At 37.9% G+C, this 72,089-nt stretch overlaps 2 protein-coding genes across 2 annotated transcripts; one reads left to right on the forward strand and one right to left on the reverse strand.

Annotated features, from left to right (window-relative positions):
• Positions 1–11,049: 11,049 nt before the first annotated feature.
• LOC134844660 (uncharacterized) lies at positions 11,050–37,155 on the reverse strand. The gene is made up of 7 exons (XM_063861463.1): positions 37,083–37,155; positions 23,915–24,067; positions 22,965–23,117; positions 16,102–16,251; positions 15,234–15,420; positions 14,957–15,025; positions 11,050–11,640 (listed from the first exon to the last, which is right to left on the reverse strand). Exons 3-7 carry the CDS (start codon positions 23,103–23,105, stop codon positions 11,273–11,275), a joined length of 915 nt encoding a protein of 304 aa, XP_063717533.1. The 5' UTR covers positions 23,106–23,117; positions 23,915–24,067; positions 37,083–37,155; the 3' UTR covers positions 11,050–11,272.
• A 32,210-nt stretch (positions 37,156–69,365) lies between these two features.
• On the forward strand, positions 69,366–70,789 carry LOC134845188 (uncharacterized). Its single transcript, XM_063862082.1, has 4 exons — positions 69,366–69,490; positions 69,588–69,819; positions 70,102–70,205; positions 70,472–70,789. Exons 2-4 carry the CDS (start codon positions 69,599–69,601, stop codon positions 70,681–70,683), a joined length of 537 nt encoding a protein of 178 aa, XP_063718152.1. The 5' UTR covers positions 69,366–69,490; positions 69,588–69,598; the 3' UTR covers positions 70,684–70,789.
• The last annotated feature ends 1,300 nt before the right edge of the window (positions 70,790–72,089 follow it).

A 72,089-nucleotide genomic window follows, 5' to 3' on the forward strand; every position in this document is an offset into this window, starting at 1 on the left:
TGATTGAAAGAAGAGCATTTACGAAATGACTTCTTGATCGAATATTTTTTGTTGTTTGGGGCAATTTTCAAGTGTGGTCGGATTATTTATTGGTTTTTTGACAAGTGGGTTGAGTTTTGAGAAAAATTGTTGGGGGCAATTTTTATGGTGATCGGGAGGTCTTCTTTGTCTTTATTTTCATTTGTCAAATGATCTGGGGTGTTTTTGAGATTTTTATACTTTAGGCTAATTAAAATGGTCGTTCTTTTACTTTAGGCTAATTTAACATATTTGTTTGGGGGGTAATTTAGGGCTGAGTTGGGGAAATATTGTTGATCTTTGGTTTATTAGATAAGGGAGGGTTATGATATTCTGGTGATATTTATTTTAGTTGTCAAGTTGGAGTGGTTTGCTTATTTTTGACCTGGAGGTCGTAAAGTTATAGTTATAGATATGCCTGGAGTTTAATATCGTTCGTCTAGTTGGTTTGTGTTAGAGTTAGAGAAGGTGACGGATTGGATGAATCCTATTGGCTAATTATGAACTAGAATCGCTGCATGTTTGTCAGCATGTTATTTTGAAAAATGAAAATTCAAAATGTTTCAAAGGTCTAAGATTGTGAAATACAAAATTAAAGTTGTTTTTGAAATTCGACTTTCTTTAATATTTTAGATTGTGGGATGAATAATTTATAATTTTTACGTGGTTGATTTCTACGTCGTGAAGACTCTCTATGTTCTGATTTGTCGATTTGTTCTTGGGGTATTATTTGTTCTGTCATTTTTCTATTTTTTCTTTCTTTTTGAGATGTATTTTGATCTAGATTTTTTGTATTGTTTTTTGTGGTGGTTGATTTTGTTATTTGGTTTTTGAGGTGAAAATCTTTTTGTTCCTTTGTTGTATTTTCCGTATGTGGGTTATTTTGAATAACTTTTAAACCTGTAAAAGAATATAATTGAGTTAGTTCGCGGAGTGCGTATTCTTTTGGATAATAAGGTAGTGGGTTATTTCGGTGTTGAACGATTTCTTTTTTGTCTGAGTCGGTGATTTTATATGTGACATCAGTGGGTTTTGCAATTATTTGGTATGGTCCTTTACGAAGGGGTTGTAATTTTTTAGAAATTCCTTTTTGAGTATTAAAATTAGGTATTAATACAAATGTTCCAATTTTTAAATCGGAGGCTGGTGAAAAGCGTGAATTTATTTGTTCATTAATGTATTGCCTTTGTAACAACTTTTTTGTTACTTTTTGGTAAATTTCATTGTGTTTTTTATCTCTGTTTAAAATCCATTCGGTGTGTGTACCGGAGGCTAATTTAAGAATTTGTGGGTGATGAAAATGATCTTCATCGTGTGTATGTAAAGGTAGGTTATAACAAATTGAGTCTTTATTTGGTTGACAATAACCTTGTGCGTTTTTATGAGAGTTTGCTGTAAGCATTATTGGTTTGCGTGGCTTTTGGTTAAAAACCATTTCATATGGTGACATTCCTAGAGTTGTCGTGATTTGTGAATTATATGCTAGGGGAAATAATTTTACATCTGCTGACCATTCAGTATATCTTGTATCATTTCCATTGATGATACATCTAAGATATTCTTGTAGTGAACGGTTCATACCTTCGACTAAGCCGTTTGTCCAAGGTGCGTGAGATGTACGTGGTTTGTGTTTGATGTTATATAGATGACATAGTGTGATAATTTCATTATTTATGAATTCTGTACCGTTATCTGTAACTAGAATTTCTGGTAGTCCAAATTTGGCTATCCAGTGTTCATAAAGCGTTGTGTAAGCGTAATAAGCGTTACAATGTGGTACTGGGTTAAGTGCTACATAATGTGTAAATGTAGGAGCTTCCTTCGGATGACGGTGAAATTGGTCCTTTTGTATCAAAGGAGATACGGTGGTTAAAGTACAAACTTTGTCCTTTAAAATCTTGTTTTTGAGCTATTTGTTTTTGATTTGGGTAAGGTTTATTTAGTTGGCATACTATACAGTCATTGCATAGTACTTTTATCCAAATTGGTGCATTTGGGAAATAAAAGTTTTGTATAAAATTTGAATATGTTTTCTCTGATCCAGAGTGTCCTTTAATATTTTGTGTATGTGAAATATTAAAAGCTATGAGAATCATACTTAAAGGGAGACAGGGAACTGTAGATTCATTTAATTTGTATTCTAGAAGGTCTGTGTTTTCATTAATTGTTGTATTATTAAATTTTCGAAAATATCGGAGGAGTGTTTTATTTCCTAAAATAGTTGTATCTGCCTTGACGGGTTTAGTTTTATATTTGTGCCATGATTTTAGTTGTCTAATTACTGGGTCAAGATTTTGGTATTGTTTCAATGTTGAAATTGTAATTGTTTCTGTTGGGGGAAGAAAAATGTTTTCTATTTCTGATTTAGATAAGGGTATTGTATCAAGTGGGTCATGGAGGTCAAAAACTTGATTTATTGTGTATTTTGAATCGTTTGTTTGTGGTCCTGATAAATTTATTTTATCAGTTAGGTTTTCTTTTTCAATTAGTGGAAAAAGGTCTTTTTTATGCGAGTGTTGTTTTACTCTTTTTTGTTGGGTGTTATTTTTTATCCATTGTGAGTATGGAATTGGTTTAAAAGTTGATGTTCCAAGTAGATCAACTTCGTAGTGGTTATTTTGACAATCTAAATAAAGTGGAAAGTGTTGTAGATTATTTATCTGTGATTGTTCAACGTCAGTTTTTACTGCATATTTGCATTCTAGTCGGGGTGATGTTTTGTTTTTTGCAAGATAGAATTTTATATTTTTAGGTATTTCAACTGTAGTTTTACGTGTAAGTAATTCATTTGGTGTATTTCGACTTAATGTGTCTGGTAATGCAAGATTTTTTCCTGCTGTCCAAACTATATGTAAGTTTGGAAATTTCATTAGAATTAATTGAAATCTGTAAACTCGGTGATTTGGGTTGGATTTTTGTGTGAAGAGAAAAATGATTGGTTTGTGATCTGTGAATAGAACTGTTGGATGTTTTGATCCAAGTATCAGAAATTCATATTCTGTAAGTGTATAGATTATGGCTGTACATTCTCTCATTAGGGTTGAGAGTCTTAGCTCTGCTTGAGTGAATAATCGAGAATTTGCTGATATAAGGTTCATTTTGTTTGTACCATTATGTGATTGTAATAACGCTGCGCCGATGCCAAAGTTCGAAGCATCGCACATTGCGTAGAATGGTTGATTTGGATCTGGAATTGTATTCGAAATTTGTTCAGTTAGAAGTTTTTTAATTTCTTCAAATCGTGCTTGATGTTCTGTATTCCATTCAAAATTGTTTTGCTGTCTAAGTATATTATAGAATGGTCTTAGATATAATTGCATTTTATAAACATATTTGCTTAAAAAGTTTAGCATTCCAAGGAATTCTTGGATTTTCTTTTTATTTGTCGGTGGTTGGAGTTTCTGAATAGCGTCAATGCGTGATTTTAATGGGGTGATTGTTTTTCTTTCTATATTATGTCCCAAGAATTTTACTCGTGTTAAAAAGAAGTGTGATTTATCGGTGGAGGCCTTCAGATTTTCGTTCTGAAGTATTTGGTGATATTGTTCTAAAACATTGAACATTTCTTCTTTAGTCTGTGATTGCATAAAAACATCGTCTAAATAGGTGATTGCGTTTTTCTTGAGTATTAGTGGTCGAAAAATTTTGCTCATAAAAGCTGAAAATGCTGCTGGTCCTATGGATATTCCATAGAATAAGCGGTTGAATTCATACTGTTGGTTTCCAATAACAAATTGTGTTAAACGTCGCGATTGTTCATCTAATGCTAATGGCATTTGATTGTATGAACTATTCATATCTGCGGTTGTAAAGTATTTTCCGTTTATTTTTGTTAAAATAACTTGTATTGGTTCAATAGGCCAATTACACTTTGATTCATCTATGAGTGAGTTGAGGTATCTAGCGTCGAGAACGATTTTTAATGATTCTCCTTTGGCTAGAATTATAACAGGGTTGATAAATGTGTTACCTTTTGGTTGTTCTTCTTTATTTACTGGTGATATGATGTTGTATTGTTCTAAAATGTCGAGTAATCTGTTCACTTTATCGTGTAAGTGAATTGGTACTTTACTTGCTCTTTGTTTTTTGAAAACTGCATCTGGTTTTAATGGGAGATGTAGTGATGAGCTGATTTTGCCAACATCAAATTTGGATGTTGCATAGACTGATGAATATTTGATTAGCTGTTTGGCTAATTTTTCAAATTCGTCCTGTGTTATTTGTGAATGTTGGAAATTAAACATTGTTAAAAATTTCTGTTGATTCTCTGTGTAGTTATTTATGTTGAATGTCGGTTTGAAATATGGGGTTTTTGTGAAATAATCCGTATTTCTTTTTTCGTTACTTATTATATTATTTATGGATAATTCTTCATTAAGAATTGTGGATTGACAAATATCTAATAATTGGAGTATATTATTTACGCGATATTCTTTTTTGTGTATTGGTGATATCGTAGCGTTGGTTTCGCAATAGCCTAAAAGTCCTAAAGTTAATGTTACTTGATAGGGTGTATTGTTGTATACATGTAGAGATATAATATCTGAATTCGAGTTTTTCAAATATTTTATGGATGAGATTGTGATTTTGAAAAATTTATGGATAGGTTTGAATTCAAAATCTGACATATAGAGTTGTTGTTTGTTTTGTTTTTTATCTTATTGGTGAACTTGTTTTATTGAAAAATTATATTTGTTTCCTGATAGTGGTTTCAGGTGTTTTCTTTGTTGGTTATATATTGGATAAAATTTTGAAAAGAATGGTGGTTGTTTGTTTAATCTTTGGAAAAATGTTAGGGATGTGTCTTTTGTTTTTGTGTATTTATCTTTGATTAGTATTTTACTGTTTAATATGTTGATTGTTGGTATATATTTAGAGATAAATGGTATTCCAATGATATTGTGTTTAATATCAGTGATATGGAATATTTGTTTAAATGGTTTAGTTAAAATTTTATTTTGCTCCATTGTTCTTGTGGGGAGAAGAAATAATTGAATTTTTCCATAGTTTACCAATGTTGATCCTTGTGCTGTTGCTAGTTTACTGGAGGTTTCAAGAGGTGTTAGCTTTGGGTGTAAGGTTTTTATTTCATTCCATGTGGGAATGTTTATTATATTTGATTCTGCTCCTGAATCAATTAAAAAATCAATTTCAAGATCTGGTGGTTGAAATTCTTTGCTTCTTGGACTTTCTAAAAGAAATGGTATTGTCCAAATTTTTTCTTTGGGTTGTTCTTTTTGTATGTTTTGATAGATGTGATTTGTATTTAAGCATTTTGTCTTGTCATTCTCATTGGATTTATTTGTAGTGTTAATTTCGTTTGTTTCTTGTGTTGTTTGTGTAGAATGGATGGGTTCAATATAATAATTGTGAAGGAGTTCTAATTGATTTTCATATATATGTGATGAAAAAGGTTGTTCATATATAATAGGTTCGTAATCATTTTCAACTGCTATCATATTTATGGAGATAGTGTTTTCTGTATCACTTTCTGATTCTGATGATTCACAGTTTATTTGATTCAGTTGTAGTTCGTTATTTCCTGTGTCATCAATACCTGGAGGGTCTGATGTTGTTTCTGGGTTTGATTGTACTTGATTAATATTTCTTTGATGTTTAGGTGTACTACTTCTGTGGTGATTGTTAGAATTATTATAATGGTTATTATTCCTGTGTGGTGATTGGGAATAATTTCTATAACGATTATTATAACTTGAATGTCGATTTTGTGAATTATTTCGTGATCTGTTTCGGTAATTATTGTTTGGTCTGTTATAGTTTGATCTATTATATGAGTTATTCCTTGATCGATTGTTCGGGTAATTCTGGTTTCGGTTGTTTGAATAACTTCTATTCCGATTATTGGAGTAGTTTCTATTTCTATTGTATGATGAATTTCGTGATTGATTGTTTGGATAGTAATTATTTCTTGATTGGGAATTAGATCTAGAAACAAATCGTGTTGTATTTGAATTTGATCTGGAATTGTTATTTCTACTATTTTGTCTATTGTAGTGATTTTGTGACGAGTTTTGTGTATTTCTTCGTTCTGGCGATCTTCCTCTATAACTTGAGTTATGTGGTGATTGATTTCTCGTGTAGTTGGTATTGCTCGGTAGTGGTTTTCCTGAACTGTTGTTGCTGTATACATTTTTGTTTGGTAGATTTTGATCTTTCTTCATGTATTGATAGAATGATTTATTTGGTTCTTTATATTTTTGAGGTTTATTTTGGTTGTCTTGCTGTTTTTGTCTACATTCAGAAATACTATGTCCGTATCGTCGGCAATAATTACACCATTTTTTGAAAGATGGTTTGCCTTTAAAGTTTGGGTGTTTTTCGTAAATATTGAGTAATTCAGTGATTTTTTCAACGAGGTCTGTATCTGATTCCTGTATATTGTTGATACTTGTGGTATTTGTTTCGATTCGGTTAACGTATTGTAATTTCAGATTTTCTGTTTCTTCGAGTTTCATTGTGATTTCTGCTTGTTCTAGTTTGTCTACTAGTTTTCGGAAATCTAAATCGGGCTCTCGAATTGAGGAGGGATGGGATGCTCTTTTTTTTATTGCTATTTTCCTTAATTGAGGTGTTAAGGTCATCATTAAGATTTCTGTCATTTTTGTGTTTTTATAGTCGTGTGTATTTAATGAATATGCTTTTCGAACTAGTGTTTCGATGCGTACTGCTAATTGTTTGATGGTTTCATTTGGTAATCTGCGAATTTCATTACATAAAACTCTTTGTTGTTGTTTGTTTCTTTCGGAGTCAAACATTTTTGAAAATTCTTGTGTAAATCTCTTCCAATTTGATTTTATTTCTAGAGGCAATACTGAAAACCATTTTTGGGCTGCGCCGTCTAAAGTTGTTTGTATCAACGCTGTGCGTCGATGTATCCAGTTTTGATGTAGTGGCGTATTAATTGGTTCAGGTCCTATATTTAAAATCAAATTTGCTGTTACTGCATTTAAATAGTCTTCTACAGAATATTCAGGGTCTGTTCCTGTGAATACCATTAAAGGTTTATTTGATGTTATTGATGATCCACCCATAAGGTATGGATTCATTGTCATTTGTAATGATTCTGCTGCATTTGGCATTTGAGAAAAATTTGAAAGTTGATTTCTTGTTATTTCGTGTTGTTGAAGATAATATGGGAGGGGTATTTCATTTTGCATTTGCGTCGGTTGATACGAGTGTGTGATCATTGGGTTTTGTTGCTGAATTGGTTGAATATATTGTGTATTAATTGGGATTTGTTGCTGAATTGGTTGTTGATTTTGTGTATCTATCGGTTGTGGGGAAAAAATTCTATGATTTGTATGTGGTTTCTGTACTCCTTGTCCACGATATTCTTGATTATATGGTGCAAATATATCTGGTTGTAAAAAATCATCATCTGAGGATAAGTAATCCATTTGATAAGATGTTTGTTTTTTATTTTTATTTTGTTGAAAAAATGGATAGTTTTCACTACGATCCTGTGAAGGATGTAAATTTGTTTGAAAATTTACTGAATTAGTTTGTGCTATTGGGTTATCCCAGTTTCGAGATCTTGTATAATTATTAAAATTTTTTCGTGGGGGATAATTTGTTTTTGATGTATGTGTGTAATTATAATTATGTTCTGCAAAATTGTTTCTAGTGAAAGTTTTACGTGTTTTTGACGGTATTGTCATGGGTCTGTATGTCTGATAATCCATGTTTGAATATTTTGGGGCAACCGAAGGTTTAACGGTTGATTGTAAGGTTACCTGTGTTTGTGAAGGGTTTGTATTTCTTGGTGTTGTTAAATTTGGACGTATCGGTGAAATGCTTTGTTGTGTAGTTGTTGTGTGTACGATTTCTTCATTTATGAAGTGTGATGGTGTCTGGATATCTTGCTGGGTGAGATTTCTAGTTCCATTGAGGTTTTCATTGTGTATGATTGTGGAGTTTAAACTATTATTTTGCATATCGGGTAAAAATGTATTATAGTTTAATGGTGTTGCATCAATTGTTAATGGTATTACTCTTACATAATCTCTTACATAAGATATCGTACTTATTGCTTGACTTGAGATTGATTGTGGGAAGTTTATGAATGCGGGATGAGACCATTCGGGGTCCCAAACATAGTCTGACTGTTCTGTGATGGCAGTATCATCGTTTGAGTTTTGAGGTCTAAAATTTTTTCTTGCTTGTGAAATTAAATCTAGATTATGTGTGAAATAATCTATTATAAACCATGCCAAGATTTTTTGTAAGTCATGTTTTGTATGTTGTGAAACATCATCTTTAGTGAAATTTTCTTTAATTATATTTAGAAAACTAGAGAGTAGTGTGATTTCATGTCGTACTCTTATATGTTTAGATGTTTCTGTCGGTGAGACATTTGAGATTGGGATTTCGTTTTCTAATATCGAGATATAACTATATATTATTGCAAAAACTTCATTGGTGAATATGGAGTTTGCTCTTTGTGAGTTATGATATTGTATGCTTTTTATATATTCTGAGAATACTTTTGAGAATTCTAAATCAAGGTCGTCTGTTTGAATTACATATTTGGTGTGATTCTGGTTTGGTGAGCTGAATTGTATGGAGTAGATTCCGTATTGTTGTGTTAAGATGCATATATCTTTCAAATAGTGATCGATAATTTGTCTTTTGATTTTTACATCTGGGAACTCTGTTTTACATGGACTGATTCCGGGTTCAAACAAATTTAAGAGTAAATTTTTGCAAAATATGTGCTGTCCTCTATCTGTGGTTGCATCTACGATAAAGGGGAAGATATCATCATCATCTGGACTTTCTTCACCTGGGGTGTGTGTTGAGCTCATTTTTTCGTTTGATGACTGTTAATATGTAACTATCGATGTGTCTAATTGGTTGATTCCAATTGTATAAATGTACTGGTTTGTGTTTATATTGTTTTTTATTCTTCTTTTTCCTCTTTTTGATGAATTTGAAGTTGTTTCTGAGTCGGAAAAATATAATTGATCGTGAATGGGGCAATTTTTATCTATAGATTCTTTTAATTTATAAAGTTCGTCTAAACTGCTGGTTTCTGATTCTGAAAATGCGTTTCGGTTTTTGGAAAATCTTTTTCACGTTATTTGTCTTTGTTTGGTTATTATTTTTCTTTTTAATGTTTGTCGTTTTGTTCTGATATATCCAACTGTTTGTGTATGAGGTGTGATTACAAGATCGTATTTTTTGTTATCTATTTCACAATTGTGTAAAACGATTGTTTGTTTATTTCCTAGGTTTTTAAATGACATAAGGTTTAGGATGACGGATGCAAAAGGTTGTTAAATGATTTCTATTTTCTTAGACTGTTAGTCCTTACGATTTTTTGGTTAGCCTAACCTGGGTCTATTTGTTCAGGGTTGGGGAGAAAAGTATATCGATTCCGAAGAATGATTTTTTACTTTCTCGTGGCTAGTATAAGCTAAGGTGTTAACTTACTTAATCTTACTTAAGGGTAGTGATTGTGTTCAGGGTTGGAGAATAGTAAATCGATCCACAAGGTTCAGGTATAATTAGAACGCGAGTAGTTCGTTAGATACTATTTTAAACTTACTAAGTCTAAGATTTATCCTGGGTCTGGTAAGAGGGGGGATCAAGTGAAGGATGAATAACCGAAGTTCTTCACTGTTTATCCTAATTTGAATGATTAGTTTCATTCAAAAATTTCTGTTAGTCCTGGGTTTTTAGAAAGGGTTGGATAGTGAATCGACGTTTGAGGTCGTTAGACACTAGCTAAGTGGGTGGGGAGAACAAAATTGTTCTTTTTGATCCAAGGATAGGCCTTGATGATCAAGTTTTAAATTTAATTAAATAGAAAATGATTTAAGATCCAAGGATGAGCCTTGATGATCTGATTTTAAATTTAAGTGAATTTAAGTTTAAAATGATTTAAATTTGTGTAGAGAAAAGATTTAGTGTTTTTATGATATTAGTGAGCTTATGAATGCTGTTATGTTTAGGTGATGAAGCTGGAACAACAGGATGATTTATGATTACTAACCATTTATTGTCATGCTACTAATTTTTATTTCGATTTTTCAATAAATATTTTTCAAACATGTTTTGTATATTACTGCAGAATTTAGGAAAACGATCTGAGATCTTTTTATCAATCGTTATTGTATATTAATAATTTTGTTTAGCGCCTGAAATGATTTTGAAGATTGACTTCAATATTTTATGTTTGCAAATGAAAATCTAAATTCATTGCTAGTAGTATTCTAAATACAAAAGTTTGTGTTCGCTTTTGCCGAACTATCATATAACTATATGGTAAGTTTCTACTTTGTCGTATGTCGTCTCTGGTTCGAGGTCTTCTTGCAATTCCGGGTAGTTCTCTTATCGTTCGGAATATTGGCTATGATCTATTGAGTCGTAGAGACATTTCGATTAAATTATCGTCGTGTAACATTTTAAAAATGTTTTGTCTAAATTCTAATCTATTTTTGGTTAATTCTAAACTATTAAGGTCTTGTTCGAGACTTATGGTCGCACCAGATGAGTTAGGACCGAAGTGTATAACTCATAGAGTAATTTCGGATAGGGTACACCGTCTGCTCGTCACGCTATCTTATTTTCGGCCGGATAGATTCGTGCAACTTCTTAGTCTAATACCGATCCTAATCTTACTCTTATACTATCTAGTCTCAGGTTGTTTAACTAGTCTCTGCTAGGCTCAATAGATCTAGGGTATACTGGTTTATTGCGGCTGCTGAAGTCTTCTTGGAGACTCAACTAATTTCTAAGTTAAATTCAAATCTCTCTGGTGCTGAAATTACAAGTAATTTCAGCACTTACAAATAAGTGGGTTGTTAGTTAGATGGATCATGATTGGTTAATATTAAATACTTTACAGTGGTAAAATATCTAATTTATCCAATCATAAAATGTAGTTTAGATCAGGTTCCAGAAGTCAAAGTTGCTCCCATTTTTAATAGTCGGAACAAAAGGTTCCGTTTTCAGTGCTGAAAGATTTTTAAACAGTTTATTCTAAAATTGTCCACAACCTACTGAGCGTTACATTAGACCGGATATTTTTGTTACAGATAATCAACTACTTCAATGTTATAATCATACTCAAAATGTTATATGTTTTGGTTATTTCCGTTAATCCTATGCATGCAGAGTCCGATTTTGAGTTTCAAGTAAAGAAATTAGCATGATAAAATCAATATTAAATTTAATTCTGTTCGTGCTTCAAATAGCGTTGTAGTTTTTCCTCGTCATCTCCGCGTAGTGATCAGAAGTCATCTCGCACATGTAGAATCTGATTGAATCCATAAGCCATGTTGCTCGGATCCGTCACATTGTCTGGCTCCAGGATTAAGTTCCAGAACATCAGACCCCTGGGAGTGTCCATTCCTACCGCCTGCAACTCTTCCCACGCCGACTGAACTTCTTTCGGATCCAAATAGAGTGTCTTATCGTTCAATTTCTTGGCTGCCAGGCCGATCACTAACTGCTTTGCCACAGAAACTTTCACAATTTGGTCAATCAGTGTGGAATTCTGGGAGAAGTTCACCTTCCAGGAATCGGACGAAATATTCTTCAGGTACACATTTAGAAGATAATCTGAGAAACACATGCCCTCGCAATCCACCGCATAGGCTAAATAATTGTATGCTAAGTCAGAGTTCATCAGCTATGTATCTGATTCAGTGACATTAAAAAAATAAACAACTTCTATCGTGAAAAAACTTTTATCGGAAGCTGATGGCGACTGCGATTTTCTCGTGTTTGTCAAATTCATCCATTATTCACAAACAGTTTCGATAGAAAAAGTTTGATACGATAGAGAACAGGTTGACTTTCTTAGCACCACTGAATCGCTGTCATTTTTTTTTCAATTTAAGCTTTTTAAACTTTTAAAATATATTTTTGTAAAAACAAAACAAAGGCGAAATGGAGTTTCGCGCCATTTGCGTTACATCAGAAAAGCATGAAAACTAATTTTCATAAGTCTATTTCGAATGAACTTAATTTTGAGGAAAAACGTGTTGAGCAAAACAATCATCAGCAGAAAAGTAGCGACAAAATTTACACGAGGCGCCATAAAATATCTTTAAGGGTAAAAAAACATCAATTTTGAAAAACAAATGGTTCGACAGTAATTAACTTAGTCCTCGGACATTCATGTCTTCCAGTTAATTGCTGTACACAATTTTGCAACTGACGCTTCGATAAACCAAAGACAAGCAGCAATAGGGAGCTTCAAAACTAAAAAAAAAACACATTTTGCATGTAAAAAGCTAAAGGCATCCACGCTAACTTCAAATGCAGAAAATTAGAAAGAATAAAGCCCAACTGAGTATAAATTATGATTTTCAAAAATCTCGCAAAAATATTAAGTTGGAAACATTCTGAAATCGAACTTTAATTTTTTTTTTTTGCTATAAGAACTACCCGTACTGAACTTTTTGTTCCATTTCACGGCTGATCATCCATTTATCAGGGGAGAGAAAATTCTCAAGACTGTTCCCCCATTATGCAGGGCTGTTCACAAGTGAGCATGCGTATTTTTCTACAGACATGGTCGTACCTGGATCTTACATGATCAGACCTGAGTGAAACATGTTCATGCCTGCCGCAGACATGATAACGCCTGACTGAAAACTTGACAAATACATATTTATTTATACATTACTTCGCGTATCTTGACTAATTGGTCTTTGTTGTTAAAATTTCACTTTTTCAGATTTTGTTCGAAATGAGTTTATCCAAATTTACCTCCTCGAGCCAACCATCTTCAAATGAAGGAAATTATGTCGTCTCTACATCCCAAAAAAGAGGACGTCAGGTTAGTTTCAGGGGGCAACGGGAGGGATAGTCGAAAAAAACTAAAAATCCCCAGTTTGAACTATAATTAAAGCAATTCGTCACAAAATTTTTTTGCCAAAATTCCTTCAATTTTCGCGAACCAGTAGCCGCAATAAGTTCGAATAAATTAAAAAGATTCGATTAGTTGATACTATTAATCTCATTGAATAAATTAACAACAAAAGTGCGACTACTTTTTAACGCATGATTTTTGAAAAATTTGATAAATTTTGAGCGGAACATAAAAAAATCGTTCAATTTTCGCAAACCGGTAGCCAAAAAAATTGCAAATAAATTAAAGAAATTTGATTGGTTGATACTATTAATCTCATTGAAAAAAATAACAACAAATGTGCGACTACTTTTTAACGTATGATTTTTGCAAATTTAATTTTGTTTTATTTAGTTAAAAGTTTTGACTAACAATTAGTTTTATGTTGACAGGAAACAGAGAAAAGTATCCACACGCCCCGCTACCAACGACTCCCTGCTTGCAATTACAGAAAGATGCATCTACCCACTACTGTCAATTTTCAACAAAAAACTTCACCGATGTCAGAAAAAATCTGAAAAAAAAAACTAAAAATTTGAAGTAAAGTGTCACATTATCAAGCTGAGTTTATGATGTTGTTACAAATTAACCATATCTTTAATAATCTTATAATACTGAAGATACCGATTTGAGCATATTCGGTTCAGGCATGGTCATGTATCCTGCAGATGTGAGCATGTTTAGTTCAGGTATGATAATGTATCCTGCAGGTGTGAGCATGTTTAGTTCAGGTATGATCATGTATCCTGCAGGTGTGAGCATGTTTAGTTCAGGTATGATCATGTATCCTGCAGGTGTGAGCATGTTTAGTTCAGGTATGATCATGTATCCTGCAGGTGTGAGCATGTTCAGTTCAGGCATGATCATGCATGCTGCAGGTGTGAGCATATCTTCAGTTAGCACACCTGATGCAGGTCTGATGCAGGTATGTGCATGCCGAATATAGACATGCTGCACATCTGTAACAGACATGAATTTTGCATGATTTTACAATGATCAGATATGATTATGGCCAAAAAGTTCGGTACGGGTAAATAACTTTTTTTTCGGTTCGTTTGATGAATTCAATAAATATCAACTGTGTTAACTTATTATTAACCAAATGTCAAATCACATGGTATTATAAAGCCAATGCTGTATCTTCTCTTAAAAGTGCCCCCAAAGCACTAATTGGACATTGACGAAAAAAATATATTTTCCATTATCCTAGCACACGAACGAATGGAAGTTTGTTATCGCCCTTCAAACGACGTAATCTGAGTCGAATAAGCCGATATAAAATTAACCAAATCATTTTAAACCTACTTAACATTTTGAGCGAAAAAAAAAGGAAACAAGGATGGCCGGTTGCTGGAGAATTACCTCAGAATATTCCAACCATACTCATGAAAAAAAAACTGAAAATTTAGAAAAAATCGATTCGTTTCTACACGTTAGTGTCAATTTTAACGCGGGGTACGATTTGAGATACAAACGCTTAGAAACTTAGCGGATTAGACATAATCGCATAATCGACAACATTTGTCATTTTAAAAATGACGAACAAAATATGAAAAAATATATATATAAATTTTTTTTCTAATTTTTTGCAGTATAAATTTAAAATTTACAAAATTTTTTTTTTGCTAACGAAGCATTAAATATTACACTTAAAACTAGTTTTATTTCTTGTAACTTGAAGTTTTTTTCAGCCTAAACGTCTAAAGTAAAGTAAATTTGCAAATAACGATCGTTACTCCATTGCACTACTTGTTCGAAATATGTCTGAAACTCAAATACTTTCAAGCATTTTTTCTCGACACTGGGAAAAATTTTTAATTTCATTCGAATCACGTCTTAAAGCGCTTTAATATGAACTTCACTCAACCCAGTCCGATGATTGTTTGTGGTACCTGATTTTGCGTGGAAAAATCGAAAATAAAAAAAAACTAAAACACCCGAATACGATGTTCCTTCCTATTTTCAATGTCAGAACAAGAAAAAGGGCGTTTACAGTGTCAGATTTTCCTTACATAAACAATACTATGTCATAGACCACACCCACGTTTAACTAACCTGATCGACTGTAGCTTTCATAGAACTGAACATCGACAAAATCAAACGTGGGAACTTCAAGAGAACTATCTAAACAGAAAATTTCAGCTCTTTCGACGTGTGTCGAACATTAGTAAAAAGAACGTTTTTATGCGCATTAAAAACAACAAATTCCCACGAGTTAAAGACTCAAAATATCACCCTAACTTTCTTTGCATTGAATGGCGCTATATGAACTTGGCTAGTTTAGCTCATTTTGCAAATTGGTTCCATCGATTGCAGATTAGTAGGGACTGACCATTGAGGTGTGTGGTGGCGTATTTGACCCACCAGTAGACGTAGACATTCCTGCCTGCGTAAGTGAACTCCGGGTGCCAGGGATCAGCGGGGGGGTAGTATACGTAGGGGGAGAACTGGGAGGTCTGCACATCAAAGTAGGACTGGGGCGGCACAAGAGACACTATGTAGCCATGCTGCTTCAATTTCTGCCAAAATGGAACATTTTGACTAACCTGATTTAAAAGACGTCCCAGAAGCATTTAGTATAACAAACACAAAAACTAGATATACTTTTCAATGCAAGCGTGGACCAAGGAAGAGTTTTCTCGAAGGTGGAATTAAAAAAAAACTTGCCAAAAATGAAAATGATTTTTTTTTAAATTGTCGACAAATAGATCGCCTTTTCTTTGACGGGCGCCGCTGAAAATTTGGGGTTTGTCATACCAACTAGACCTGAATGACACATAAGTTAATGCTGTATAATAGTAACAAAAAAAACGACGAGTGAGTCTTGAGACATTCGTACAGAAAGTATTGATTTGCTAATTCTGACAGATTCATAGCTAAGCTTCGATCTCACTAGGAATCTTTCGAGTTTTGCCTGGTAAAGCAGAAAAGTTTATAACATTTTCTTCAATCGTCTCTTTTTCCATCCCCAAACTATGCGTTTTAATTGGTAAATCGTTGGTTAGCCTTGTCCAAATTTGGTGAAACTTGGGACTAACTTTTTACTCCAAATAAAATAAAATTCATCTTTGTTATGCCATCGTTTAAATAGTAAAATTGAGGTTTATATAAGTGGGGGAGGGGGAATGGTTAGGGGAGGAAAAAGAGGCATCCATGCTTAGTGGAATGACTTCTTTCCAACAGTTGAAGAAGCACCTGACCTGACTCATTTGGCCGACTAGAGTGAGGACGGAAGGGGGGAAGGTGTCGTACTGCATGTCATCATTTGCCTCCAGGTCCCAGTCCACCCCGTCGTAGCCCAGGAAGTCCGCATACTCTTCCTGGAGATTTCTATTCCACTCATCCCATGCCTGCAAACACACAAACGTCCTAACTGCTATTCAAATTTGTCATTATTGTATCATGCTCGAAAGAATGTAATTTATACGAAAAGTCATCCCTAATCCCAAAATCTTCAGTAAGGCATCAGCGATTTTTCGACGGGTGTGTGCAGATTAAAGTGAAATCCTGCAACATCAAGGCATGCCAAATCAATTAAAAAAGCAACAATTTCTTTCCTTGCTTTGAACTAAGATGGCAAAATTTCTTAACTTTGACACAAAAAAACCAACGCCATCAATCAAAGTAGACAAACTTTTGGACAAACCGAGTACCTGAACGCTAACAAAAAGAAACCAATTTATAATTGTGAAATAATGACAAATCTAATTACCGCCAAAAAAGCACACAAGATGGGTGTTACTACTACTAGAGAATATAGAAAAAAATGCATTTAGAGACTCCAAGCACATTGGAAAACTAATAAATGAATCTTGGCTTTATAATACAGATTATGTAACATTGCTAAATTCTACCCTCCACTTGTACAAAGAGCGTGGGAGACGGAGGCGTCCTCTAGGAAAACCAAAACCAGGTTTTCAAAACTTGGACGAGGCTGTTGGAATTGTTATGAGATGAACAAAAACATTTGTCATCAACAAATTGCTTTGACAACCAGCCTCAAAGTTTTTTTTAAAAACTAGTATCATAGTGACATAAATACGATAGGGGTAAACGGGTATCTATATTGGCGATAGAGTGTAACCTCAAAATCAATCAATTGTTATCAATTCCATGCAATATAGGAAGCTAATGGAATTGTATATGTACTCGTTTGAGAATTTACATTTTTACAAGACAATCCAGATCCTGTTACCGCAACCGATTCAGAACAAGATCTGGAATTGTAGTAAAAAAACGGCATTGGGATATATCAGATCAGAATCTCTTTTTAGTCGATATAAAAATTCGGTTCCCTGACAACAATCAAGTTTGTACTAAAAGACCAAAGTAGCATCTCCAGCGCATTCGTCACTGATGCGTATTTTTGAGCTTATTAAGTTTTAATGGTGATCTACACAAAAAAAACTGTCAGATAGATAGAAAACTCGTCAAGATTTAGTTGAAAACCTATGAAAATGGATGCAAGCAACATTCTCAAAAAGATATTTTAAAATATGTTTTGCTTCTAAATTGAAAATAAGTGAGAAAATTATTCTACAACGGTGTGTAAAGTAAAATGAAACAAAAGGCGCTATTCACAGAGCAAAAAAAGGACTAAAATCGTTCGAAATTGATGGAAGTAAAATCAGGCAACTTTTGTTCAATTTTTTGAGCCGTTTTATTATAGTGATTGCAATCTCCATGGCGTGTCCGAAGATTCACTACACTAGGATTCACCATGTCGAGGATTCATCATGCCTAAATCACCATGCTAGCTATAAGACTAGAAGTATCATCTTCTAGCCTAAGACGAAGTCTAAGATTTAACATCCTAGTACCCAGACATTCTGGCTACAGCCAAACCGTTCATGAGGATCCTGATCATTCCTAACAGAAACATAACAAATCTTGTGGACCTGATTGTGAGCCTGCCATATATCAGTTCGGAAAAAAAATTGACCTTTGATAATGAAGCCAAATTACTAAACTTTTAAAAAGCTAAGGACCATTATTGCTGCTTAAAACTGTGACAAATGTTCGAGAGACTGATTCATAACAGATTAGGATGATAATAATCAATTTTTTGCGAGGAACATCTCGGTTTTTGCAATGGAATGTCAATAATTAAGCATAGGCTCAAAATTTCAAAAATATTCAAATAAGCGCCTCGAAAAAAATCAATTGCTCTTTAAATTTAGCATTTGACACATATAATCATCGGTACTCTTTTTTTTCAGTTTGATTCATATGCAATAAGAAGACTGTCTCTCTATAGAAAATAAACTATTTATTTGAACAAACGCAACTTAATAAATTTGGCGAATTTAACTCACCTAGCAGATAAATTGGGATGTTGGGGTCAGTGCGTGACCCACTGCTATTTATGTTTCTAATCAAATCATTAATTTGCCAAGCATTCGCAAAAAAAATTAAAAGTTTTGTTCCGACCACTGAAAAGGGGGAGAAAATTTAAAATAGGGAAAAATTTATCTTCGGCTGCGTTCTAGTTTTTTTCAGGCAAAATCAGGTACCAGAAATAATCATCACGAGTCGACTAACATATCACAGCAACAATTTTTCAGTTGTAATTCGACCATTTAAAAAGTTCCAAAAAATTCTATAAGTGTAGAGAACAACCGGTTTGAAGTTTTTGATTTTTGGTCGAATTTCAAGCGAACAAAGTGAGCGAGCAGGTTTATTTGGTCCTTCAACCAGAATCAGTTAACACCGAAAATCATCAGAATGGATCGAGTGATCTATACTATGACAGTATTTTCAAAGTATTTAAAAAACTTCTCTTTGTCGAGAAAAGTACATTTGAAAAACTTGAGTTTTAGTACAATTTCGAGCAGGTACAGCGAGCTTAATTTAGCGCTTCCTTGGCAATAACAGTTTTTTTCAACGGAAAAAAGTATTCTGGAAAATTTTCTCGGATTAATCAAACAAAATGAAAGAACAAAAGAAGAACAAACGGAGCATCCTTGTTGCGGAATCCACTTACAATTCACAAAATGCAAAATGAAAATTTTTGACAAATTTTAGACAAACGCACAAATTGAAACTTTTATTGGATTTTTTTTTCTTTTCTTTTTTTTCGAAGACAACGAAAGTTGATTATTTCTACTTTTATCAAAACACGCACGAGACAAATTTTGTTTATTTATGAATGATCGGAATATTCTAAGCTAGTTGCACAGAAACCGGCTATTCTTGTTCTATTTGCTGATGGTGCAGCTATCAACGGTAGGTCAATCAGAGGACATTGTAATACAAATTTATCTGCCTTTACAAAATCGATGTGCACGAAAAATTAACATTCAACAGTGATACGATGCAAATAATCTATTTTTTTCTGAACAGTCAGGCATCAATGAGCAAATTTGTCCCATGAAAAAATAAACAAAATTAAAATTAAAAAAAAGGAAGAAGTAACTTGGATAACGAAATTTGCGGTTGAAAATCATATGAATTTTAAATGATAACTGAGTTCTATCGCGAAAATTCTTTGTACTTTTCAAAATAGGCATACATTTGATGTATGGATGCTAACGAAAGCTAGCTAGTATGAGTATTCAAAATCCAACATATGAAATATTTCTTGATATTAATACATTTCATTATAAAATTTTGATTACACTTTAAAAAATTTTACAGAATTGATTGTAAAAAAATGGTTTTAGTAAAGTCAACTTCATCTAATTTCAGAATAACCATCAACGTCTTCAGTCGCCATTTAGAAAAAGCAAGTTTCCATACTTCAAGCATGCAGGTGATGACAATCTTTCATTCAGACTGACAAAAAATCAACTATAGGTCAAAAAACGTTGTTGACATGGTATAAAAATAAGATGTTGATGAAATAGGATAAATATTAAGCAATTCAGCACAAAAGCTAAGCAAAACTTTGCTCCACTTGCAGCACAATAAAAGCCAAGGAAAAAAGACCGAACAAAAAATGAGACAAAAGCAGCAAAAAGTAAAAGCCAAAAAAATTAAAAAAGATTTACAAACAAATTTCCGATCTTTTTCTTGATTTTGTCTTGAAAAAATTACTGTCATGAAAAACGAGCCAAATAGAAAAACTGGGTGTTAAAATAGCATTGGCACAAAAGTTAAAACGCGGTAGCAAAATTATCAGTTCTAATGTAGACACGCTGAGCAAAAAAAAAGAAATTGTTTCCAGAAAAAAAAAGATTAAAATTTACAGAATAAGTCCGTTCCCAAATTATCTGGATAAAATATTTTTTTCCTCATCAGATGACTCGAAAAACAAAAGAAAATGACTTGGAGAAAAAATAAAATCAAAAACTGATTTACTGAAATTGGAGTTGATTTTCCTACCAAAATTTGGATAAAACGGATAAAACATAAAAACAAAATTCGGATAAAACGCGCAACCAAAATGAAGACTAGCTTATAAAATGTAGGTTAGTTATGAGATCAAAATAAATAAATCGACGAAAATTTTAAATAGGAAAATAACGAAAAAACAGTGAAGAAACAAAAATCACAGCATGAAAAATGATTTTGGTTCTTACACGAGTAGTTATTATGCCAAAAATACGTGGGTAGGAAAAGTTTTGACCGATTAAATTTTAAGACTTCGAAATTTTACACTACAATATTTTTTTTTAAAAAAAAACACTTTGGATGAACTAAAATTTAAGGCAATAATAATAATAACGAAAAAAGAAAATCAAGGCGAGTAAAATTACAGAACACTTCTAGTACAGGTGCATCTACAAAGAACATTGCTTACAGCTCCAGAAATATCCGCGATGTGGCAACTGAGCCGACAAGCAAAAGTCCGAAAATCTATTCTTCCCGAAAAAAATTCATGTATACTGAAAAAAAAACAAGGTTTGGCCGTGACTCAAACCCCAGACCTTAGGTGCAAAGAAAGTCAACCGCGTTACCTCTATATCAAGTGGGAAGGAATCTGAAAATTGATTTGGTTTAAACATATCCGACAAGCATTTGGAAAAGATTCATGAACGCAAGTTTCGAATTTTAGAGAAAAAATTCCCTGAAATTCTAGGAATTTCAAAAAGATTTTATGATTGGCACTTTGATAAGTTTAACCAAATTTGAGACTACTGGATAAACAGGTAATTTTTTTCCGCTGGGAAATCTGAAAACGGAAATCCACCTTGAAACTAGAAGCAGATCGCAATTTTTGTTACCTTTACACTTTTGCTGTTCGATAGTCGAGCTTTCTTTCCTTTCAAAAAAGAAAATGAACGAACTAAAAAAAATAAAAACTCAAACCGCAAAAAAAAAAATCAACAGTAAAAACCATCAAGACCTATATGAGAGTAATCACTACGTTCAGTGACTCCTAAAACTAAATTAACTTCAACTTTTAACGGGTTTGTAAGAAAAGTTGTTAACGGGGAATTGCACGATTTTTTTTGCTCAAGTAAAACAATCAATAGCATGATGAAAAAGCGAGATCCAAATTCAAAGAGCGGATGAACAAACAAAACAAACACTTCATTCAATTTGATAGAAAAAAAAAGATTATCATTCAAGATTTGATGAGATGTGATTGTCTCAAAAAAAGCATGCAGGGGGTCAAAATTTTTATTATATTAAAACCTTTTTGGTAGTGACAATTTTAGTCGTGGACTAACTACTGACTTCTGAAACGCGAGAGTGAAATATTACTGAATTAGACACCGAGATTTCTATCCACTACTACTGAGACTGCTATGATTTAAATAGATTTTGGCTATAATAAACTCTTTTCAACATGGAATATGATTGATTCCATCATATCACAAAAATTGGAATATTGCGAAAAAAAATCTGATTTTTCTTTTTCATATTTTGCTTATTTTTCAATTGATTGACTTAGATCACTGAGGTCAGAACATTCTGCGCTACTTACACAGTAACTGGCCACCCTTGTTCTACTTTGCGTTAACTCCTAATGCATGGTCGACCAAACTCTTACCGGATAACGAAATATCTGCGTCGTTTTGAAGTGACTCAAGGACTATGAAGAATTCAGCCCATAGAAAATAAAATGCAAATTGGAAAGCCAAACAAGGCTAGAAAAAAAGTTCAAATAAGCTCGGTGCTCACCATTTTGTCAACCTGCAGGCTGCACATTGAAATAGGACACTTAGATATAATACTGTTCCTTCAAGTTGTTCTCCAAATTGTCCAAAATGGACGTAGTAAGTATGAATTAATTCAAGTACAGGTGCATCTACAAAGAACATTGCTTACAGCTCCAGAAATATCCGCGATGTGGCAACTGAGCCGACAAACAAAAGTCCGAAAATCTATTCTTCCCGAAAAAAATTCATGTATACTGAAAAAAAAAACAAGGTTTGGCCGTGACTCAAACCCCAGACCTTAGGTGCAAAGAAAGTCAACTGCGTTACCTCTATATCAAGTGGGAAGGAATCTGAAAATTGATTTGGTTTAAACATATCCGACAAGCATTTGGAAAAGATTCATGAACGCAAGTTTCGAATTTTAGAGAAAAAATTCCCTGAAATTCTAGGAATTTCAAAAAGATTTTATGATTGGCACTTTGATAAGTTTAACCAAATTTGAGACTACTGGATAAACAGGTAATTTTTTTCCGCTGGGAAATCTGAAAACGGAAATCCACCTTGAAACTAGAGGCAGATCGCAATTTTTGTTACCTTTACACTTTTGCTGTTCGATAGTCGAGCTTTCTTTCCTTTCAAAAAAGAAAATGAACGAACTAAAAAAAATAAAAACTCAAACCGCAAAAAAAAAATCAACAGTAAAAACCATCAAGACCTATATAAGAGTAATCACTACGTTCAGTGACTCCTAAAACTAAATTAACTTCAACTTTTAACGGGTTTGTAAGAAAAGTTGTTAACGGGGAATTGCACGATTTTTTTTGCTCAAGTAAAACAATCAATAGCATGATGAAAAAGCGAGATCCAAATTCAAAGAGCGGATGAACAAACAAAACAAACACTTCATTCAATTTGATAGAAAAAAAAAGATTATCATTCAAGTTTTGATGAGATGTGAAATCTTTTAACACCATAATTTATCAAGGTTTCAAAACAACAAGATAGTCCCCATTTACTTGGAACCACTGTTCGCCTGTGAATGATGTGTCAGGATGTGGTGCATTCCAGCCCCCTATGCCTGCAAGATGGGTTGTGGGCAGATCCAAAGCCACCAACATCTGCTGCACTCTCCCCACCACAGACACATTCCAGCTCATATCCACCACTGGCTAAAACACAACACAACAACCACCACTTTGAAATCTCCTTTGGATAGCAATAAAAATAACCTTCTCTGTTTTGGTTAGTAATGAAACATTTTTGTTGGGACTGGCTGGATTTTGGTCACACCCGATGCTGATTGTCTCAAAAAAAGCTTGCAGGGGGTCAAAATTTTGATTATATTAAAACCTTTTTGGTAGTGACAATTTTAGTCGTGGACTATTAGTGTGGAATATTACTGAATTAGACACCGAGATTTCTATCCAATACTACTGAGACTGCTTTGATTTAAATAGATTTTGGCTATAATAAACTCTTTTCAACATGGAATCTGATTGATTCCATCATATCACAAAAATTGGAATATTGCGAAAAAAAATCTGATTTTTCTTTTTCATATTTTGCTTATTTTTCAATTGATTGACTTAGATCACTGAGGTCAGAACATTCTGCGCTACTTACACAGTAACTGGCCACCCTTGTTCTACTCTGCGTTAACTCCTAATGCATGGTCGACCAAACTCTTACCGGATAACGAAATATCTGCGTCGTTTTAAAGTGACTCAAGGACTATGAAGAATTCAGCCCATAGAAAATAAAATGCAAATTGGAAAGCCGAACAAGGCTAGAAAAATGTTCAAATGAGCTCGGTGCTCACCATTTTGCCAACCTGTAGGCTGCACATTGAAATAGGACACTTAGATATAATACTCTTCCTTCAAGTTGTTCTCCAAATTGTCCAAAATGGACGTAATAATTATGAATTAATTGGAGTACATTGGCAAAGAATTAGAGAAGACTACACCTTTCCAGTTGTTTGGTCCTTGATAAGATTGGAGCTGAACCAGACGATGACATTGACGCCTGCCTTTACCTCTCCAACTATCTTCTCCGCACTCAGCCCATCATCGGTAGCATATGCCACTATCAACGGCCCATCTGACAAATACCTGCTCCCCTAAACCGCATAAACACATAAATTGTTTTTAAAACGGCAGCCAACACAAAAACTCTGGCAATGTCTTTCAGCTAGCTTTCACCTTTTGGAAAATTACATAGATTTTTAGTTAATTCTTCGTTTTGAAATACAGAAAATCTATGATATCAATTATTGGGAAAACTAGACCATGCTGCATTGATCTAAGGTTATGAACCGTACAATCGCAACTTCAAGCCAGGGGTGGATCTAGGATTTTCTTGAGGGGGGCGGATTTCAAAAAAAAATTTGAAATTTTATGGACCTTTTTTTTAGGTTGACCAAATTGAGTTTCCGAACTTTCACATATCACTATAGAGACCCTATTTTGACCAAATTTTCTGTGCCGCAGGCGAAATAAAAAAATAGGCCGAAAATGGCGTTTTGGGCAGTTTATGGAAAATTTTGACCAAAAATTTGCGTTTTCGGCGCGCGCTTCCCCTTCAAATTTATCATATATTGGCGCCGAGTCACCCTTTGAAAAAATTTACGGTCCGCCAGCCAAAAATGGAGATCCTAAAATAGTACAAAGGGGGGACCTCGCTAAATCCACTGATGTTTCAAGCCACGAATCGAAGACTTGGCCTGTTATATTCGATACAAATAAACAGTTTTTAAAAATTTTCATTTTAACATGTGCGTTGAATGAAGAGTCATTTTTGAGTTCTCCCGTTTGACAAAAAGGGAAATACATCAGTAACCGATCATTCAACTACAGTTTTTGAAATAGAAACGCGTTAAGATGATTTGATCGAACTAACGTTTGCCTGGTGAACCAATGACAGCAATAAATTTAGCGCAAATAACAGAATAGTTGACGAAACCATCTAGTTAGTTAACCGAGTTTAGAAGAATAACAAAACGTTATCATTGATGAATAAAATCAAATTACTCGACTTATTGGTGCGCAGTGTTGTATGCGTTTCTATCATGATCGAAAGCATTCCTTCCAACTCTCAACTATATCTGCAAAGGCATTGAACCAAATCAAACAGAACTCGTTTTTTATCTTACAATGTTGCGAACGCAAAATTGTGCCACCAACTTGATAGCGCTAATGGACCACAGCATCTCAGAACATCTCCTGATCAATGAACTCGAATGACAGCATGGTACTGTCGCAATGTTCTCGATTTTAGTGCAACTAAAACAACAAAATCTGTCGAGATAAAACTCCCCAAAAGAATATGATTTACCCCTGATAAAGTGCAAAAAATCACGATACATATAAAGGATCCCGAGTAAATCCCAATCGGACATGGAGTAAATACAATTGAACAAATTGTTTTTTTAATCGAAAAGCGGTCTTGCAAATACTTAAACATAGACAACAGGTTAACCGTTGGTTGAATGAATGAAAACATTGAAGTTTTTCAAAGATCAAAATTCTTTCTTGGTAGACTAATTAAACGGATGAAACATAGTAGACAAAACAACCCAACTTTACAAAACTAGATCAATCGTTAATTTTTTCAATCCAACAGAAATCAAAATAAAAATTGCATTTGATACCAAGTTAATGATGTTTTTTGTCGCCATTTGCACTTTTATTAATGCAGAGAGTGTTTCACCTTCCTTTAAGCATTTGAATTGTATTTGAAAAGTAACTAAGTGAAGCCCCGAAAATCAAATTTGAGCGTGAACGCTTTTTGAGACTTTACTGAAAAAAAAACGAGAAACCATCAACTAAGTGTCTCATTTCATTCATGACCTTAAAACAATAAAAATTGATCCGGATAACTCAAAAACAAGCCAGCTTTTCAAAATAACCATCTGAAAGATTTTTCATCTGTAAAAACGCTTCAAACAGTTCATAACAGCAAACTAATCCTCTTATCCAAAAATGAAAGAAAGAATGAAAACAAAAACTTATATCCCCATAACTATTCGAATAAAAAACAGCAAATTTTGACAGAGAGGGGAAGCTCAGCTTCGCATCACTTGCTATAGAGAAGGCCACCGGATCATAAAAAAAACGCCAAAAAAGCAACAACTGAAAATTGCATTGATGTCTCGAATGAAACCCATTTTGATGAAAACATGCGGTGAAACACCACGGCCAGTATCTAATAAGCATAAAAACTACGAGTGCAACTATGCAGAATAAACCGGGGAAAATGATAACGAAAAAATCCAAACGTGGGATTTTTTACAAGCAGAAATATAGAAACAACTGATTTTTCCCCAAATTCAATTAGCCATCATTTTGAATCGATTAGCAACAAAAATTCTTAGAAAATACAAGGACTTCAGACGAAATGTTATTAGGATCCAGACGACGCCGAGGATCCAGACGACACCGCCTTCCAGTGGTGGATCCGACATCTTGGGCCCCACCAAGATGCAAATGGCGTCAAGCCCCCCCTCCCATTGGGTCGGGAGAAGCTCCGAAGTCTCCGGGTTTTCGGTTACGGAGCGTCTGAAGCCGGCCAGGCTGCTCCGTCTGCTCATCCTTATACTACTACTCCGCTCCGGCATTAATCCAAACCCTGGTCCAGGGCCTTACTTTTGCTCCCCTTGCTCTTTCCGCATCAAACGCACCCAGCCCAGCGTCTGGTGCCACATCTGTGGTTACATTCACCTTAAATGTAGTGGTCTTACCCACCTTAACCAACACCACCTTGACTACTATTGCCCTACCTGTACCTCTACCTACATTTTACCTCCCCCAGGCACCAGGTCCTCTAACTTGACCACCCCCAACTCCCAAACTTGTTCAACTTCCCTAACCGCCCCCCAACCCCACCTCCCTAACCCCCCTCCCCCTCCCACCCTTCCCACCTCCTCGAATAATAATTCCTCCTCCCAAAATCGCGCAAATCGTAATCGTGTAAATAGTGTAAATAACTCAAGTTCAAACAACCATTTTAATCATACTGCTGTTAATAATGTAAATAGTTCACCACACCCTGCCAAAGGCCTTTTAAAAATCCTTCAATTTAATTGCAACGGTATCTCCGGAAAAGCACCCGAAATTGCTGCTTTCTTATCTCAAAATCAAATTCATATTGCTGTCTTCCAAGAAACTAAATTAAGAAAGAAATCTCGAAACCCCTCACTTGGCTCACACTACACTTTAATTAGAAAAGATCGAGAAAAAGAAGGGGGCGGTCTTCTCATAGCCATACATGAGTCGATACAATACGAAGAAATAAATATTAACAACGATGGAACACTAGAGGCTATGGGCATATCAGTGGTAGCCAGTTCATCCAAGCTTCGTATTTATAATTTCTACATCCCCCCTCGCTCGAGCTGTCCCCCTGGTTACTCTGCGTCCCTTGCCGAACTACTTGAACCTGGGGACGCCTTAGTACTCGGAGATGCCAACGCACATTCACAACTATGGAACTCCAACATCGAGGAAGATCAACGCGGCTCTGTACTTAGCAATGAAATAACCGAATCCACCTTTGCTCCATTAAATGATGACACACAAACCAGAGTCCCTTTTAACTCAGAAAACCAACTCTCGTCACCAGATATTTCCCTCGCATCCCAATCGCTCTTACTCTCCACATCATGGACCCCAATTAAATCTCTAGGATCAGATCACCTACCCATTCTTCTAGAACTACCCTTGGATGATTTTATAAATTTTTCGCCTAAAAGGACTTTTGTAAATTTTTTAAAAGCAGATTGGATCAAATTCACAGAGGAAATTGAGGAGGGTTTCTTTTCAGCGGTTCCACCTTCCGGAGTTGCCGCTGGAGAGAAATTCTTGAGGGACCTGGTGCTCAGGGCAGCACGCCACCACATCCCCGCTGGCCGTATTCGCCACTTCACTCCCTCTCTTTCCCCCGAGTCCACTGCCCTAGCCGCCGAAAGAGATTTAAGCCGAAAACAAAATCTCCCCCCAGAAGTCATATCCCAACTGAACTGTAGACTCATGAAACAGACAGCAAAGGACAAAGAAAATAAATGGCGAGAATTCCTCCGGACTTGCGACTACCGCACTGGTGCCAGAAAGTTCTGGAAAGTGGTACGCTCCTTAAATGGATCTAAGCCCGTGGCAGGAAGACACCCCATTACTTTTGGTTCTAAACCCATACACTCACCTCGTGATATTACCAGCTCTTTTAACAAACAATTCACCAATGCCAGACCCCACGCCTCTGACAAACTCCTTCGTATAACGAGAAGAAAAATTGCCAAACTACCACTGTCAGACAGCCCAATTTTTACCCCTGAAAATACTAAACAAGCCATTGCAGACAGCAAACCATCGCGAGCGCTAGGTCCCGACGGCCTCTGTAATATACATCTTAAACATCTCGGCCCACTTGCTACTCAATACTTAACATACCTTTTTAATATCTCTTTGTCCGAAAACATTATCCCCCAAATTTGGAAAAATTCAAAAATTGCACCGCTTCCAAAGCCCAATAAGGATCTTAAACAATCAACATCTTACAGACCTATATCCTTACTCTGCCCAGCAGTTAAAATTCTGGAGAGGCTCGTTCACCCCATCTTTACCAAACATCTCCTCAACGCCAAACACCAACACGGCTTCCGCCCTTTTCACTCCACCACCACAGCTCTCTCCACTCTCGAATTTTACATTTCAGACGGTTTTAACCAAAATCGCCCCCCTAAACGTACGGTACTGGCCACACTTGACTTATCTAAGGCTTTCGACATGGTGTGTCATCGCTCACTTGTGGAACTCGTTCATGACACTCCCCTCCCAAGAAGTCTAGTCCGCTGGCTAAGTAATTACCTTAATGGTCGACAGGCTGCCACCTCATTCCGTGAACACACATCCCCCCATCGAATAATCCACTGTGGCGTACCCCAAGGTTCTGTTTTATCACCCACACTCTTCAATTTTTATGTCCATGATGCACCGCCACCTCCCGATAATGTAAACCTTGTTTCGTATGCAGACGATTTCCACCCCTTCGCAAGCAGTTCCAATATTGATATCGCCTCAAACTCCCTCAATAGCTACCTAAAAAGGCTCTACGATTTTTTCACCTCACGCAAACTAAGTTTCGCGTCCTCTAAAGGATCAGTTACACTTTTCTCCTCTTATAACAAAGAATTTAATAAAACACCTAGTGTTCTTTTAAATAACGAGGCGCTACCCCTAAACAAAAATCCAACAATCTTAGGGGTGACATTTGATCCAACACTTTGTTTTGCCACTCACTGCAAACAATCCGCTGAAAAGGCCAGACGCAGGATCGGAATCCTGAAGGCATTAGCAGGATCAACCTGGGGTCACTCCAAAGAAACCCTCCTCCTAACTTTTAAAGCTTTAATTCGCCCCATACTTGACTATGCAGCCCCCGCATGGTCCCACGCATCAAGTAACACCTCCATAAATTGCCTGCAGGTTGCCCAAAACCAATCCCTTCGCGTTGTTACTGGATCAAATCTAATGAGTTCAACTGCCCACCTGCACAGTGAATCTGAAATCCTAACGGTCAAAGACCACCATACCCTTCTGTCATCTCAATTTTTTATCTCTACCTATCGTTCCCACCATCCCATTAATTTTATACATTCACATCCCCCTCCTCCCCGTCTACTTCGCCCCTCAATTATAAGCTGCTTCAAAGAAGACACCCAGAAAATTTTAACCGACTTTTCAGTCTACGCAAACCACCCTCTAGTTCTGGACGACCGAGACGAAGTCTCCACTTTTATTTTTAACTACTACAAACCAATTTTAAAAGACAACCATACCTCCCTTGTAACCAAGTTCCTAGCCGAAACCCCTCCGTCTAAAGTTATTTGTATCCCTCCCCCAAAGATTGACCCCTCTGAAAAATCTCTCCCACGTCCCACGCGCTGTAAGCTCTCCCAACTCCGGTCTGGCTACAGCCGGCTCCTTAACACTTACCTATCCCGCCTCGACAGCTCCATCTCCCACCTTTGCCCAACCTGTTCCCTTGCCCCCCACACAACATGTCACCTTTTCAACTGCTCCCAAAACCCCTCCCCACTCACCCCAGCAGACCTGTGGCTTCGGCCGGTAGAGGTTGCTAAGTTCCTTGACCTGGAGACAGAAGAGCCCAACCCGACCCGCGTGGGCTAACAACAACAACAACAACGAAATGTTATTAGGTTAAATCCAAACAAGCTAAACAGAAAAAAATTATCAAAACGTGTGATTTTTTACAAGCAGAAATTTAGAAAGAACTGATTTTTTCCCCCAAAAAATTCAATGAGCTATTATTTTGAATCGATTAGCAACAAAAATTCCTAGAAATTACGAGGACTTAAAACAAAAAATTAGGAACTCAATCCAAGCAAGTTAAGCCGAAAAAAAACTATCCAAACGTGGGAATTGTTTACTAACAGAAAATATAGAAACAACTGACTTTTCCCCGAAAGTTCAAATTGCCATTATTTTGATACGATTAGCAATTAGAAATTATGAGGACTTCATACGAAAAATTATCAGAAACTAAATCAAAACAAGTTAAGCCAAAAAAACTATCCAGTAAAAAATGCTGAAGAAAAAACTGTCGTCTACTTCGACTTTTTTCGCTATCAGAAAAATTTGGTTTATTAAAACGAAACGCCTAAATTACAATAACCTTCTTTGACTTGAACTGCAAATGAGAGAAAAATCGCTATACAGGACAAGAACAAATCATTTAGTGTACTCAAAATAAATAGCGAAAATGAACGAAACTTGTTAACTTGAAATAAAAAACTGATTTCGAGCTAAAACTGAAAAAAAGAGGTAATTTGTGATCCGTGAGTTAAAAAGACCTCTTAAACACGAATTTTTTGTTTAGAGAATTTTTCGTTCAACAATAATATATAAACTTTATTGAAGCAAAATAAGACTCAATTAAAGAAAAAACATCGAAAATTATACCTCGAAAACTTCGAATAAACTCATGACTTCAATTACATTGGCATCAATTACATTCACATAAGGAGAACAGCATGCCACTCAAGAAGTATCGAGCAAAAGTTTTGAAAAAAGCTATATTGGAAAGACAAAAAACAACAATAAAAACTTCATGATTTAAAAAAAAATTTTAAAGGTCGGAGAAGTGATTTTAAAACTTCCAAACCTAGTGAAGATGAGTCAAAATTAAAAAACAACTAGAAATAAATAAAGAAAACATTAGGTAAAAAAGCCGAAAGAAATCAAGCCGACACTTAGTAAGCTGAAAAACAGCCGAAATACTTTCAATAAAAAAATCATACAGAAAAATCTTGCATCTACCACGTACAAAGCACGCTCTAGCCCTATATAGGCATCACAAAGAAGAAGCATTTTTGCAACTTTACCATTTCAAACTTGCTTCGAAATGTACTAATCTGTGAACAAAGTTATTTTCGGGAAAGAACTCTAGTACCCGGTTGCTATACCATTGCTTATCGGAAGGGTAATTATAATTCAAGTTGACGATGAGCACATATAACCTATAACTAGACGACTACAAAATGATGAAAAATTTGTTTATTTTAATTTTGGTCTTAACGCCAAGGCTTTCAGGCAACAACATATTTTTAGACACAACACAATTTTCAGACATTAATTTGAGCAGTTTTAAAGGAAGACTTTCTAAGGCAAAAAATTGATCCTATTTGATTTGAAAATCAATCAGATTTATTCACACTATTGACAGCAGCACAAAGCTGCTCCTTGTGCTGCTGTCATTAGTGTGCATGATTCTGATTGATTTTCTAATCAATTAGGATCAATTATTTTTTCTTAGAAATTCTAACTCTATATGCCTAATTTTTCAAGGGGAATACTGAAATTAGAAAAAAAAACTTTTGAATGTCTATGATTCCAGGATCGAAAGCAGAATTTTACGCTTTCGAGGCCACAAGAAAGCAGCTTTATAAAGTGAAAAAATAAAAACTAGAAATAAGCTCTGATTTAATAAAAATTTGCTACGTATCGGGTTCGAAACTGCGACTTCGAGATTTGAAGTCTCACGTTCTGCCCGCTCGGCCACAAGCTCATAACAACCCACAAACACTAGTAACAAATGAAGCAGCTACATATGCTAACAAAATGCCGATGCTATGCAGCAAAAGTGGCAACATATACAAATAGACACAATTAGGCATGTAAAAATTTGGAATACAACAATACTCGAAAACCAAATTACGCTCAAAATAAGAACTTAAAAAATATTGCGAGATGTATTGAGTTAAAAAATTTCTGAAATCGAGTTTTTATTATTGTACTGATATTTGAAGCAAATAGCTGTTTTTGGTTCATTTGAATAATGAGAACTGCATCAAATGAGTTTAAATGAGTTAACTTATAAGTAATCGAATGTCAGTTCACATGCTATCAAAAAATTGTGAAGGTGCCCCAAAAGTGGCAAAAATATTTGCTACTTAGGTTAGAAAACAAAGAATAGTACTAAAAAACTACCTCAATAAAGTTTGCAAGTTTAAATAAATCGTAAGCATCGAGTTCAAATGCCGTTTAAAATTTGTGATATAAAAGCTTCCTTCCAAAAAATATCCTACTTCCTTTTGATTAACAATCCCAAAAACAAATTTTTCGCTGAGACGAACTTGAAGCACTATCGTTCCCATCAAAATTAAATAATTAGAAGAAAAGTTTGTAGCAAGCCAACAGAAGACAGGAACCAAAAAATGCATTTTTCAATTTTGAATTTCGATTGTGTAAACTATACGCAGCCAATTGTTTTTTTTTCACATTCAAAAACTGTGGTGTTTAGCCCTCTGCAACTAGCACTGGAGAAAGTTATGTAATTGGTAAGTATGTAATTAAACCAGTTTGAGGTCGAAAAACAATATAAAGGAGCCACAGTAGTTTTAATGGACATTTGAACGAAAATCATATGCCGCGTGTATAATACATGCAATTTACATCACGTTTTGAAATCAATGAGCACAATTATTTAGGGGGGAAAAGGTCAAGCACGTGGTTGCAAAACACTTATTCCATTCGTAACACTTGTAGAGTATTAATAAAATTTCTAAGTCCAATCTATCGTTAGAATTAGAGTGAGCTTTACACAAAATTGACTCAGCAATGGATCTCGATTTCAAGTTCGGTTTAGATGAAAGAAACCAAAAAAGTAACCTATATCTATCTATGTTAAACAACAAAAAGTGGCATCCTCAATGTTTTTCAGGAAAGATTTCAACTATTTCCCATCTCAAAGCAGACATGAATTAGCATCCTATACTTTGGTCGATATTAAGGCTTAAACTTGAATTATTTCTCGTGATTTTGGCATCCTAATTGTTGTGATAAACTTATGAAATAGTTTCTGAGATGGAGATGAACGCTGTTGATGCTGACTGTACTCAAGCCGATTTACCAGCACTAAAATTTGAAGACCAAACCCCAATTTAAAACTCATCGAAGAGGACACCATGTATTGAGCTTGGTGCGTGCGCAGAGCTGACTGACTGACTTCGACAATTTTGAAATATCCAAGAAAATGGAACATGCTATTTCAATGTCCGTAAATCTGGTGATGCCAAAATAACTAGAACATATCAAAGAAAAAAAAGTCGTAATTGAGGCGGCAATTGGAAGCGCAATATCAAGCATGAAAGATGAAGTGATGGGATGGCCAAAGAAGAGACTTCAAAGCAGGGGAAAAGACAAACTTTGAGCACCTGGTCAGAAGGGGAGCTATTAGACACCTACAATCATCACGATCATAGGCCTCTCGGAAAATTGTTGCTAAGATGGAAGAATTGAATCAATGGAAACAACGATCAAATGAGTGATAAGTATAGAGAATGCGGTTAGACTGATGCAAAATTGGCTCATTACGATATCTCAATTGTGCTCCCATCAAGATCGGCCAGTGACAAAACTGTGGTTGTTAATTCTATTGAGGCGAATTAAAAAGGTGGATCTGCAGCGGAAAAACAAGCAACCTGTCCGATTGACGGTCTTACAGATGACATTTTTTTTAACACTTACGCTCAGCTTGGGTAAAATTCGTAAAAATGAAGAGAAAGAATTGGGTCGAAATGAACGAGAGATGGCATTTTACTTTTCATCTGGAAGTACAATAAAAAAAACTTATAAGACTAGTGCGCTTTCTGAAGTTGAGAGTTTACTAAACTGCACTACTGAGATTGTACTGAATTGCTTCAACGGTGTTTTTCGGCTTATCAAGAAAAAGGAGTTTCAGAGAATTATAATAACTAAATCCAGCGGTGTTAATGCTAATGTTAATTTTCTTTCCAATCTTTGGTCTATTTAAAAACACAACGAGGACTTAGAAGCACATCTGAGTAATCTGGAGTCTCCTATTCGTAGTTTTTGCTTTACAAGAACTTGGCTAAATTAAATAGATCATATCATTATTTTAAATGAAAGAGTTTTGAAACCGCAGTATCAAATAGCAGAAAATCAATTGGCTGCCAATTAATGGTTCAACTAGACGTAAAAAGAAAAAGAAATAATTATTTTCGTTGACTATGTAACACCTCGTTTTGGTTAAAAGGCAAATTTTTGAAACTTTGAATAAAGAGTTGGAGCTACTGGCGTGAAGAAATACACCAACTATCCAAGCAGGTCAATTCAATATCAATTCACTTCAAAACAACAATCTTCAGCAAGGACATCTAAATTCAAATCTTAGAGTTAAGATAAATTCAGGTATAAATTAAGGTTAAATTCAGCCAATGATTTCGATAGTTTGAACAAATCAGCAGCTAGCATCAGCGATACATCCGAAATTTGTTTTGACCATTCTGTGACCAAAAATTTAGAAAGCAGAGAAACTTAAGTGCTGGAAGATGAATGTTTTTCTCATTAATATCCCGTTTTTTTTGCAATCTGTTTTTCTAATAAAAACGTATGGTCAAAATTATGCATATCGTGATATTTCTTTTCTGAAGGAAAGATATCTAAATAGTAGTGAAAGATATCTAACATAGGCGCTACGCGCAATACACCGAAGGCATAGAAACTGAAGCAAAAACCAAACAACTTGAACAACTAATAATTGAAGAATAACAGTTCTAGAACAAAAAATCGTACTAATACATGTATACACCAAAATTTTGCTATATCGAGAAAGAGCCTGAAATAACAGTTCTAGAACTAAAAATCGTACTAACACATGTATAGGTTAAATTTTTGATATATCAACGAAGATCATAAAATAACACTTCTAGAACTAAAAATCGTACTAACACATGTATACACCAAAATTTTACTATATTGACAAAGAGCCTGAAATAACAGTTCGTGAGCTAAAAATCGTACGAACACATGTATACACCAAAATTTTGCTATATTGGCAAAGATCATGAAATAACAGTTCGAGAGCTAAAAATCGTACTAACACATGTATACGTCAAATTTTTGCTATATTGACAAAGATCATGGAATAACAGTTCTAGAGCTAAAAATCGTACTAACACATGTATACACCAAAATTTTGCTATATTGACAAAGATCATGGAATAACAGTTCGAGAACTAAAAATGGTACTAACACATGTATACAATAAAATTTTGATATATTGACAAAGATCATGAAATAACAGTTCGAGAACTAAAAATCGTAATAACACATGTATACACTAAAATTTTGATATATTGACATAGATCATAAAATAACAGTTCGAGAACTAAAAATGGTACTAACACATGTATACGCTAAAATATTGCTATATTGACGAAGAGCCTGAAATAACAATTCTAGAGCTAAAATCGTACTAACACATGTATACACCAATATTTTGCTATATCGACAAAGAGCCTGAATAAACAATAAAAAAATAAATCAATACATAAATAAATAAATACATACATAAATAAATAAATAAATAAATAAACGCAAAACTGAAATGTACAAATAATTAAATTAACATGAAAAAATATATATCTCATGAACAAATAACCAAACAAACAGACATATAATATAAATAAATGAAAGTAAATGAATTAAATAAATACACATACATAAATAATAAAAGCAAAACTAAATGAAAGAAAGAATAATTAAATAAATATAGAAATAAATATCAACAAATAAACAAAACACACCTGATAAATAAATAAGCAATAAAAAAATAAATCAATACATAAATAAATAAATAAATACATAAATGAATACATAAATAAATAAATATATAAATAAATAAAAGCAAAAGTGAAATGTACAAATAATTAAATAGACATGAAAAAATATATATGAACAAATACCCAAACAAACAGACCCATAATATGAATAAATGAAAATAAATAAATGAAATAAATACACATACATAAATAATAAAAGCAAAACTAAATGAAAGAAAGAATAATTAAATAAATATAGAAATAAATATCAACAAATAAACAAAACACACCTGATAAATAAATAAGCAATAAAAAAATAAATCAATACATAAATAAATAAATAAATACATAAATACATAAATAAATAAATAAATAAATAAATAAAAGCAAAAGTGAAATCTACAAATAATTAAATAGACATGAAAAAATATATATGAACAAATAACCAAACAAACAGATCCATAATATAAATAAATGAAAATAAATAAATTAAATAAATACACACGCAGAAATAATAAAAGCAAAACTAAATGAAAGAAAGAATAATTAAATAAAAAAACAAAACACGTGATAAAAATAAACAAAAATAAATATGTACATACATTAATTATAAATAAATATAAGCAAACTAAACATAATTAAATAAATAGAAGAACAGATAATTAAATAAATAAAGATGCACAAATAAAGAAACAAACATACGCAATCACGTGACATAGCGCGATATAGTCCAGCCCACATGATAATTGATAACTGTGGACGTTATTTATCGACACTTGACAACAGACAACATTAAAAAAAAAACCCGTTACACGATACCATAACACCTTGACTAAAGTCTTCGGTGTAAAAATATAGAAAGACATGTAAAATGCTCCAGGTTTACTTATCAACCTACTCGTCCAGGATGTTTTTTCAACTAGTTCAAACGACCAGACATTTTCAAACCCACCTGCATGTGTATTCAAGGAAACTGCCTCGGTCGGAGCTCACTTACCTGAAAGAATGGGGCGGAGGAGACTTTCACGCCAAGATTATCGATCGGAGCATAGACGTCAAAGCTTATGATCTTGTAAACACTTCAAGGCGACACTGTACATGCGAGAGGAGCATAGTATACCGTTACTGGCATATTGTTTTGTTGATACTATTCACTTTTTTTAGATACATTAGATGTTATTTACTAGAGCGGGTGTCGGCTTTCTTCGACTTAGGGATGTTTGGGTTAGATGTTCAACCTTTATCCTTCAGCTGATATCTTCATTAAAAAGTGAGCATCAATTTATATTACTATTTCTTAACTAGCCCCTTGTTGTATAAATTCAGTTTTAAAAGTGAGTTAGCTATTGTTTACATTAAGCGAATATCAGTTTAAGATACCATTGGCTTTACATATTGAAATTTCGTGGCCTTACGAATTTAAATTTCACGGAAACTTAAAGCAACTAACTAACTGACGTCTATTTAGTGACGTCACAAGGAGTATCATCAGCGGCAGTTGATAATGCGACTCTGAGTTTTATATCTTTTAAATAAGTTACTGCTACAGTGATTATATTTTTGTAGACAATTTTTCAAAATCATTTGATGATTTTTTTTTTAGTAACTGAGTAACTGATGATGTCAGGAGGCTGACAAAAAAATTCAAAACTGAACCATTTAAACATTGAGCCTTGTGTTTAGGGTAACAGATAAAACGTAGGCATTGTGGAAAAACTCAATTAAAATCACACGACAAATTAAAAACAATCAAACTAGACATTAAACAATTAATTCGAGCAGTATCATGAGCCAGGGATTCAAATTTGAATCAAAATAAAGAAATCCTAAAATATCTCGCACATTTGTAAAAACACGCTTCAATTAAAAGTGCACTTTCTTCACTAATCATATCATCCATCTAAATTTATTATATGAAATAAACATTAATAGCTTTTAACAAGCATTACTCTTAACCCATTCGAGTCATTTGTTTATCAGGGAAAAGCACAACGCTGGAGCAGTATCTTTTTCGTTGCTTTACAGATGAGCTTCATGTGACTTACTCATGGCCATCAAACTAACACAGACCAAAACACATTAACACTAATTGATTTAAAAATGGAGAACTGAAAACTGCGATCCTAATGTGATTTTTCAAAATAATTGTCAATACTAATATCTAATGTTTTTGAGCAGATGGGTAATGAAGTCAATGCACTTTGTCACAGTTACTGAGCTGAAGACTTTATAAGTTGAGAAGTTCAGTAATATCAATATCCATAAGATTTTTCTCGGTTTCGCTCATAAGAGAACTAAAGAAGTCTTCCTCCAAAGGAATTGGAGCTATAAAATTTAAGTCCATCGTATTATCAGTCTTGGTTGCAGAAGCAAGAAACTCGTCAATTTCCCGGTCGAACGAAGACATATTGGGTACGGGTGACATTGGTTCTACATGAGGCTCCTCTTTGCACAGATCGACGTCATAATCACTTGTGAGCCAATCTTCAAGTCCGTTATCACATGAACCAAAAACCTCTTTCTCCATACTATAGTCCAATGGATCTGTTGTTTTACTATTCTCGGAGGCAGTCCCAATTTCGAAAACAGTCTCATCACTTTCAACACTATCAGCCAAGAAACTTATTTCTGCTAGATGTACGGGTGACATAACTTTCAAAGAAGCCTCAGTTTCTTCTGGAATGGAATCAGGTCTTCTAGAGCAGACATCGTAGTTACTCTCCAAAAAATCAGTGAGGTGATTATCAGGCTTCAACTGAAGTTCTTTTTCAATCATAAAACACGAGGAGGTTGAAATAGACGGTACCTTCTTGATGCTCGAAAAAACTGCAGTGTCTTTTTTACCTGACTTTTTGCAGTGACTTTGACCAAACCCTGGAGTTTTCGAAATTAGAATCTGCGCGCTCTTATTTGATGGAGTTACAACATTGTTAAACAGATTTGATGAATCTCCCAACTTCCGCCTATTTCTCATCGGAGTTTGGATTCCATTCTCATCCACTCTCTTGCTTTGGCTTCTTGTTTCGCTCACAAATGGATTAAAGGTATTCATCGACATATTTTCTGGAAAAAAATAACTGTTCTACTAAAATTAAATTAATGGCAATAATAAAAGGGAAGCCGATAACTGTGCAAATAGCCCATATAGTTCAAAAAGCGACAAACGAAATAAATTTGAACCCAGACGTGCGGCATGGGAGCTTCGCACATCTCACAAAAATCTTATAGAAAAGCAAGCTCACTCAGAAGAACTCTTGATCGTCTCCCCTTTAAGAAAGAAATACCGAAAGTTCACCCTTGCAACATCGAGCCTCAATCCATAAACTAGCAGTAAACTCAAATACCTTCAGTGGTTCTCACACGTGGCTGCCTGAGAAAAAGAAAATTCATAATTTGGCACGACGTGGTAAGCAACAGCATCACAAAACATCCCAATAACTTCAATACGAAGTGTACCCCGGAACAGTTAACCCACATTATTGTGAATTTTCAACTGCAGATAGAGGCAATAATTTATTGCCACAGGGAAGGTACGACTCACATATTCGTTACGAAAATCAAATTCTCTTGTCATCGACGTAATCGAACATCTTCTCCCCAATCAAAAGCAAGACGATATCAACTCAGTAGTAGCGCTCTGTCAACTCCACCCGCCTCCTGAAATAGAAGAGAAGCTACTAAACAAGGTTCTCTGGAATAGCGAAAACCTTAAGCATCTAGTACGGTCGCGTGTCACGGAGCCGAATACCCGGATAGCCGAAAAATAAATTCGTTCCCGGATAGCCGAAAAACAAATTCGTTCCCGGATAGCCGAAAAATAAATTCGTTTACCCCCCCCCCCCCTTTACCCAATTCTTTATAGTGGGGAGGGGGAGAGATTCGTTACTAGGTACCATAAGGGGAATAGTTAAAGAGATCCTACAAACTTACTTAAAAACATTGTTTTCTTATTTAGGGTACCCCCTTTCTTTACCCCCCCCCCCACACACACACTTAGTGACATCATTCTTCTTAACCCTCCTCCCAATTACCCCCGTCCCCTACCCACGTGTCCCCCACCATGCACCCCCGTCTCCCGGCAAACAATAAAAACTATTAGGGGCCCCAAAACTGAGGGCCCAAATTAATGGCCCCCAACCGAAAGTGTAATCGATTATAATGTTAATGCAGGGGCGGATCTAAGATTTTCTCGAGCAGGGGGGTGCAAATGTTTAAAAAACAGGCCAAAACGCCGTTTTGAGAATTTTTGAAAAATTTTGACCAAAAATTGAGTTTTTCAGCGCGTGCTCCCCTTCAAAATTTGCATATATTGAAAAACTTTAGGGTTTGTCGACCGAAAATGGATATCATAAAACATACCAAAGAGGGACCTTTTGGTTGCCGAGGGAGTTGAATCCCTGTACTGGTCGGACTTTTACTCTCATTGAATTAATTAACAACAAAAGTCCGACCTGTTCTGAGTAATTTTAGCTGAAAACAAAGAACCTTTCTTCGAAAAAAAACAATTGTTACATCGTTTTCTAAGAATTTTCTCAGAAATTTAAATCAATGAAAAAAGGGTTAGGTTTAAGATACCTTTTTGGATAGTCCAGCACTAGTTTCCACGAAAGCATAATCTTCACTATATATTGTAAAAACGATGGGGGTAAAATTTTTGAGTTCATTACTTTGCTGGCCACGAGGAACTAACCTCACGGGGCACAAAGCTAAGAACAAAGAGAAAACACACTACCAGTGTGATGAAATACCATCCACTTTCTTCCTCTCCTTGCGTTTCGCTTGTGCCTTCCTCCTTGGCTGTCAGGGTCTGTTTTGTGTCGATCTTGTCTTTCCAATCATTCCTGATAGATTGTACTGGTTCTCCAGTACGAACCTTGACGACTTCAATTCCACGGCACTATCTTGATGAAGCGCCAGATACTCTTCCACCATTCTGGCTTGTGCTTGCCCTTCCTATTTAATAGGAGGTAGGTACTTGATCGCGGGAATGACCAAAATGCCGGTTCGTCTTATCGCTCTCCGTTAATGGGCAGGCCTTTTCTCCTAAAGTACACTATCGCCCTGATTTTCACACTACCCATTTTTAAAACAATGTTTTTTTTTACTTTCCTAAACTTTAATTAGCGACTTTATTTTTATGAAAAAGCCAAGAACTGGTATTGAAAGATCAAGAAATAGGGAAAATTTTGCATAGCCGTCTTCAAATAATTCATATTTCACGAATTTAGGATAAAATGCAAAATTCACTCTGTTGTCGTTGTCGATAAGTCCCAAATGGCGTAAATTTCAAGTTTTTGATGTAATTCAAACGTTTTCTATCATTTTTTAATTCTAACGTATTGTCAGAAACGAAAACATGTGAAAATGGTTTGTTAATCGGAAAAAATGACCACAATAAATTTATCACTAACAGCAAGTTGATGCTTTTTCCTTTTGAGAAACAGCTCATTTTTTAGAATAAATTGTCAATCAATATTTGATTTGACAACTTGAATAATATTCTCACTTTAATCAAGGAAAACTTGTTTTCGATTTTTTAAATGCAACTGTTGCATGGAAATTGCTCCATTTTGGAAATTTTGCACTTAAGTTCCATTTGGTAATTATGCCAATTGATTTGTTGTCCTATTTTTCATTGATTTCTCTATCGCTATCGAAATTCGCCAAAAAAAATTTTCAGCAGGTCTAACTTTTTCTCACCCTTACTAAACTTTGCTGATGTAGAAAGAGTTTCAAATTGTGATGGAAGCCTTTTTAAAACAATTTAAGTCAACAATTTTCTGCTCACTCCTTCGTGCAATTACTCTCAGCTAAACTGAATTTCCTCTGCTAGATTCAGATATTCTACCAAAGGTTCGTTGCTTTTTTTTTCAAAATTTTAAGTGCAAAAATTCAGTTTGCAATCTGGGTCTTTCAAGACTCTCAAACCTCTTCGGAAAACAGAATATTTCAAGCTTTGCTATCATTGCCCTGGTAATGTCCTAAAAACAAAGCTGGTTTCCTATCTAGAGCTCACACAAGTTCATACCAGATATGCAATTGTTTTTCTTCAATTTTTTTTCTTTTATATTGCAGTTTGTTTTTTGATCGCTGCTTGCATTCGGACTTACAGTTGTCATAAAAGGTCTACGATCTACAGTCTCATCTGAGATCCTACTCAACTGCCTCAAATTATTTTTCAAAGTAGGAAAAATTAGGTCCCCTTTCCCAAAAATCGAATCCCATCAGTTTTTAACATTGTTTTTCTGAGTGTATTTCCAACTTGAGTCTTGCTCAAGATTAAACTGAAATCAAATATCAATAAGCATATTATTGCCCTGTACAACATGAAATGTCTCCGTTTTCTTTCACATGAAAATCGAATGATGTAAGCAACATTTTTGGCTGCATAGATCACTATGCAGGTATATTTGATTACATAAACTTGATTGGGATGACAGCGCATCGATTAACAAATTAGCAAAGCTTAAGTCCAGTTCAAACAGTTCAAACCCGTTCTGCTCGGAGTATTAAAATTGAAAACCTCTATGGTGACCTCTAACCTTTAATTGAAAACATATAGCCTTTAAATTAATAAGCATAAATTAGTCAACAACGAGGTCAAAAAAGAGACGTTATCTGCTTCCGACAAAAAAATGTGTTTTTTTTGTATGAAAGAGTCCATTCTTCTGCACTTGGTCATTACAAAACAGTTTAAGACAAGCAAACGCAAAAAAACTATATGCAAAAAAATACCACACAGTTTCTTTAATTAGTTTTCCGATAACGAGCGTAACGAGCTATCTGAAAACAAGCCTGACGAGTTATCTGACATCGAGCCTTTGACGAGTTATCCAACATCGAGACAATTTATACGACATCGATTCTATACTTTAAGAGCATGACACTCTCAATGTATTTCATGGTGCTTCGAACACTACTGATTACGATATTGGCATATCTTTTCAACCTCCAGGCCGTGGGTTTTTCCGTACGTGTGGAATCGCCAGTGATGACAATGAAATACTAGATTGGGATACCTCCGTGAACGAAAATCCTTTCATCAAACCTTTTTTTTAAAAGACTTCAAATCTCAACAGGTCATTGATCTTACACTCAAAAAACAATCAAAACACCTAGCGACAAGATGTTGCTACAAGTTCAAAATAAATAAATGCGTTAATTAAAAACAATGAGATGCTCTGATTTAGAAAAAAAACACGGAGCGTAACAAAAAAATCTTTGATAATCTGAATTTGATTTTCTCATTGGAGTCATATCGAATCAAATTAAGTTTTTCAATTTAGTTTTTTTTTCAAACTCAATCATTAAAAGTTTAGGAGCTTAAACCTTTCTCATGTTGTCGAAATATTTCAATAGTTTAGAGAATCAAAAAGCAATACCCGATATACTAACTATTTTGCGGTTTATGACAGTCAAAATGAGTAGGCTCAACAGATCATGTTAGTTAATTGATTGAAACAATCTTTTGACTAAATCGCAAAGCTGTCAAATAAAATTTTGCATTTTGCTGCATATTTACGTAGTTATGTCTCGCTTCCACGACTTAGCTTTTGTCATTAGAATTTGATTATTTCTCTGCGCGCGGTTGAAGAGATTTTTTCAAAATTGAGATAATGATGCAGGTATTGAATAAGTATTGAATAAGTTTCAATGGTGGTTTGAATAGTTTCATAGCACTAATGACTTCATTCCCTTTTCATTCACATACGGTACTATGATTTCAGGAATCCAGTATTTTTTTTGGTCCTGTTCAAACTGAAAAATTGATTTTGTACTGATTTCAAAGAGAAACGAGGATAGCTGCTTGCTCTGCAAAAAGATCCGACCATAATCAGAAAGAAAAAATAGGAAAAAAAAAGTTAATTTTTTTCTCACTTTTTTCAGGGATGACTCATTACGAGGCCAAACTGTGCATTTTGTGCATTGTAAGCGGATTCCGCAACAAAGACGCTCCCTTTGTTCTTCTATTGTTCTTTAATTTCCTTTGTTCGTCCCGACAAAACTTTCGTATGTTTAAAGACTTGTCTCTGGAATCCAGGAACATAGAGACACAAAATTGTGCTCCTATCAAGTGCACAGTTTGGCCTCGTATTGCTCGTTCTTATTAGGTAGTTTGATTCAGAAACAGTACGATTGCGTAAGAAGTTTTTGATTTTTTTAAGAAGCGCTGCGAAATGAAACATTCACAACTAACAACTTTTAGACTAAAAAATAAATTTTTATTAAAAAAAGTTTAAAAAACACTCAATTTTCTTAGACTGATACTTGCTCGAAATTAATTTCAATCTCAAAAAATTCGATTTAAACTTTTAAAATTAAAAGTTTCTTTGATTCTTTCCCAATAGTTTGACCTTTTTTTCAGTGCGAAATGAAGCAATCAAAACTAATATACTCAAGCTTAAAATTGGACTATTATTACTCGACTGGATTATCATTCAAACTGGACTAGAGTGAACCTTCGATGGAAAGGTGGACAGCTTGAGTGTCTTCAATGGTTCACGAGAAACTATACTAATTTTGCTTTTTGCTGCATATTTACGTAGTTATGTCTCGCTTCCACGACTTAGCTTTTGTCATTAGAATTTGATTATTTCTCTGCGCGCGGTTGAAGAGATTTTTTCAAAATTGAGATAATGATGCAGGTATTGAATAAGTATTGAATAAGTTTCAATGGTGGTTTGAATAGTTTCATAGCACTAATGACTTCATTCCCTTTTCATTCACATACGGTACTATGATTTCAGGAATCCAGTATTTTTTTTGGTCCTGTTCAAACTGAAAAATTGATTTTGTACTGATTTCAAAGAGAAACGAGGATAGCTGCTTGCTCTGCAAAAAGATCCGACCATAATCAGAAAGAAAAAATAGGAAAAAAAAAGTTAATTTTTTTTCTCACTTTTTTCAGGGATGACTCATTACGAGGCCAAACTGTGCATTTTGTGCATTGTAAGCGGATTCCGCAACAAAGACGCTCCCTTTGTTCTTCTATTGTTCTTTAATTTCCTTTGTTCGTCCCGACAAAACTTTCGTATGTTTAAAGACTTGTCTCTGGAATCCAGGAACATAGAGACACAAAATTGTGCTCCTATCAAGTGCACAGTTTGGCCTCGTATTGCTCGTTCTTATTAGGTAGTTTGATTCAGAAACAGTACGATTGCGTAAGAAGTTTTTGATTTTTTTAAGAAGCGCTGCGAAATGAAACATTCACAACTAACAACTTTTAGACTAAAAAATAAATTTTTATTAAAAAAAGTTTAAAAAACACTCAATTTTCTTAGACTGATACTTGCTCGAAATTAATTTCAATCTCAAAAAATTCGATTTAAACTTTTAAAATTAAAAGTTTCTTTGATTCTTTCCCAATAGTTTGACCTTTTTTTCAGTGCGAAATGAAGCAATCAAAACTAATATACTCAAGCTTAAAATCAAAATTTTTGTACTAAGAGTTTTAAACTTCCAAATATGACCTTGTTTTTCTCAATGTCATATTTGGAAGTTTGACCCTTGAGAAAAACAAGAACGCTTAATTTTGGAGTGAAATTTGATTTTTCAAAAAATTCGAATGGAGCCTGTCATGCACGATTTTCTCGCGATAACTGAAAACCGAAAAAGAGAAATCAGAACGATCGAGTGACAATCGCGGGAAAGTTGCCAGATAAAGCGGTAGGAAATTGCCATTCGCAATTTCGGTCACAATAAAACTAGAGTAGAGCTGTCCTATCTGAAACAGAAGGAAGCGTATTCCCGAGAATTGGACTATTATTACTCGACTGGATTATCATTCAAACTGGACTAGAGTGAACCTTCGATGGAAAGGTGGACAGCTTGAGTGTCTTCAATGGTTCACGAGAAAGTTTTAGTATTAGAGATATTCAATTTGGAAATCCCTTGTTAACGAATTTTGATATATCGAAAAAGACAGTAAGTGAGATTTTATCAACTCTGGACGTAACAAAGTCACGCGGCCCAAATGGGTTGCCACCTAGCTTTTTTCAGAAAACGAACCGCAATATATGCAAACCGATGAACAAAATTTTGAGAAACGTAAAACGCCTACGAAAAATACCTGATTCATGGAAAACAGCTGCAGTTACTCCTGTTCACAAAAAAGGTGACCGAAAATTGGTGAACAACTATCGACCAGTATCGCTATTAAATATTGACAGCAAAGTCCTTGAAAAATGTATATACAAAGACCTGTACCCTTACTTTGCCTGGTATTTGACGAAACATCAACACGGTTTTACTAAAGGTAGATCAGTTTTGACAAACATGCTCTCCTTCCTGAAAGAAATATATGAAGCGCTTGACAATGACTCAAACGCAGAAATTGTAGCAGTCTACACTGACTTTGCAAAAGCCTTTGATAAAGTTCCGCATTTTGATCTACTCAAGAAAGTTGCACTTATAGGAATAGGAGGCTGCATGTTAGAGGTACTCTATGACTATTTGAAAAACAGGAAACAGTTTGTACGAGTAGACAATATCAGCTCAAAAGTTTTAGAAGTCACTAGTGGTGTTCCCCAAGGATCACTTTTAGGACCACTGCTCTTTTGCATTTTTATTAACGACCTACCTGAAGTACTCAAATTCTCTGAACCATATATTTTTGCGGATGATCTTAAACTACTTTCCATCAAAAAAACATCAATTGAAATTCAAGAAGATCTGGACAAAATTCAGCAGTGGGTAACTGAAAACAAAATGGAATTAGCACTAGATAAATGTGCAAAAGTAAGTTTTAGGGGCGGAGACGCCAACTCTATGCTTTTTGGTGTAGTGCTTGGAACATCGATGGTTGTGAAAGATCTGGGAATTTTTGTGTCGGGCGATTTAAGTTGGAAGGTACACATTGAAACAAGATTAAAGAAGGCAAACCAAGTACTGTACCTCCTGAGAAGAAACCTATCAGCAAAGATAAATACGTTTGTAAAGTTAGGCCTGTATAAGTCACTAATACTCCCAGTGTTATTATACGGACTCTCATGTACACATATATCGAGGGGGGATCAATTGCAGTTGGAGCGATTTCAAAAGAAAGCAATCCGGTGGATCACTGGAAATAAAACGGGAGTGTACATCAACGAACTACGCTTGCTAAACATTTTACCCCTGCCCATGTTCATCCAGCTAAATAACATCTTACTTCTTGCCAGTCTTGATTCTAATGAACGAAATGAAATAGTGTTAAACAGGCGAACCACACGGGCTAGAAATATAGAAATTTTTGAGATGCGAAAAGTGAGAACGGAAAAAGCGAGAAACGAATTTGTTTTCAGAACCAGTAGGATTGTAAATCGATTGGAACCATATATTCATTTTGATAAACGAATCGGTCTCAAGACGAGAATTTTAAACACGATGTGGAAATTTGTAAACGAGAGATTTTCAGAAATGACAACGTGCACGTGGCAATTATTCTGTGATTGTATCACGTGCAGAAACAAGTGGACATTGTTTTAGAGAAGACGCCGGGACCAAGACTCCCAACAGCAGTGCTGTGAATCCCCAACAACAACAACAACAACAACAAACTTGTTCCTGTTATTGAAACTAACAAACATTAAACTCATTTAGTTACATTATTTAATTCTCGAGTGCTTTACTAACTTAATTACTCCCAGTTCTTGAGCGTGCTACGATGTGAGTACCCAATTTAAATTTCTAGAGTGTGTTTTATGATTTTTATGTTGAGGTAAGGCGAGTTTTAGGTTGATCCATCTGAAATGGATCAAAGTTCCACTGTCTGATAAAAAAGTAACTTAACGGATTGTTCTGACCCGGTTTTTAACGGCGTTCATGTATTTTGGGTATCTAGAGACCTAAGTATGGGGACGTTTCTAATTCTAGAGTGGGGGGATATTTTAGTAGTAGCCTTTAAGCTGTAACGGGTCGTAGTCTCATGTCACAAACGAACCGAACTGGCTCCGACCGTTCTTGAGGTAGAAAAACACAAGAGATGGTGTCCCTGACCCTTGAGCCAGTGGTTATAGGGCCTATTTTTCTTAAGCCTCATGTGTGACTGCAGTAGACGAATGTTACATAGTGTTTTTATGGCGCTCCTGGGTGTTTACGACATCAAGACTACGGAGTCGAACCCACTTGAGACAGCTTCGGGCTGAATGCCCATTCTAGAGTACCGGCGGTACGGTTCGACAGGAACGTGCAAACCTTCCGGTTGTACCGTGATAGCTTTTTAAGAAAACTCGAGAAAATTTCCTGGTACGCTCTCCGAACGAGGCTTAGCTAACCGAGTAAAGGGGGGCAACTAGGGGGACAAAAACACGAGCAAAAAGACAAAAAGCAAAACAAAAAAACCAAAAAAAGAATAGAAAAAGGAACAAAAACCATAAAACGAAAAAAGACAGTGACTTTGACACCAGATCAGTTGGATCAAACCTTTATATTAATTAAATAGTATACCCATACTGTTTTATAAGTTCGATCGTTTCGATCAACCTAGCAATTTAACCCAGTAACCATAATAAAGTGCCCGAGTGTGGGGCGTTGTCAAGGGTTTTCAGATAGTTTGGAACTTAGCTGGACAACAATGAAACTCGACTGGAAGAGGTGACCAGCCGAGTGGGAGGGTTGTTCAGGAGTACCTGAGCTGAACCAATAGGAGACTCGACTGGAAGAGGTGACCGGCCGAGTGGGAAACTGGTTCAGGAACACTTGAGCTGAACCAATAGGAGACTGGACTGGAAGAGGTGACCAGTCGAGTGGGAAAGTAGCCAAGAAGGATTTGGCAGTTCTCGAGTTCTCAAGTTGGGCAGAACGGGTATCGTTAAAATCCACATTACATTATAGGAGATAAGTGTAAAATTGGATAAGCGAAATCCCCCGGTTTTGAGGAACTTTTTTACATGAGCAGGCCTGGAGACAGGTCTACGGTTTTCTCTTGAGAGGTTTAGCACCCGGCGCTTAAGGTAATTTTAGGCTTAAGAAGGGGGGCTAAAAAGGGGGGAGGTTAGAAGGGGGGCTGGTTAAGTTAGAGGTTGGCGGTTATAATTTGTAAAAAGGGGGGACACATTAGAGTAACTAATTGTTCGGCATCGTCGACTTAGTTACATTAGATATTTACACGCTTTGGTCATACCCAGGTCGGATTGGTAGGAGGGAACGGACATAGACAGTTTTTGTGATACCCCATAAGATCGCTAGCAGGGGGGAGGAAAACGCGTGGCAATTAAGTACCAGACATTTTTTCAATAGAAGGTAGACATTTGTCACCTATGAATTTTTTAGGTTCATCTCTTTGTTTTTATTATTTTTTCTTGCTTAGATTTTTGTTGCATTTTGGTAAGGATTTGTGTTTGGTTTTTATACGAACAGGTGATCACAAGATACCTGCGCACAGGTTTTGGTTTCAAGTTGCTTGGAAAAATGAAAAAGAGGTAACTAAAAAAGGGGGCCAGCATTTGGCCACTAAGAGAGGGTTTTTGGGAAAATTTTTACTAGAGCTTGAGTGGTGGTACAAGTTACAGTGAATCAAGAAGCCCCTACAACGAAGAAGAAGGAGGTCCCACCGCTCAAACACTTGTTAACTGTCTTGGGACAGTGCCAATTAAGTCTTGGGACAGTGCAGTCTGGGGACAGTCTTGGGACAGTGCAGTCCTGGGATAGTCTTGAACCAGAGCAGTCTTGGTACAGTCTTGGGACAGTACAGCCTTGAGACAGTACAGTCTTGGGACGGCACAGTCTTGGGACAGTGGTCTTGGGACAGTGGTCTTGGGACAGTGGTCCTGGGACAGCGGTCTTGGGACAGTGGTCTTGGGACAGTGGTCTTGGGACAGTGGTCTTGGGACAGTGGTCTTGGGACAGTGGTCCTGGGACAGTGGTCTTGGGACAGTAGCCTTGGGACTGTAGTCTTGGGACAGTAGCCTTGGGACACTGGTCTTGGGATAGTACCTTTGGGACACTAGTCTTGGGACAGTAGTCTTGGGACACTAGCCTTGGGACAGTAGCCTTGGGACAGTAGTCTTGGGACAGTAGTCTTGGGACAGTAGTCTTGGGACAGTAGTCTTGGGACAGTAGTCTTGGGACAGTAGTCTTGGGACACTAGCCTGGGGACACTAGTCTTGGGACAGTAGTCTTGGGACACTAGTCTTGGGACAGTAGTCTTGGGACAGTCTTGGGACAGTGGTCCTGGGATAGTACTCTCGGGACAGGGGTCTTGGGACACTGACAAAAAGTACTGGCACAGTACCGAACATTCTTGGGACAGTAGAAAGAAGCCTGGGACGGTACAAAGAAGAGTAGGGACGGTAACTGGAAGTCTTGGGACGGTATAAAAGTTGGAGTAAAATTACAATAAGTATTTTAACACAGAATTAAAACAGAACAAGACTAGTCGGAACCCAGTACGGTTGTGACCACAAATAAAGAAAGTTTCTCGAAAGGTTTTGAAAGAGAACTGGGAACATCGTTTTTATCACGTTGTATATTTCCTTTTAATAATTTTTCCACAAAAAATATTATCCTTAGAATAGAATTGTGTATATAGTAATATTGTAAATAGGAGCAATTGTAAATAGAATTAATGAGACGGAGTAGGGTACCGGTGCTCGAAAAAAGGTCAACTGGATCAAACACGAAAAATAACTCGTCGCTGCGCGGAACGACATCAATGGGCCAAAAGAAGACAAAAGATAACTGTTCAGTTAGTATGGTCAGCACGAGGAGTAGTACCGAGAACAAGACGAGAAAAGGTGCTAAAGACAAACAGGTGGAGCCCACATTTGAAATCGATCTAGAGACACCAGACCAGAGCGTAGATGAAGTGGAGAAGAAGACAACGGAATCCACACCGATGCCCCATATGGAAGATCAGAATCCAAAAACCATGGAGTTTTCGCCGATAGACGCGTTGGAAGACACAACAGGCAATACCCGAGAAACGGTGAAAGACGACTCTCAAGTAAAGAAGACATCTGTTACAGAAAAGTTGGCGATGATGGTCGGAATGAAATCGAAAGACAACACGGCCAAAGAATCAAAAACTGAAAGAGCACGAACATTTGGGACAGTGAGCACGAAGGCGACAGAAGCCGACCTAAAGGAAGAACAAGCCAGAAAGGAAGCGACAGCCGAAAACAAGACAACGGCTGATCATCAAACAGCTACTCTTGAGCTTGGCGACCTGATGACAAAACTAAATCAGATCGACAAGAAACTAAAGTACAGTGAGGAAGATAGAGACTTAATAAGGAAAGAGTTGAAATACAACAAACACGAGTATCTGGATAGTTATTTTAACCTGGCTAAGGCGACAGACGAGAGACTCCAGCAGATGTCGGACAAGGTAGATGCCACCAATGAAGAACAAGACAAGAACATCAAAAAAGATATGCAACAGTTGAAAAACCGATATGATGATGTCAACAGCCAATTAGGTAGCCTGGAAAAGAGAATAGACACAATGAACAGGAATCCGGCCGAAAGTTCGTGTGCAATACAGGCGAAATTGGATGCAATCTTGAGAAATTCTACCTCACAAGAAAGACCCGCAGCGGATCGCACGCAAGGCACCGGACTCAACAGCTAACAGCAACGTAGGTCCGGATGCCATGACGTGGGCAAGCACTTGGGAGATGATGAACAGGACTCTAGAGGCCTTCGCTAAAGGAACACTGACTCGAGCGATAGGAGAGACGGAAAATCAAGAAAAACTTTCAAGAAGCCAAAAGAATTCAAAGACGACTCCGATGGATGCATTGACACTTGGGTGGAAGTGATGAGATTACACCTAGAGCAAGATAACTTAAATGATGAAAGACAAGCATGCACAGCCATACTCAGCAACTTGGAAGGCACGGCATTAAAATGCGTGGTTGCAAAGAAAGAAGAAGAACGCGATACCGCGGACAAAATCTTCGAAATATTGCTGAATCGATTCGGGTCAGGCATGAAGGGTCACCAAGCGATGATGCGATTTGAAAAGAGAAGGCAGAGGGACGATGAGTCAATTGATCGGTTCCTAGATGACCTTGAGAGCTTGAGAAGAAGGAGTGACCCAGAGGAGTCGACAAACAGAAGAAACTTTAGCATTGCCTCAAAGTTCATTGATGGGGTAAAAAGTGAAGACTTAAGAACAATGTTAGCAACATACTATACATTGTCGAAAGACAGCGCACCGACCCCAGAAGAAATGAGACAGAAATCAAGGGAATACATGCTGATGAAGCCCAAGAAATACTCATATTCAGAAAACAGAAACACGCAAGGGGGAAGCCAACCTCAGAGGTCGTCATGGTACAAGCCTAGAGATGACATGGTCAAGCGCAGATCATGCGCGAACTGCGGATTGGCGGATCACCACGTGGCTGACTGCACAACATACAAACAAGGCATGAAGAGTCTAAGATACGCACCGGATGAGGAGGACATGAGCCAGATGGAGGAACACGAGTACTATAGTGGCTTAATCATCAAGATAGGAGCGAGATGCTTCTTCTGTAACCAAGAAGGGCACTTCAGAATGGATTGTCCCTTGTTCTGGGAAGCGGTCAAGGAACAGAGTCACCCCAAACATAAGTTGGCATTAGCGGCGGTGCAGAATCAGCGGAATAGACAAAACGAGTTTGAATCTAGGAACTTAGGAGCACCAAGCACGGAATTGCCGACGAAAACAGTGAAAGCTGTAACACATGTTAATGGTGCGAAAGAATCCGCAGCCGGGAACTCTCTAGAGATAAATTATGAGAAAGCGGCGACGGAAGCAATTACCAAAGTGAAACAGGATCTGGCTGCGAAAGAAATAGAGCAACGAGTAAAGCTGGAGATCGAAAGACAGAATTTCAACGAAGCATTAGCTGGATCAAAACCAACACCAGAGGCTGTACCGGGCTCGACAAAGACCGGGAATTGTAACACTGTAAAAATGGTGACGGGAAAGCCATTCGGCATATCGAAAATCGGGGCTAGAATAATGTCGATAATCACAGTGGGCGGCCACGAGGTAACCAGAAACTTGAGCGAACCGAGCGACCAGACAATAATGCACATTGACGTGTACGCAGATTACTTGAGTTGTATAAGCCCACAAACGACTTCTAGAGCGTTGAGAGCACTACTCACGAGAGGGGGCAGCAAGTCGGTACGTGTTGATAACAGGTATACTGAAGCTTATGGTCCACACGAGGTGATGCTAAAAATAGATGGAATCAACATCTACACCAAGACAATGATATCATGTGACGAAGACCTAATTGGGCAAATCTACGTAGGGAAAGAAGAGTTGAAAGTGAGATCGATTGGACACTGCGCCATGCTTGAAGAAGATGCGATGCACATCGGGACGGAGGCAGATGTGACAGGGCACGTGCTAGACATAAGTGGCAAAAAGACTCAGTGACGTGGGTTACTTGATACGGGAGCAGTCTTGAGCGTCATACCAATCGAAACTTGGGAACGGATGGGCTTTGACAAAGGTGATTTGATAGACTCGAGAATACGGCTGTCAGCTGCAAACAAAGGGGCACTTCGGGTGCTGGGCAGGACGCCGATAATGGCCCTCAATTTGGGGGAACGTAACCTGTGGATGAGCTTTCTCGTGGTAGAAAACCTAGATGAATCTGACCAATTCATTTTGGGCAGAGACTTCATCAGGAATTTCGACTTAGCGATTGATCTAAATAACGCAATGTTCAGGATACGGAACCCGGATAGGAGGTACGCAATCAAACCGGTAAATTTAATAATGGCAAATGAAACCAAAGCACCGGTATTCTTGAGTAGGAGGGTGAAGCTAAAGGCGAATGAAGCGGCAATCGTAGGCTTGAGGATGAAAAATTACAATGAACTAAGTGACAACAAGCAAGTGTGTATAGTTCCGAATCCTAATAGTCAAAGTGCTGCTGTTTTAGGAAGATCCTTCTCGATAACGAAGAGCGGCCTCTGCGTCAGTGTCTTGTTGAATACTCTTGATATACCGATCACGATACAGAGAGGGAGGAAACTGGGATATGCTTTACCGGTTCAAACCCGATATGAAACAACGGAGAACTCAAAACAAAATGAAGTTGTTGATTGTCCCAATCATAGGGACAAAATTTGTATCTTGAGACGATTGCAGAAAATAAAAGATTCTTCAGGTCTTGTTAAATCACTTAAGTCAGAGACAGACGATGGGCTGTCGAGCTGTTCGAACTTTCCAGAGCGGCCCACACTAGATGAAATGCAAACTGATAAACCGGTTCTGCCGGAGATTGAACATTTGAGGGGCAAACTGAAAGATGAACAGCTCGAAGCCATCAAGGACGTACTAGAGCGGAACGAAGAAGTTTTTTCGAGGCATAAAGCGGATATCGGGTGGTGTAATTTTATTGAGCATGAAGTAGAACTTGAGGAGAACGCGGTACCGCACAGGGAGGGGGCGAGGCGCATGACCCCACACAAATCGGAGGCGTGTAGAAAAGAAATCGAGACGTTACTAGAGTATGACATGATAGAACCATCCAAGTCACCGTGGGCGTGTGGAGTAGTGATGGCCAAAAAGAAAGGCGACCAGTTGAGGTTTTGTTGTGACTTTCGATACCTGAACTCCGTAACGGTGAAGGATGCCTATCCCATACCTAGGATCGATGAGAGCCTCTCGAAGTTAGGTGATGCAAAAGTTTTTACGACTCTTGATTTGGGCTCGGCCTTTTGGCAGGTACCACTAAGGAAGCAGGACAGGGACAAGACAGGGTTCGCCTGCGAGTTGGGTCTGTTTCAATGGAAACGGATGCCGTTTGGACTTTGCAACGCCACAGCCACGTTTCAGCGGTTGATGGCACACGCGCTGATAGGCGTGACGAAGAAGTATGGCAATCTGGTAATGTGCTACGTGGATGACGTGGTAATAGCGACGCCCACATTGGAAGACCACATTGAGAGATTTGACGAAGTGTTCGCATGCATGAAAAGGTCGGGGCTAAAGTGTAAACCATCAAAGTGCGAGATACTCAAGGACTCAATAAAATACTTGGGCAGGATGGTAGACAAGCACGGCATCAGACCTGATTCGGACGCCGTGGAAGCAGTCCTAACCTGGAAATCACCGAAGACAGAACACCAGTTGATGAGCTTCCTGGGTTTCGCTAACTATTATAGAGAGTTCATCAAAGGCTATGCGGACAAGGTATACCCGATGCAACAATTAATGAGACACAAGGGCAAGAAGTTCACGTGGAACAACGCAGCAGAAGAGTCATTCCAGAGAATAAAGAAAGAGCTATGTGAGGCACCAGTACTGGGTATGCCGACTGAGAAAGGGATGTACGTGCTGGGCACGGATGCGTCGGTAGTCGCGATTTCTGGAATTCTCCATCAAGAACAAGAATGGAATGGGAAGACAGTCTTGAGACCAATAGCGTACGGGAGCAAAGTCCTGAGTGACACGGAAATGAAGTACGGAGCACCGAAAGCAGAGATGTTCGCGGTGGTTACCTTTGTCGAGAAATACAGGGCATACCTGGGCAGTGAGCCATTCAAGTTGCGAGTCGACAATCGAGCACTGAGCTGGCTGAAAACGTACTCAATGGACCAAAGTTACATTGGGAGTTGGATAGTTCGCCTGGACGGATACAACATGATAATTGAGCATAGAACACGAGATAAACATCAGACTGCCGACAGCTTGAGTAAGAAGACGGAGTTCTATGAGAGACAAGAGCAAAGAGAGGCAGACAGACCTGAAATCAAAGATGGCTTCTCCTTCATGGACAAGGAAACGTACGACAGTCTTCCACTCACGAGATGGCTGGACAAATCAGGCAAACCGATTGAAGATCATCCTGAATTACCTAAAGAACCTCCAGAAAAGACCATCTTTAAGAAGAGCAGAAGGATTCCGATAGAAATAATACTAAAGTCGAAGATCGTGAGGGAGACGCTCAAGGCAAAAGGCTATGATCTTAACCAGGTAGAAGCAGGAACTGCACAGATAGATGATGACTTAATGAGGTTGCTCGAGAAACTATCAGATGAGAAGCCCGTGATCCAAGAGAAGGGTCAAGAGGAACCGGAAGTCACTATACTTCGGAGAAAAGAAACAGTTTGAAGAAGGAACCGGAGAAGGAAAATTGTCCGGGGAGCGTGAAGGATGGGATGAAGACTCGGATGAGAGCAGCGAAAACCAAGACAGTCTGTGCATGATATTGGCGGAAGAGAAGGCAGGGAGTTACAGACGGATCCATCTTCAGGAACGTACAATCTGGACGTACAGGAGATACGAGGTGGTGAAGAACTTGAGAAAATTGCGGTTTCAAGGAAGCCATTCAGGGAATTATCATGCAACTCAAACGTCAGCACGAATCTGGTGCCAGAAGATGATATGAAAATCGTGAAAAGGATGATATGCGTGAAGCTGAGTGATGACATCCACAACCCTGGTGAGATGAATGGACAGATCATGGCGCTAAAGGAGCATGTCAAGGCAAGATATAGGCTGTCAGACCTAATAAGAGCCCAGAAGAATGACAAAATGACAAGTAACCTCTCCAAATGGATCCATTCGGGAGTCAAGGAGAAGGGGGAACTTGAGGAAGACAGCTACAAGATCTTGAGCCAGTTCTACAAAGAGAAGAAAGACTTACTCTACCACACAGCTGATGGGTTGGTAGCATGCAAGAGGAAAGATGAGGAGAAGATATTACACAAACACAACCTCATCATACTGCCACAATTGTATCAAACGGAGGTGCTTTTCAGATCGCACGACCAGATGGGGCACCAGGGGATAGATAAAGTACAACAAAGGATACTTCACATGTTTGATTGGCCAGGAATGAGAAAAGCTTGCGAGAGATGGGTGAATGCCTGCTTGGCATGCCTCCAGGTAAAATACCCAAGGAAGATGAAGTTTCCCCTCAAGTCCGTCGAGAGCTCAGAGTTCAATGAAGTGGTGCAGATAGACCATCAAAAAATCTGCATGACGGAGTCGGGATATAACCAGATACTGGTTATAATAGATCACTTCACAAAATTGGCGGAAGCGGTTCCGTGCCAGACAGCCTCGGCCGAGGAGACATGTGATCATCTGATAACGCATTGGATATCGCGGTATGGTTGTCCAATGACTTTCCAGTCGGACAACGGCAAAGCTTTTGTGGGGGACTTGACAAAAGAATTGATGAGGAGATCGCACATTGCTCAAGCACACTCGACAACCTACCATCCACAGACCAACGGGTTGGTAGAGAGACAGAACAGGACACTGGTCAACATGTTAAGGGTGTACTGCTCAAGATACATGACGGACTGGGATAAATACCTGCCACAGGTAGTAGGGGCCTACAACAGTACACAGCACTCAACGACGGGCATCAGTCCCTTCATGATATTGACGGGCAGGGAGAGAGCAATGCCTCTGACATTCGTTTACCCGGAATACGAGGGGAAAAGGACGTCGCCTCAGGCATACGTGAAAGAAGCGATCAAAAGACAACAGGAGCTAAACGAGCTATGCAGGAGGAACACGGCGCAAGCGCAAATGAGGCAACGCAGAAAATATGACAAAAAAATATTACAAGCAAAGCCATATGAGGTGGGCCAATAAGTGTGGGTCTTTCAAAATGTCATACCGCCCAAGGGAACGAAGAAACTACTCAAGAATTGGAGGGTACCAATCATGATAACGGAACTTCATCAACAAGGACGGTTCTACCGCTTGAGTACTGGTCGAGCAGCACATTATGAAAATCTGAAGCCTCACGTTCCGTCCCCGGAGGATTGGTGCATACCGAAGGACATGGAGGGTCTCGAGTACCTGGTGGTAGAGCCAGCGTGTGAAGTGAATGAAAAAGGCACCAGAGAGAAAAATGATGGTAATGAGAACTTGAGTTTGGACGACAATGAAAAGATAGAGGTGGAGTCTGAAGCAGTATCGTTTGTAGAAGAAGACTGGAACGACCCGGAGCAAGATGAGGTGCCGAAGTGGATGGAGCCAGATCGACCAATACCACCGGGGACCAGGACTGGCAATCGTAAACTGACCAGCATGAGGTACAACAGATACGGGGATGACTTCTTGATCGATAAGATACAGCCAGACAAATTGGGCGAGGAACTACTGAGTGCAGGCGAACTGGAAGCCGAAGAGGAATGGCAGGTCATTGACGATGGTGGAAACTATCCGCAGGAAGACTACTCGACACCAGAATTGGAGACGGATCTCGAACAGAGTGAGATAGAGAGGAGGGAGAACACGAACTTGAGGATACTAGAGTGGATGCGCGATGTCAAAGACGAGAGCCACGAAGGACAAAGCATTCAACAAGTCGACGTGTCATCGGCAAATTATATGAAGACAGAGGACCCTCTTTTCGGATGGACGGCAACAGACAGGCCACTGGACATTCCTCCGGACAATTCAGACCCGACAACATCGACGGGGACGTCGATAAATATTTTTGTCCGGGGAGTGGGGGTAGGACTTACCCACACCGAAAATTTGATGATAAAGAAGCTTAAGGAAGTGAGAGAAAGAAGCGAATTGGAACTGGAAGAAGAAGAGCCAGAGCCTACCATAGGTCGGAATTTCAAAACGAAGTTTGAAATACCCAATGAGTACTCGGAAAACATCATGATAACGGATAGCGACTTCATCCTGTCAAACAGGACTAGCGCGATCTGCGTCACGGCGGACATGAGTTTCAAATCAAGATTGGAAGCTGACTTCAAAAGAGAGTACCAGAATGTGGAGTTTCTGTTCAGACAGAGACCAGGACTGGGAGGGATGGCAACGCTTCCACCATCAGTAGCACAAGTCCCGGGCAAATATCTGTGCTTCCTAATGACGAGGGTCAATGACAGGAACACAATTGATCCCGAACACGTGATGTTGGCAATAACAAGACTACGAGACTTCATGATTGAAAGAGGAATAACGAAGGTCTCAATGCCGGTGTATGACCCAAACAGGGGCAAACTGAGCTCAAGGGAATTGTACGCTATCCTACACGTAGTCTTCGCGGAAACTGAGATAATGGTGTATCTTCACAAGAAATACTACTTGAGCATCGCCTGAGTTGGGCACACGGGGGTCTCGAGTTGGGCGTGAGGGAGGAGTCTTGAGTTAGGTACTGGGGTGCGGCACAGGTAAAGGGATCTTAAGACGCGATTGGCATGACAATTGAATTTTAGAAGGATTAACGGTGCTAAAACATAAAATGAATCTGCATGCTTTTAAAGGAAATCCAATTGAATTGTTTTAAGTGGAATGAAAATGATAAGATTTTAACCATACTGGTAAAAGGGGGGTTTCTAGGTTAGGGACATGACATGTTAAGTCTCAATATGGTTTCTGTTTTTAGATCAAGTTTGAAAAACAAGTTGAAAATCCAACTATACTCAAGCGAGAGACAGAAAGGGAAATCTTGATTGAACTCGCGATAATCGACACCTGCAGCAAGTATTTGCAAGGGAACATTTCTAGAGAATTCTTGAGTCGGTAAGGTAATTCTTGAGCTGGTTAATACTTGAATACATCCCGAAGTCACAGAGAATGGCAGACAGGTTCTGGAAATCCATGCCCGCGGCCCTGAAGAAGCCTGCTTTCGATGAGCTGTACAGACGCCTGAGGGACCTGAATTATACCCAGATAGACGAGAGAATGGCGGTAATGCTGAATGCCATCCTCCAGTTGGAAGAACAGGGTGAGTGCAGGGAGTCTGCGACGGAGGCTGTCTTGATGGTCGGCATCACCACCGAGGGAATATCAAATCAGGAACAGACCAGATGGTTGTCTTGGAATGTGGATGGAGGAGTAAGGGGCTTTGACTTGGCAAGGAATCCTGGCCTGAGTAACAATACCGAATATGGCGCAGGAGAATTCCCACTACCAACTAGGCCATCAGAAAGATCGACAGGCCAGAGCTCGAGTAATGTGCCATCGATGACGCGAGCGCAACAGACGACTGAGGCATATCCGGATCTTGGTGTTCTAAAGAAAGAGCTCGAGAAGACGCAGAGGGAAAAGAACTGGATGCAGCAGGTCAACTGTATGTGGCCCTGACGGAGTACAAGAGATTGGACCCGGCGACACCATCACCACTGTCAGTAGATACACCTGGAGACAAGAGGAGTGGACCCGTGAAAGACCGGTTCAAAAGAATTCTCGAGAGAAGAAGAGCTGAGTCAGAAGAAGAGAGTATGGATGAAACTCTCAGCGAAGCCGGCGAGGACATGGAAGTGGGTAATACGCCTGAACCAAGACCATCAGGGGAGGAGCTCACCACTCAGGAGCTGTTGAAAGACTTGAGCGAGGAGAATTGGGCAGACACTGCCACTCCACCTCTGACCCCGTCTCCCCGGAAGAATCTGGAATTGCCATTGGCGAGCGAGACCTCCAATATGGGGATGATACTCTTGAGTTCGGAGGAAAGGGAAAAGAATACATTCGAAGGAAATAAGGACATGTTCATGGGGACTCTGGAGGACGACGCTTGGCAAAAGTTCTTGAAGGAATTCAATCAAGAAGTGGGCAGCGAGACGACGCTGGACAAATTCAAGGATGAACTGTGGGACACAGTTGTGAAGTTTGGAGAACCGCTTCTGATGGGGACGGGCCTGGATGAGAAGGCGAGAAAGGAGCTGCTGAACAAGCTGATAGAGCTGAGGAAGTCACGATCAAAGACTAGAGACGAAAAATGTGAAGACAGCTCTACTCTGAAACAAAAAACTGTAGATAAAATAGTTGATGATATAAAAGGGGATAAGGTTGGGACTAGTAATATGATTAAAAGTACTAATATCCTTAAGGCTCGAGCAGGGGGGAGGCAAGAGTTGGAAGGGTTGGAGGTAGACAGAGAGGTCGAATCAGTGATGATAACCACAACACCCTCAAGCAGAGATGTGAAGACTCACAAGAGGAAGAGAGAAGTAGAGGGATTGGTAGTCCTTCAGTGGATGCTGTCTCGGAAGGAAACTTGAGAGAGACGGCGCCCATGGTTTTGGCGCGATGCAAGACGGCGGCATACAAGAGCAACACGGAGCTCAGAAGACCACTCGAAGTAGAGAGGGAAATAGAGGCTTCCACCAGTTTGACATCGGAGGAAGACTTCAAGCCCCAGAAGATAAACGTGAAGAGAGGTTCAACGGACGGACAGACATGGGAAGTGGATGTCGGCAAGGAATGGGTCTCGAAAGGACACCAGGCCACGGGGAAGCAAGTGACGAGTGATCCACTGGAGAGGAGCAAGACGAGGAACACCTCCCGGCCATGGTGGGTGGCCCTCGAGACATTGAAGGAAATGGAAGACTGCTTGAAGAAGTTGGACAGTGGGGTAGCTCGCAAACGACGCAATTGGGCCACCCAGCAAAAGGCTGAGGTTAACAAGATAGAATTGGCGAACCAGCTGAAGAGGTCCTGGCAGAACTTATTGAAGGATCATTTTGAAGAGACAATGAGGACACCCTCATCAGCACCGCCATTGATGGCGAATCCCTTCGTTAGAACCGCAGGACAATTGATGTTCACCTGGAGTCTGGTGGGAATAGAGTTGGAGACACTGACCTCGTATGACAGGTTGAAGTTGGGAAGCAAGAAGCTAGAAGTGTATCAAGCACTGATGCAGCACGTGGCCAGGGATAATTCAGGCTTGAGCCTGGCTAGGAGGAAGGATGCCACATGTTTCTTGAGATGGATAATGTCAATGATGTCTGATAGCACCATCTTGGCGTGCTACCAAAGAGCCAGCGGAAGTAGAACCGTGGAAAAGAGAGTCTCAACGATCATCTTAAACGTATATCAGAGTACTGGAATATAAAAGGAAGATGGTTCCAGACTATCCCTAGAGAACCACAGAAAGCTGGACGAGGTACGGAAGTTTTACAATAAGAAGTTCGAACAAGAACATGATGTTCACCGTAACTTGGCCTCACCAGAGCAGTACTCGAGACTCAGTGAGAAGGGGGAATACCAATACGTGTCGGGAGTGATGGGGATAGCCTACAACCCCTTCTTAGACTCAGAAACTGGAGGCGCTCACAGGAACCACGAGGTAGCGGAGCTGCTGATGTTTTGGACAGAAAAAATAGTGGAATAGACGCGGTGGAGAAAGAGAGGCCGAGCCTGGGCCTGATTCTTGAGAAAACACCGGAGGTGGTGAGCATACCGCGCTCGAACAAGCGAGTTGAAGTGATCATGGGTGATGGCAATGGCTTGTTGATCACGAACTTGGGACTGGTATGGAAGTTACTAAGACCCTCCTGGTGCCCACATCACCACGCGAGTCTGATCGAGGAGACCACCGAGCGGGTGAGGTTAGCACCAACGGAAGATGAAGATTTGGCAAAGTTGAGTGTGGTGCACAAACTGATCTTACCTCAGATGAAGGAGTCAGGCGAAAAGACGAACAATCTTGAGTCAGCAAAGAAGATGGAGCCGGGTAGCTGTCTGGATTCTACGTGTGGGAGTGGAGAGCACACCTGCGATGGACGATCATGTGTCAGGATACTGTCCTTTCAAAAAGAAGATCTGGTTACTTGGTTTGAAGACATCACGGAAAGGGAGAAAAGTGAAGTACAAATAGTGGCGGAGTGTTACGCGAGAACTACGGTGAACATAGCGACAGCTCTCGGATTCTTCTCGAGAATGTGTAGTCTGCAGTCACTGGAGAGGCTAGAGTCTGAACACCATTTAGTGACTGCGTTGAGCGTGGAATCATGGCCTGGGGTGTTGCAGGTGACTCAAAAACATATCCGGAGCTGGAAGGTTGGTCTCGAGGCGGAAATGGGGTTTCCCATGAGCGAAGCTTATGGCCTGCCATTGAACGCAAAATCCCTGATAGGGTCAATGATGGCCAATTTGTGCGGAAGCCACTACCCACTGCACATGGCGATGGTGGAAGCATCTAGCCAGAGAGTATTGGTGGACAAGGCCTTCTCAGTGCCCAAGTGCGTGAGGTTGGCTCGGGTATCGCATCACTCGCACAAGTTGTTGAGGAAAATCAGAGGGACAGTACCGAAAGACTTGCGAGATGACTTGAGTGAAATCTGGGGAGAAGAGCTTTTGAAATTGGAAAGTGAGAACACAAGCGATCACGAGAGACAAAACGTGATCGGAAAACCTGTGGGGGGTGCTCCAAACATGGGAGAGAACGACACGATGCATGAGAAAAAGATGGAGCTTGAGCCTCTCTTGGAAGCCTCGGGGGAGCGTAACCTCAGGAGCATTGAGATCACCCATGGAGAATGCCCATGCCACTGTTTGGCACAAACGGTGTGGTATCCAGATCACAAGAACCTCTGCCTGGTGTGGGATATGGAAGAAATTCAGTCGATCGGATTACCGGATCACCGGCAGAAGGTGACGCTCTTAGTAGTGAGTACGATGCTGGCTCTGAGATGGATAGAAGAGAATATAACGAAGTATCGGGAAGCGAAGACGCCAACGGCTGAGTCAATATATGCGATAGACTACAGCAGGAGACTCGAGTTGTTTGAGACTGCATGCAAAGTATTTGCCATACCAATGGAAGTCAGACACGTATGGAGCGCTTGAGGTACTTTCCATGGTTTCGAGCGACACTGACGTCTTGGTTATACATGACAACGAAAGATCACATGAGAAAGCATCAAAAGGAGTATCGACAGTTCCAGGCCAAGATTGGGCCGGAAGCTTTCAAGAGACCCCTGTTAACCCATCGAAATGCGATCACGACAGGATGGAAAAGAGTGGGTAAAATGTCTAGAGACAATACCAAAGCGAGGGAATCGATACTAGAGGAGGACTTGGCGAAGAACGTGAGCCTGAGCCTGCACAACTCCTTTTGTTTGAACCTGGAATCTAGGGTGAAGGCACTACCCAACCAGGCAAAGAGGTTGCAGGAGCAATGGGAATGGATGCGATCCTATGAACAGCTGAAGGCTTGGGAGGAGATCGTGATTAGCTCCGACGATGAAGAAGAACTGTTGAAACAGTTTGCCGTATCTAGTACCTCAGGGTACGGCACTTCCAAGGCGAAGAGTGCGAAATGAGCGGATGGTTCAAAGAGATCTTGAGTCTTGAGAGGGAAGGGGGGCTTGAGTGTGAATCCGGATGAAACCTGGGTTCACGAAAAAGAAATTTTAACGAATCAGATATTGTTATTAATATGTTATATTTACTATATAAATCAAAATGCTGCATGACAATTTCCTGATTGAATGGGACAAAAGAAATTTTAAATAATTGGCTTGAAAAGCGAGAATTCAAGGGTGCAGGTGTGTGCAGATTTTGATTGCTGTTTAGCGATAGTGTGAAAATTTTACATGGCCGTGAATTTTGGGGTGTAGATAAGCTTAAGTCTGCTGCAAACTTCTGTAAATGACCACTGGCACTGTACCTTGAGCAACACTCGGTTTTCTGGGACTCACTGGCAGACGACAGCACGCGATGAGGACATCGATCTTGAGTCCGGGGAGTATGTGCCAGTCAGTCATATTTGGAAGTTTGACCTTGAGAAAAACAAGAACGCTTAATTTTGGAGTGAAATTTGATTTTTCAAAAATTCGAATGGAGCCTGTCATGCACGATTTTCTCGCGATAACTGAAAACCGAAAAAGAGAAATCAGAACGATCGAGTGACAATCGCGGGAAAGTTGCCAGATAAAGCGGTAGGAAATTGCCATTCGCAATTTCGGTCACAATAAAACTAGAGTAGAGCTGTCCTATCTGAAACAGAAGGAAGCGTATTCCCGAGAATTGGACTATTATTACTCGACTGGATTATCATTCAAACTGGACTAGAGTGAACCTTCGATGGAAAGGTGGACAGCTTGAGTGTCTTCAATGGTTCACGAGAAACTATACTCTAGAGTTCAAACTTGTTCCTGTTATTGAAACTAACAAACATTAAACTCATTTAGTTACATTATTTAATTCTCGAGTGCTTTACTAACTTAATTACTCCCAGTTCTTGAGCGTGCTACGATGTGAGTACCCAATTTAAATTTCTAGAGTGTGTTTTATGATTTTTATGTTGAGGTAAGGCGAGTTTTAGGTTGATCCATCTGAAATGGATCAAAGTTCCACTGTCTGATAAAAAAGTAACTTAACGGATTGTTCTGACCCGGTTTTTAACGGCGTTCATGTATTTTGGGTATCTAGAGACCTAAGTATGGGGACGTTCTTATTTCTTGAGTGGGGGGGATATTTTGGTAGTAGCCTTTAAGCTGTAACGGGTCGTAGTCTCATGTCACAAGCGAACCGAACTGGCTCCGACTGATTTGAGGTAGAAAAACACAAGAGATAGTGTCCCTGACTCTTGAGCCAATGGTTATAGGGCCTATTTTTCTTAAGCCTCATGTGTGACTACAGTAGACGAATGTTACATAAGTGCGAAATGAACCAATCAAAACTAATATACTCAAGTTTAAAATCAAAATTTTTGTACTAAGAGTTTTAAAAACACCAAGTTTGAAAACACCAATACTGAGTCGAGTTCAAATTAATTTTCAATAATTTCGCATTCTCTTGTTCATTTTTTTCTCTAAATTTTGAGTTCAAAAACTAACTGCAAATCAGTGTTGCGAAAATAATTTTTGTGAAACCCTATTGTAAAGGAGCCTATGTGTACTTATTTTATGTTATTACGTAATGAACTATTAGTGCCAAGATCATTGCTAGAGTTAGCGTGTCATCGCGTACTTTCATTGGCGACAACGTTTAGTTAAACTTAAATTGTTTCTTTTACGTCTTATCATACCATGCGACAACGTCTTACCATACCATGCGACAACGTGGTTCCTTTCTGATGGCGCAGCTAGCAAAAAAATCGAACTATTGCGGCCTGTGAAGATTGGGCCCAACGGTTCCAATTGGTAGTAATCGCAAAACAGGAGATAGATATGGAGGATCTAATGGCGGAAAAAGTTCTCTCAGAAAATGTCTACCCTACTCTGGAAAAACCAATAGGAACTGGAGACAACACGGCAATAGAAGGGAACACTGGAATAACGCAGCTATTGCAGCGTGGAGAGACGAAGAGAACCGTCGGACAGAGCACAGAGGACGAGAGAAGCGTATTTTAAAAGATACCTGGGGTGAAGCTGATAGGATGTTGAAATCAAAACTTTTTCTATCACTAGAGAAACACGGCCAACGAAATTTTTATCAGAAACATCCGAAACAAAAGATTGTAGAGATAGATTTCACTGAGCTATGGAAGCTAGTGTTTGATACACTCTTTAGAGAGCCATATGTTACAAATCGACGATTCATACCGTTTAGTGGGAAGCAAAAAAAAATGAAACAAATTTTTGAAGCGTTGAGTACTTTGACCCGAGGGTGTGATTTCGTTCATAAGAAGAGTCCATTGCCGAGATGTATTCATAATTATAATGAGGAATGATGATCCTCGTAAACATCTGTGTATGGAAACACTAAAGCCGGGGACACCTTGCACTTTTCAGTGGCGACGGAGAGAGGTGAGGTATTATACAAACGAGTAAACCAAGGGCTCCCAAAATTAGTTAGGAACAGTTTCAAGGAGAGTTGGCTAAACTCGACAATTGGTCAACAAACTGGTAATAATAAAAAAGAGAACCAGTGAACAAAAACAAGGGTCACCATGGAGATAAAAGTCACATTTGTGGGAACTGGTTGAAACCTAACCAGCGGGACAATTGCCCATCTCGAAATGTTTTTTGGAACAGTTGCGGACGTCGAGGAAACTTGGCAAAATTTTTGAAGAAAACGGGGCTCAACCATGTCGAGTGGACTTATGACTTTACCCAGTCTTGTGACGGAGAGGACAATGAAGAATTGGGAGCACTCGCAGTCCGCACAGTGTATGAAAAGGCAGGAATTGAAAAACGAACTATATACAAACTATATTGGATGTCAGAGTGGGGAAAAGCCAGATAAATTGAGCAAGCACACTCTCTTTCATCTCACAATGAAAGTTACACGAGCTAAAGATAAGAGGTAGATATTTAGCAGTACAATCACTGCCAGTTGAGATACGGAACGTTTTTTAAAACGTTGTTAAGATCATTAGACAAGTTTTTGTAGTTACCGATTCTGAAAATTGGATCGCCAAGGGTACTGAACTATTTATTACCAAAGGAGGACAAAAACCATAATCGGAAACAGAATCTTACCACTCCTCGGCATTAAAATGATACAGAAGTCAGGGACGCGGACAGTAAACGACGCTAATGGGACGGAGACGAAACACATGTCTGATGCTCACCAGAACTACGTAAGTACATTAAAAGTGTTTTGAGGAAGTTTCAAGGTCTATTCGAACAAAAAAGTGCACTTAAAAATTGCGAGATCGGAACGCACTTCTACGAACCGTTTCCACCGGTCCAGTTACAAAAAGGGGTTCCGATCTACGTTTTGGCGAAGGTTGAAGCAACTATAAAAAATTTGTTGAAGGAAGCACACATCAAAAAATTGAGCAAGTGTACTGAGGATTACTTTATCCTACCAACGGTTGTTACAGCTAAACGCCGCGGAAGAGTAAAATTGGCATTGAATTCGAAACCCGTCAATAGGCAAGTATATCAGAGTCGGTATCAAATGCCAAACATGAATCAACTACTGGATAATTTTGCATTAGCGATTAGTGATAGTACATCTGACCCATTCTGGTTCTCGAAAATACGCATATTCGACATTGCTGTTAAGTGAGAAAACTAGAAGGCAGTGCAGTTTCAGCATTGTTGGGTTACCTTAACAGGGACATATCGCTTTATGACGGAGTTTTAAGGATAATGTGATATGCTACTGAACTCGGAAGGGTCGTGGATTCAATGCTAGGCCACTTATTGTGGGTGCACGTGTATTGCTCATTGCGACCAGAGTTTCAAGGGAACGCCCTTTGGAGGGAAGTTAGAATTATCTGAAAAGAATACCTCTGCAAAAAGGAGTAAAAGCACTTTTTCGCAAAAGAATGTACTTTTTTTTGTTTTTTTTTGGTTGGGTTTCCAATTTTCTAATGAAATCAGAGCTTCCGGTTCCAGTTGGTTGAAAAATTCACGTTATTACTTAAATGAAAAAACCCAAAAACATAAACGATGTTAGATTCTTGATGGGGTCAATCTCTCTTTTTATTTGATTTATTCATAATTTAGGCGCTACTACAGGACCGACACATAATAGAGCGTTTGAAAAAAATGAAACGATTTTCTTCCGAATCATCAATTTGATGTGAACAAAATTAAGCGAGTGAATTTTTAGTACGCGTGTTAGTACGCGTGTTAGTACGCGAATGGATTTTTAGCGATTTTGTTCAGTATCATCATTTTGATGTGAATAAAAGTACGCGAGTGGAATGTGACGCATCAAAACAGGGCTTGGGGCGGCCGTTGGAAAATTACACGCCGAGGATTGGAAACCAGTATCATACGCATTGACATCTTTAGGAAAGGCAGAATTGAAATTTTGCAAAAATGAATCGGAATTGTTAGCAGTCGTTTGAGCGGTAACTCACAATCAAAACTATTTGTTTGGGCCCCATTTAAAATCAGTAAACCGTTTTATTGTGTTTGTCAGAGGATAAATTACAAAAACTACACAGCTCGATTACTAAGATGGGTTTTCCTTTTGTTACCATTTGACTACGAAATAGCGCCCATTCTAGGCAAGAATATGGGGCTCGTAGATTACGATTTGGTCGTTTACGATTTGGTCGTATACAATTGGTTTTCTGCGGGCTTGCTAATGCAACAGTTTGCAAATTTTTTCTCTATGACATATACAAAAAGAAAATTACTTTCCAATGATTCTTGAAAAGATCACAACTTTGTTTTTTGAATTATTGCAGTCTTAATCAACCAAAAAAAAACTCTCCATTCTATTCCTTGTTTCATTTTGTGTTATCTAAACTCTCAATGTCCAGGTTAAATAGTTTTGTAACTTTCCGTCTTCGCACAATCTCATTTTTGAAAGTAATTTTATGTCGAAAAAAAGATTGGCATGGTTTTGCAATCATTTAATGACGCCATAATCAAACGAAAGAATATCCAGGGCACCTCCTCGAAAACATTAAGGCTCTTGATTGACTATGTGTGGTGGTATTATCTATGCATTGTTTGTTGAGTTGTAACCACACAAAAATCAAACTCCCAAGAAAACATTAGTATATCGAATCTCACAGTATTGTTTTTGAAATAAAGAATAAACAAAAGATTCTTGGTTAACAAAAATTGTCTTTCTTTTTCTTATGACGCGCTAACAGCATGAGACAAAATAAGTCAAAAGTGTTGATAGCTTGGTCAGATTTGACGCTTTTTCTGTTAGCGAACAGTGAGTGCTTCAGCATCTCTTATATTTTTAATTGTCATTTAAAAAAGCAATTATAAATAAGACTTGTTTTCACTTCAAACCACTGTTCCAAAACTAATCATGGTCTAAAATTTGGCTATTTGAATAAAAGTTTTGATTGAATAAAACAAAATAATTTTCTTATTAGGTTATAAAAACACAAGGTGAGAGATGTTTTCTTAACTGCTGCAGTTTCAAAATCAATTATGAGCATGTAACCCATTTGAAAATTCGAGAGGGAAAGCTGATAGGTTTTTGCAGATGCCGAAAAAATGACCTGTTGGTTGCCAGTTGTGGTCGGCTTCGTTGCCCTGTTGTCGACGTGGTTGGGGAGTGTGTGCTGTTCTGCGGAGGGCGGAGGAGTGTGGTTCTGCTCCTCCGACTTCGACTGTGCCTGGAATGCGAGGCTGTTCGGGCCCGAGTATAACGAGAGAGACTACTCCGACTACACTAAGTGCTGTTCTGACAACCAGTGTCACAAGACCTGCGAATGGTATCATGATATTACATCCAGTTTCTACGTCAAAAAGCATCAAATCAGATGCCCCGAAGACCTTAAAAATTAGCGTAATTTACATAATAACAATACGTTTTTGGCGCCAAATTCAAAAACATCTTCACAGTTCGCCTAGAAAACGCAATTTTTGTTTTTGCTCGGAAATATCAAAATTACTGGTTTGAGAAGAGATCTACTAAGTTTTTGAACAACCAACCCCGACAAAATAATTCGGTGCGTGCCACTGCACCTTCAAAAAATGTATTGATTGCATTGCAGGCATCTTGTGGTGTTCCTGCTGGTGTTCGTGGGGCTTCCGATGGGGCAGTGTGTGTGCACAGTCGCAATCATGGGCGTGGTTGTCTACTGTGCCGTCAAAATGGGTAAACAAGTGTTTCAACTAGGAGACTGTGACAGTATAACAATTTTTTATTCTGTTTCTTTTTCCTATCCACTTCTTGAACATCTGTAGTAGTTTCCAGTAAAATCAACAATCAATTTTTTTTAGGTTGGTTCAAATGTTTTGTATTTTTTGTCCTATATTTTCATATTTCTGAAGCTATCTAATTTTGATATTGAATTCACAAAAGACACTAAAAAAACTACTCCAATATGAACTAATAAGAATCACATGAATTTGCTTTACTAGCTTACAAAAACAACCGCACCGTGCCCCCACCACCACCACCCACCTCACAGCAGTCGCACTCTCCTCGGGGGAGTCTGCCGGACTACCAGCAGAGTCTGAGAGCCCCCCGCATCCTCATGTCCCCCGTAGAGGCGGATGACTCACATGACTCACAAGCACCCCCTAGACCCCAGAAGCCGAGCCGAGCTATGTTCGGGTTCGTCCAACAGTGATCGTGAAATGAACCCGTCATCTGTACATGTGAAATGCGAAGACGATGTAGAAATACTGGAAAGATTCCAATAATAAACTACTCTGATGAATTAATTCTGAATCACTCTTTTGTATTGAAAAATTTTTTCTATCTCACTATGATTTTGAATATCAAAAAATGAGTTTATAACTTAGCTAAAAGTTGACAGCACAATTGACTGCATAGTTTGACTGATTTTTCCACGGCTCACAAGAGACGCAATGGGGCTCAAGACTGAATTTGTAATGCGTCTCCAATTTTACGAGCAAAGGTTTGAATATAATTACAGCCCTCGTAACAATGTCTTTCAACTGAGAAAACGGGCCTCGTTCGTCGATTAGCAAAAAATTGGCTGGACATCATGTCTCGAGTCGTGAATAAATTGTCTTGGATTGAGGCTCGAAAAGGTCTTCCAGGTCGCCGTCTGCGATTTGAAACAAGAAAATGAGACCAACGCGAGCCAATTTTGGCAATTTCAGATCGGTGCAACCAATATTACTGATACTAGAACAGCGCGACCATAAACTAAAAAAGTTGGTCGACCAACGCGAATTGAAAAAATGTCAAAAGCGGCGCAATCAACTGTATCAAAACTTGAGGGCTAGACGTTGGCAACTACGAAAAAAAAATGTCCCGATTAGTGCGAATCTTTAAAAGAAACGTCCGCAAGAACTATCGGGACTCAAGAAACGGGTGTCATGTGCGTGAATTAACGAACTGGCGTCACTGGTGGGACTCAAGGAACTGGCGATTCCGGTGAGACAAACTTGGTCAATATCATACCACCGCAGGTGTGAAAACTTTTCGCAATTGGCTCGATTGAAAGAATTATGTTGCGATATTGAGATAATTAAATTGAGATAATTTGCAACAAACTAAGACCCGTAATCGCCCGCTTAATGCTAAGTAAGTTTCCGTTAATTAAGTTTTGTTTTAAAAAGTTATTGCGGAAACATACGAGATTTTTTGTTCATCTAACACCAAAAATTGAGCGCAAAATCTTGATTCCATTAGCTAACGAATCGCTCGCAATCGATACGTTTTCGATCTGATTTCTACATCTGTTTTTTAAATGATGCAAATCAGTACAATCAAGCGCGGAAAACAATTTTTGATCTTTAGAGGTGAAATCTTTATTGAAGTTTGATTTAACGAAAAAGCACTGGACTAAAAACTTAAAGATTTTCAAAAAAAATTTGCAAAATAAAAGTACTTTTAAGTCACTTTTTGTTTTTGGAAAAAAAACTGGTTTTTTTATTTGCAGAAATGCCTCATAAACAAGAACATAAAAATTGTGGTCTACACTTTTCTTTATTTTTTCTCTTTGTTTAAGCAAAGGGGAAACAACCATGCTTAGCTGTTGAAACTTGTGTTACGCAGAAACAA

The sequence above is a fragment of the Symsagittifera roscoffensis genome, chromosome 4 (genome assembly GCF_963678635.1).
Source record: "Symsagittifera roscoffensis chromosome 4, txSymRosc1.1, whole genome shotgun sequence".
Classification (NCBI taxonomy): Eukaryota; Metazoa; Xenacoelomorpha; order Acoela; family Convolutidae; genus Symsagittifera; species Symsagittifera roscoffensis.

What these genes read in the sequence shown, in the direction of transcription:
- LOC134844660 (XM_063861463.1), bottom strand. Translation starts at nt 23,105, where the DNA reads ATGAGCTGGAATGTGTCTGTGGTGGGGAGAGTGCAGCAGATGTTGGTG. An exon ending in CAGGCGAACAGTGGTTCCAA is followed by an intron (nt 16,252 to 22,964) that starts GTAAATGGGGAC and finishes GTGTGTTTGCAG; the next exon opens with GCATGGGATGAGTGGAATAG. An exon ending in CGCCACCACACACCTCAATG is followed by an intron (nt 15,026 to 15,233) that starts GTCAGTCCCTAC and finishes TTTTCTGTTTAG; the next exon opens with ATAGTTCTCTTGAAGTTCCC.
- LOC134845188 (XM_063862082.1), top strand. Translation starts at nt 69,599, where the DNA reads ATGACCTGTTGGTTGCCAGTTGTGGTCGGCTTCGTTGCCCTGTTGTCG. An exon ending in TGTCACAAGACCTGCGAATG is followed by an intron (nt 69,820 to 70,101) that starts GTATCATGATAT and finishes ATTGCATTGCAG; the next exon opens with GCATCTTGTGGTGTTCCTGC. An exon ending in CTACTGTGCCGTCAAAATGG is followed by an intron (nt 70,206 to 70,471) that starts GTAAACAAGTGT and finishes TTGCTTTACTAG; the next exon opens with CTTACAAAAACAACCGCACC.